Source organism: Rutidosis leptorrhynchoides, chromosome 7 (assembly GCF_046630445.1).
Source record: "Rutidosis leptorrhynchoides isolate AG116_Rl617_1_P2 chromosome 7, CSIRO_AGI_Rlap_v1, whole genome shotgun sequence".
Taxonomy (NCBI): domain Eukaryota; kingdom Viridiplantae; phylum Streptophyta; class Magnoliopsida; order Asterales; family Asteraceae; genus Rutidosis; species Rutidosis leptorrhynchoides.
Genome location: NC_092339.1, coordinates 57796100 through 57868188, shown reverse-complemented (window position 1 = coordinate 57868188; position 72089 = coordinate 57796100). Strand labels below are relative to the sequence as shown.

Below are 72089 nucleotides of genomic sequence, written 5' to 3'. Positions count from 1 at the left end.
GCTAGCCCATTATGGTCTTAATACACTTTATAATCACAAGTTTAGTGTGTTTTCATACTCATTTAACAACCTAGGTTGCCCAAGACCCATTCGACCCATTTCAAGGTCAACACACCTATTTGGGTCACCCATAACCCAAATGACACCCGCTAATATTAACTACAAGTGTGCTGTGATTTACTAAGCCTTTAAGACCCATTTACGCACTTTGACTTTTCCAAAACCCTAGGTTAGTCATCTTTGAGTCTTCATGACCCAAATTTACCCAAAAACCCCCAAATCACTAACAAATAAGTTTTATACACATCACTAACCCAAACCCTAACCCTTAAACAATTAATAGTAAGAAAATCAAGGTTAAGACTTACCAACACAATCACCACGTAGCTAGAGACTAGATGAACAACTTTAAAGCTTGCACTAAAACCCGATTCAACCTTCTTCTTCCTTTATCGGAGCTCTCTCACTCTAGAACTTCCTCTCTCTCTCTCTAGAATTTAAGTAGAAATGGATAATGGTGGATGGAATGGAGTAAATGAGGCCCCACAACCTGATCTAGGGCCTTAAAGTCGTTCCCCAAGTGCAGTTACCAAAATACCCCTTCAAAATATCTAAAAATAGAACAGCTGGCCCGCCAGAACATTTGGACGGCGTCCAAACTCTCTGGACGGTGTCCAGTCCTTCACACTGGGACGGCGTCCAACCCATCTGGACGGCGTCCCAACCACCTAGGAAGCAGGATCTTACAACTCTCCCCCACTTGAACAGGATTGCGACCTCGCAATCCAAGCCGCATGACAAGCAGGAAGATACACTAGGACAAACTCTTCGGGTTCCCACGTAAACTCGGAACCTATTCGGCGACGCCATTGAACCTTGAAAGTTCTCACCTATTTATTCCTCAACCTTTTCATCTAGTATAGCAATCGGCTCCTCAACATACTCTAGCTTGTTGTTTAGCTCAATCTCATCTAAAGGCACCCATGATGAATAATCCGCAAGACACTTACAGAGATGGGAAACATGAAATGTATTATGGATCCCCGCAAGTTCTTCTGGTAACTCAAGTCTATACGCGACCTCACCCACACGATCCAAGATCTTAAAAGGGCCAATAAATCGAGGGGCTAACTTTCCCCGTTTTCGAAACCGAATAAGACCCTTCCATGGTGAAACCTTAAGCATTACCATATCCCCTTCTTGGAACTCAATCGTTCGCCTACGTTTGTCGGCATATGACTTTTGTCTATCTTGAACCTTTTTCAAGTGAGCTCGAATCATATCAATCTTGCTATTCGTCTCTAAAACCAAATTGGTACTCCCGATTTCCTTTTGTCCCACTTCACCCCAACAAATTGGAGTTCGACACCTCCGCCCATAAAGCATCTCATACGGTGGCATCCCGATACTAGTATGATAACTATTATTGTACGAGAATTCCACCAAAGGTAAGTGCTCATCCCAACTACCACCGAAATCAATAATACACGCCCGTAACATATCCTCCAATGTTTGATTCGTACGTTTGGTTTGACCGTCCGTTTGAGGATGATACGCAGTGCTCAATTTTAATTGTGTACCCATATCTTCATGAAACTTTTCCCAAAACCGAGAGGTAAAACGGGTATCTCGATCCGAAATAATAGATATAGGAACCCCATGTCTCGATATTACTTCCTTGATAAACAACTTGGACAAGGCCTCCGACGATATCGCTTCCCGAATGGGAAGAAACAAAGCACTTTTCGTCAATCGATCAACTATTACCCAAATCGAGTCAAATTGGGTTCTCACCGTCTTTGGTAACTTTGTGATGAAATCCATGGTAATGTGCTCCCATTTCCATTTCGGGATTTCTAAAGGTTGTAATGTACCATACGGCTTTTGGTGTTCTGCTTTATCTTGCAAACACGTGACGCATTATTCAACATATTTAACAACATCACGTTTCATGCCGGACCACCAATACTCTTTCCTCAAATCAAGATACATTTTCGTCGCGCCCGGGTGAATGGAATACTTTGACTTATGGGCTTCATCAAGTAGCACTCGTCGATAATCCCCCATCTTAGGCACCCACACTCGTCCTTGAAAGGATAACTAACCATGCGGACCTAAGGTAATAGACTCCGTTTGTCCCACGATTCGTTCCTCATGCTTATTGTTAACAAAAGCTTCGATTTGAGTCTCGCCAAGCTTTACAAGAAAATCGTTAGTAATAACCATGCGTAACGATCCTACTCGTATCGCCGGATGTTGACTCTTTCGACTTAACGCATCCGCGACCACATTCGCCTTACCCGGATGATAAAGTATTTCACAATCATAGTCTTTCACCACATCCATCCATCTACGTTGGCGATAGTTCAAATCTCTTTGATCAAAAAGGTGTTTTAAGCTCTTGTGATCCGAATAAATCGTACACTTGACACCATACAAGTAATGGCGCCAAATTTTCAATGCATGAACAACCGCCGCTAACTCTAGATCATGAGTCGGATATCTCGTTTAGTGTTCCTTTAATTGTCAAGAGGCATAAGCAATGACTTTACCCCTTTGCATTAGAACACACCCGAGCCCATTTAAAGAAGCATCACAATAAACCGTCATGTCTTCTACCCCTTCCGGCAACACTAACACCGGAGCTTGACACAACTTCTCTTTTAACAATTGAAAAGCAATTTCTTGCTCGTTCTCCCAATTAAATCTCGCGTTCTTTCTTGTTAACTTCGTCAATGAAGAAGCAATCTTGGAAAAGTCTTGGATAAACCGACGATAATAACCGGCCAATCCGAGAAAACTTCGGATTTCCGTAGGCGTAGTCGGTCGCCCCCAACTCTTCACCGTCTCTAACTTCCCCGGATCTACTTGAATACCATCCTTGTTCACAATGTGGCCAAGGAATTGAACTTCCCTTAGCCAAAATTCACATTTGGAGAATTTAGCATACAACTTCTCCTTTCGTAACGTCTTCAACACACCCCGCAAATGATGTTCATGTTCCTTCATATTCTTCGAATAGACAAGTATGTCGTCAATGAACACAATTACCGACTTGCCCAACATAGGTTGGCACACTCAGTTCATAAGATCCATGAATGCCGCCGGTGCATTCGTAAGACCAAAAGGCATTACCACAAACTCAAAATGCCCATAACGCGTTCGAAAAGCCGTTTTCTCAATATCTTCCTCACGGACCCGCATTTGGTGATAGCCGGACCGTAGGTCGATTTTAGAGAAATACGTTGCACCTTGGAGTTGGTCGAACAAATCGTCAATCCGAGGCAATGGATAACGATTCTTGATCGTCACTTTATTCAACTCCCGATAATCGATGCACATCCGCATACTACCATCCTTCTTATTCACAAATAAAACCGGAGCGCCCCATGGCGAAGCACTCGGTCGAATGAAACCCTTCTCAAGAAACTCTTGGGTTTGATTTAACAACTCTTGCATTTCCGTTGGCGCTAAACGATAAGGAGTTTTAGCAATGGGTGTAGCCCCCGGAACCAACTCAATGCGAAATTCTACTTGTCTTTCCGCCGGAACACCCGGTAACTCATCCAAAAAAACATCTTCAAATTCATTCACCACCGAAATTTCACGAATGGCTGGTGGCTCATCACGAGTATCAACAATATGGGCAAGAAAAGTCATGCCACCACTAACAAGAAAACGACGTGCCCGTGCAAAAGTGCATATCGGCACAAGTCTTCTCCGCTTATCGCCATGAATAATTAACACTCCCCCACTAGGGGTCTTAACTCGAATAGATTTTTCATGGCATGCAATATCGGCTCTATTATGATCGAGCCAATCCATACCAACAACGATACCAAAATCACCCAAAGTCATCGTGATGAGGTCGATTTTAAAGTTTTCGGCACCAAACACAACATTACAATTTTTACACACATCAACCACTAGCACCGTCTTTCCATCTGCTATTTCGACTTCTACCGGACGACTTAACTTACCTAACGGTTTATTAAGTTTCGGCACAAATTTTGGTGACACAAACGACAAGTCAGCACCACTATCAAAAAGTATCCTTGCCGGATTAGATTAACCATGAAAGTACCTGAGACAACTTCGTTAGATTGCTTGGCTTCCTCATTGGTCATCAAATAGTTTCGCCCCCTAGCCGTACCCGCCGTCTTCTCTAACCGCTAAACATGATCATTATTCAAATCGGGACATTCTGGCCTCTTGTGCCCTTCTTTACCACAATAATAGCAAGTAAATTTGTTCGGGGCATTGGTACAATCACGAGCCATGTGTCCTTTTTGTTTACAATTGAAACACGTGGGTCTGAAACCCCCGGAAGCACCCTTCTTCACACTATTAACACTTTCAGAGCCTTTCTTATTTTTCTTGTTGGAAAAGTTCGAATGACTTGACCCCTCAAACTTCCTCTTAGAAAAAGTGAAATCACTTTTCCTTGAAACTTCCGGCTCGAAACCCCGAGCCAATTCAATTAACTCTTCAAAAGACTTAGCCATTCCCCGACTAATCTTACCCTTCAATTCATCATTCAAGGTATGGTAGAAATCTTTCATCAACTTGTGATCGTCACCAACATATTCTGGACAAAAACGAGTCTTTGCCAAGAAGGTAGACTTGAGAGTAACCAAGTCCATTGAACCTTGTTGCAAATTGTGCAACTCATCCCGGATTCTATCGAGGTCGGAAGAAGTTCGGTATTCTTTGAAAAATTCCTTCTTAAACTCCTCCCACGTCAAGCTCGTGCATTGCTCTTCACCATATAATTGGATTTTATCATCCTACCACAACTTCGCCTCTTCTCGTAACATGCTCGAACCATACCTCGCCTTCTTCTCGGGAGGACATTCCATGGTACAAAAAGCTCCCTCGATATCGGAAATTCAACATGTGCTTTTTAACGGATCTCGTACCCCATTAAACATCGGGGGTTGAGCATCCTTGAAATTTTTGTAATGGAAGTCTCGCCTTCCATAACTACCATTACCATCACCCCCTTCACCACGAGGATGAATGTTTCTAGCTTCTAATGCCTCCTCGATCGTGGCATTCATTCGCTCATTGATCATTTCGGTTACTTGCCCATCAACCGATTCTTGAAAAACCTTTCGGACATCGTCAAGAAATTCCATTTTTAGCCTTTTAAAGATGGCCTCAACCTTGGCCGTGAGTTCAACGTCCTCGCTCGTGCCTCCTTCATTGGTATCATGTCCATTTCCCATCTTCATTCTATAAAACGAAGTAAATTAAATAACGAACGAAAAGACATGACACAATATACGTGAACACCTCACCGCCCCATCTTGCTCAACAATCGTCGTACATCGCTTGTTCGACACGATTTGAACCCGTAACAATGGTAGCTAATCATTGTTACGTGATCACGTCGCATTAACTTGCCATTATAACGTCTATCTCGCTTGATGATTGCAAAACACAACACAAAACAATTATTGCATAGTTAGTTCACCTAAAACTAGGCACTAACCAATCCCCGGTTCGACCCGTCTCCTACAAGTCCCGCATAACGCGCATACACAATAAAGTCTAATTCTAGGCACCTATCTCAAGTCGCCTAAATCCCTTAGACCATGCTCTGATACCACTTGTAACGACCCGACCTCATTATACCAAAAACACACCTAAAAAACAAATATTCTGGGTCAGTACATCTGGACGACGTCCAGATTCCTGGACGGCGTCCAGTACTGAAGACTTGGACGGCGTCCAAATAATTGGGACGGCGTCCAAATAATTGGGATGGCGTCCCAATGAACTATCAGGTTCTGATCTCGGGTTCCAAATTACACGAGCGGAAATCCCGCTTCCTGATACTTTCAAACGAAAACCTTTACACAACATGCTATAATAAGTAAAACTAAGAGATTTTCATCATCAAAACAAGTTTTACAACACCGGGCCCACAATGTCTCGTTTTACGAATTTCGTTCAAAATACAAGTTTCGACCACAAGAGTTTTGATAATGCTAAAAACGAACATATATTTCATAGCATTATCCTTCAAGAAAGACAAGCTTTTAGTTGCAATTATTCTAATTTCAAGTAATTATCGTTTAAATAATAAAAGGTGAAGACAAAAGACAGATTCGACGATTTGAAAACGCAAATGATCAAAAAGCTAAAAAGTACAAAGTACAATTCAAGTGGTTCAATTTATTGATGAGAAACGTCTCAAAATTACAAAAGTACAAGCCGCAAAACGCAAAGTATAAGATATTAAATTATACGAAAAGGCGTTCGAAAATCCGGAACCAAGACATGAACCAACTTTCAACGCTCGATGCAACGGAGCTGAAAGTACAAGTCAACTATGCACAAGAATATAATATAATATTTAAATAATTCATAATAAGAATAATAATAAATAATAAAAAGTTGTTAATTGAGCATAGTTAAAGGGTCATAAGTGAAAATTTCAAATCAATAATTCGCAACGAGATATTATTGATTCAACTTTGAATGGTAGCCAGCTAACATTTCACCTACAACAGTATCAATCATTTGCCTATAAAAGCAAGGCACGGAGTAATGAAGAAACTACACCTTTTTCTTTTCCTTTCTCATATCATATACGATATATATATATATATATATATATATATATATATATATATATATATATATATATATATATATATATATATATATATATATTTTATAATTATAATTTTAATTTAAGTTTAATAATAATTGGGTTATTGTAAGAATGTTTTAAAGGTTTTAAATTGAAACTGTGTCCGTGTAACGCTACAAATAATCATTGTAAGTTATGTTCTTCCTTTTTAAATTAATGTCTCGTAACTAAGTTATTATTATGCTTATTTAAGCCGAAGTAATTGTGATGTTGGGCTAAATATTAAGATTGGGTAATTGGGCTTTGGACCATAATTGGGGTTTGAACAAAAGACCGACACTTGTGGAAATTAGACTATGGGCTATTAATGGGCTTTATATTTGTTTAACTGAATGATAGTTCATTAATTTAATATAAAGATTTACAATTTGACGTATCTATAAATAACCACATACACTCGATCGGATACGATGGGCGGGATATTTATAAGTATTAATAATTGTTCATTTGAACGGACACGGGGATGGATTAATAGTCAATGGACTCATTAAAACAGGGGTGGATTACATACAAGGAAAATTGGTGTAATTGTTAACAAAGTATTAAAATCTTGTTACAGTTTAAGTCCTCAATTAGTTGGAATATTTGACTTCGGGTATAAGGGTAATTTGACGAGGATACTCGCACTTTATAATTATGGCCGATGGACTGTTATGGACAAAAACCAGATAGACGTATCGAATAATCCAGGACAAAGGACAATTAACCCATGGTAATAAATTAAAATCAAAACGTCAAACATCATGATTACGGAAGTTTAAATAAGCATAATTCCTCTATTTTATATCTCATCGTACTTTCATTTATCGTCATTTTATTTATCGTACTTTAAATTAGCGCACTTTTATTTTTACACTTTATTTATATTTTTATTTATTGCACTTTTATTTGTTGTCATTTACTTTACTCTTTAAAATAAGTTATATTTATATTTAATATTTTGCATTAGGTTTTAAATGTGATATAAGTCTCAAAATCGACAAACTGGTCATTAAACGGTAAATCCCCCCAAAGTTACCTATAATTACTATATATTACTAAATCTAGTTTAACTACTTAATTAACTAATTTGACCTAGTAAGACACCCAATAATAGTGTCCACGGATCGACCTCCCGGACTTTACCTTAGCTATATTATTACACGATAGGTATACTTGCCTTTTGTATTTTAGTTTAATTTAGGTGATTTCCTGTAGTAAATAAATATAAAACTGATAGCCGTTTCATACACACCCTCTAGAACACATCAAGTTTAATTTCCAAACGACACCTAGAGCATGGTGTTTGGGGTTAAACTACCCACATCTTGGCCGAACTTCCAAAAGCTAACCCAAAAGCATCCCCTATCAAAATAAGCGGGAGACCACTAATCCAACTGAATACCTTTGCCTTTGTCCACGCCGAAGCCTAAAAAGGTAAACAACGAGAGGGTAAGCTAAAGCTTAGTGAGTGCAACAATTATACATACATATATATAACCCATCTACTTGCAATCGCACCCACCAAATACCTCTTACGAAAATATAACTCAATAGCATGCCATCATACTCATAATGCTAACAACTTGTACACTAACACAACACCACATTAGCATATACTCAATACAATATATATATATATATATATATATATATATATATATATATATATATATATATATATATATATATATATATATATATATATATATATATATATATATATATATATATATATATATATCATGCTTATCCAACGTTCAACAACAAAATATGGTTAACCATAACGCTATGGTGCTACCGGCACGTGGTTCACACTATACGCATTTGAGTCTCACTCTTTTATAGTGCTACCGGTACGTGGTTCACACTTTGGCGCTACCGGCACGTGGTTCACGCCTCATTTTATAGTGCTAATGGCACGTGGTTCACACTTGATGCTACCGGCACGTGGTTCACATCATAATACCCGTCACACACATGTTATGGTACTACCGACACGTGGTTCATACCATAACATTCATAAATAAATACGCCATATACATGTACGCATAATTATTCCACTCACCTTAAAGTCTTTGTGAGAGTTAACCGAGCTTGCAACCTTCAATGTAACATACCTATTACATTAGGCACATAATCAATCACACAATCGAATTGGTCAACCTACTCACTCACCCAACTAGCGTCATTTTGACCCTTGGTGCAATTTCGACCCATTTGCACATTTAACCCTAAGATTAGGTCAACTTCGCCAAAACCCTAACGCTAGCCCATTATGGTCTTAATACACTTTATAATCACAAGTTTAGTGTGTTTTCATACTCATTTAACAACCTAGGTCGCCCAAGACCCATTCGACCCATTTCAAGGTCAACACACCCATTTGGGTCACCCATAACCCAAATGACACCCGCTAATATTAACTACAAGTGTGCTAGTGATTTACTAAGCCTTTAAGACCCATTTACACACTTTGAATTTTCAAAAACCCTAGGTTAGTCATCTTTGAGTCTTCATGATCCAAACTTACCCAAAAACCCCCAAATCACTAACAAATGGGTTTTATACACATCACTAACCCAAACCCTAACCCTTAAACAACTAATAGTAAGGAAATCAAGGTTAAGACTTACCAACACAATCACCACGTAGCTAGAGACTAGATGAACAACTTTAAAGCTTGCACTAAAACCCGATTCAACCTTCTTCTTCCTTTATCGGAGCTCTCTCACTCTAGAACTTCCTCTCTCTCTCTCTATAGAATTTAAGTAGAAATGGATAAGGGTGGATGGAATGGAGTAAATGAGGCCCCACAACCTGATCTAGGGCCTTAAAGTCGTTCCCCTAGTGCAATTACCAAAATACCCCTTCAAAATATCTAAAAATAGAATAGCTGGCCCGCCAGAACATTTGGACGGCGTCCAAACTCTCTGGACGGCGTCCAGTACTTCACACTGGGATGGCGTCCAACCCATCTGGACGGCATCCCAACCACCTGGGAAGCAGGATCTTACACTAAAGTACCAACTTTAACTAGCATGTTCTCCATTATCCCTCTAGGATATTTTACTGATCGATCGGCTAGTTGTATACTTATTCGTGTTGGTTTCAATTCTCCAAGGTCTAGTTTAGCGTATAGTGAATACGACATTAAATTTATACTAGCACCTAAGTCTGCCAGTGCTTCTATTGAACTAAGACTACCCAGAAAACCTGAAATTTTGAAACTTCCTGGATCTGAGAGTTTTTCTGGTAGTTTATTCAAAAGCACTGCAGAACAATTAGCATTCATTGTAACAGCCGAGAGTTCTTCCATTTTCTTTCTATTTGTGATTAGATCTTTCAGGAATTTAGCATATCTTGGCATTCCTAAAATCACATCAATGAAAGGAAGATTGACATTTATTTGTTTAAACATATCCAAGAATTTGGATTGCTTGGCTTCAAGTCTTTCATTTCTCATTTTACTCGGGTAAGGAAGTGGTGGTTGGTATGGTTTAACATAAGGTTTCACCTTAACTGTGTTATCTTCATTAACCTTTTCAACTACCGGTTCTGTTTCCTTCTCTTGCTCAGGCTGTGGTGCCTGTGTAGTAGGAATAGAGTCATCAGAAATTACAGGTATTTCAGGTGGTTTAAGTGTAATACCACTTCTTGTGGTAATGGCTTTAGCTGTTTCATTTCAGGGGTTAGCATTTGTATCGCTAGGTAGACTCCCCGGTTTTCTTTCACCTATCAACCTTGCTAGGTTACTTACTTCTTGTTCCAGATTTTAAATAGAAGCTTGTTGATTTCTAAATGCTTGAGCATTTTGTTCATTAGTTTGTTTCCGAGATGTGAAAAACTGCGTTTGAGATTCAACTAGCTTTGACATCAAATCTTCTAAATTTGGCTTTTTATCATCGGTTTGTGGTGGTTTATTTGGAAAAATAGGTCTTTGTTGGTTGTAAGTATTATTGGATACTTGTTGATTGTTAGGACCTTGTTGGTTATTGTATGGAACATTTCGGTTATAATTCTGATTTTGATTGTAGTTCGGTCTTGGCGGTTGATAATTATTTTGATAATTATTTCCAGGCCTTTGGTTCATGTATGAAGCATTCTCTCTTTGTTCCATTGTTTGTTCAATAATGAGACAATCTTTTGTCAAATGTGGTCCTCCACACTGCTCACAACTAATTCGTATTGCGTGAATATCTTTAGTCATCTTTTCCATTTGTCTTTCGAAAGCATCTAACTTTGCGGAAATGGAATCAAAGTCATGACTAGAATCGGCTCTAGCCGCTTTAGATGATCTAACGATGTCTTTTTCTTGATGCCACTCATGTGAGTGGGAGGCTGTGTTATCAATAATTTTGTAAGCTTCAGTTTCGGTTTTCTTCATAATGGAACCACCAGCTGCTATGTCGATGTCTTTTCGTGTAGTAATGTCGCATCCTTGGTAGAATATTTGTACTATTTGATAAGTGTCTAAACCATGTTGAGGACATCCTCTCAACAACTTTCCGAATCTTGTCCATGCCTCATATAGAGTTTCATTTGGCTTTTGTGTGAATGTAACAATTTCTCCTTGAAGTCTCACGGCTTTAGATGGCGGAAAGAATCTTTTAAGAAATTTCTCAACTAAAACATCCCATGTGTCAATCGCCCCTTCAGGTAACGATTCTAACCAATCTTTGGCTTCTCCCTTTAAAGTCCAGGGAAATAAAATGAGATAGATCTCTTCATCCTTAACTTCTCTGATTTAAAATAGAGTACAGATCCTATTAAAGGTTCGAAGATGTTCGTTTGGATCTTCTTTTGGTGTACCACTAAATTGGCATTGATTAGTTACCATGTGTAGGATTTGTCCCTTGATTTCATAATCTGGTGCATTAATGTCTGGTTGAGTAATTGCATGACCTTGGCCAGTGCGTGTAGCCCTCATTCGGTCTTCCATACTTAGAGGTTCTTGATTTTCCATAATTGAATTTGTTGAATCTGAATCACTAGAGGATTCTGATTTAATGGTTTCTTCCTCGACAATCTCTGGTTGAATGATTTGTGGTTCAGGAGGAATGATTAGTGGTTCAGGATCTCTGAATTGTCCTTGAATATCCTCCGGGTTCTCAATTATGAGGTCGGGTTCAAAAAATGGATTATTGAAAATTTGAATTGGAGTACTTAGTCGACTAGATGACGATTCTAAAGAAAAATCAACGGCGACAATGTTGGCTAGATGTCTTGATCGAGTTACAGGTGGTGAACGTATGAAATGTGGTGAACGTTTTGCTCGGTGCATTCACTGAATATCCTATTAGTTATAAAAATAAAAATAAAAATTATATAAGTTATCAAATTAATAGACTTTTCTGATTGTGCCCACGTTTCGAATAGCCAATAGATGCAGCAGGTAGCCAGGACCCTTTAAATCGGAAGCCCACAACTCGCCACTAACAAATCCAACTATTACTACGAACCAGAAAATTTTGGATGTCTATCAATTTAACCGCTTAAAATAATTTTTCTTCGAAATTTTGAAGATAAAATCTATGTCCTAGAAACTAGAGCGTCGAGAAATAAGAGGAAGAAAAAGAGTGCGTCGGAAAACGTCGAAAAATAAAAGGTCAAAAAATTATAATAAGAAAGTAAAGCGTCGAAACTTAAAAGTCTAAAAACTAAATATTAAATATTACTTCTAAAGGAATTAAAGCTTAAAAGGAATTCTATAACCAAAACGGCAATAACTTAATTAGGCACTAAAATCTATTTAAAACTAGAGCGATAAGCGACGTCGTAAATTTCTAAAGCGCCTAAGTCTTAATCTAAAGAAAAAGCACTTAAGGGATTTTACGGTAAAGCCTAAAAATTTAGAAATATAAAGTACTACGGCAAAAACTATAACCTAAAACTAGCTACGAACGATAAAAATACAAATTACGAATTATATGTTTAAAATATACAATAATGATAAAATTACTTATTGTTATAAAAATATAATTTTTATATTATTATTTTATAAAAGTATTAATTTATATATTAATAAAACTAATTAAAACTTAAAAATACAAAATTAATTAAAACTAAAACTAATTATTATTAAAATTAAAACCCTAACTATATTTAATTATAATTAATTATAAACCCTAAAGTCTGTAATTATGGCGTACAAGGTTGTCAGTCACAGCAGATCATGTGACCGCATGAGATTATGCCTTCGGGCTCATGCGGTCGCATGGATCAGTAATCCAGACCTGGTGTTGGGCTTCGACAGGCTTCGGCCCAATTTCAATTATTATTATTATTTTATTATTTTTTTCTGATTTTTAATTTATAAAAATAAAATAATTTAAATAAAACTTATAAATTAAAAAAATAATTTACTTATTAGTTTTTATAACTTTTAACAATAAAAAATATAAACTTTTTTAATTTAAACACTTAAAAATATAGAAATATATTTTTTTATATATTTTTAAAACTTATGTAAATATATTTTTACAAAAATAGCTTAAAAACTAATTTTTTTTTTATTATAGCGTTCTATGGCGTCTCCGGCAGCGGCACCAAAAATACTTGATGTGTGCGAGGTGTAGTACGAAATAGATTATATTTTACTACTAAATACTATTAAATACGATACAATTTTACACAAGTTATTTATTTATTTATTGAATGGGGTATACCTAAACCTTGCTACAACACTTATAGGCAGTGTACCTAATCGTAGAGTAGTGTAGTTTTTAGTAAGTCCGGTTCGTTCCACAGGGAGCTAGCTGAGTTTAACGCTATATATATTTTAAACTATATTTGTATATATATATATATAAGTAGTATTAATATTATTATAAAGGGGGGGTTTTTACCGTTTAGTGACCGGTTTGTCGATTTTATGTCTTAAGTAACAATTAAAACCTAATGTAAAATATTAAATATAAATATAACTTAATTTAAAGCGTAAAGTAAATGACGATAAATAAAAGTGCAATAATTTAAAGTACGATAAATAAAATGACGATAAATAAAAGTACGATGAGATATAAATTAAAGGAATTATGCTTATTTAAACTTCCGTAATCATGATGTTTGACGTGTTGATTTTAATTTATTACCATGGGTTGATTGTCCTTTGTCCTGGATTATTCGATATGTCCATCTGGTTTTGTCCATAATAGTCCATCGGTCATAATTATAAAGTGTGAGAGTCTTCGTCAAATTACCCTTATACCCGAAGTCAAATATTCCAACTAATTGGGGACTTAAACTGTAACAAGGTCTTAATACTTTGTTTAATGAATACACCAAGTTATCGACTGCGTGTAATCTAAGGTTTTAATACTTTGTTAACAATTACACCAATTACCCTTGAATGTAAACCACCCCTGTTTTAATGAGTCCGTTGACTATTAATCCATCACCGTGTCCGGTCAAATGAACAATTATTAGTATTTATAAATATCCCGCCCACCGTACCCAGTCAAGCGTATGTGATTAAATATAAATACGACAAATTATAAATCTCTATATTAAATCAACGAGATATCATTTAATTAATATAAAGCCCATTAATAGCCCATAATCCAATTTTCACAAGTGTCGGTCTTTTGTCCAAACCCCAATTATGGTCCAAAACCCAATAACCCCGTCTTAATATTTAGTCCAACATCACGATTACTTCGGCTTAAATAAACATAATAATAACTTAGCTACGAGACATTAATTTAAAAAGGTTGAACATAACTTACAATGAGTATTTATCGCGTAGTGTTACAATGACAGAATTTCGACTTACAAACTTAAAACATTCGCCACTATAACCTTATTATTATTAACTTAATATTAAAGTTATAATTATAAAATATAAATATATATATTTGAGAGAGAGTGAGATGTATGATATCTGTGTACATAAAACGTCCGAAATATGCTGCTATTTATAGATGTGGCCAGGTTTTGGAAGCCATGCGATCGCATGGTTTTAAAGCTTCCAGGCCATGCGATCGCATGGACAGGCTGTACTCAGATATTTTGCAATCGAAACGTGGGCTGCTGAGTTTATTTAATATATAATATAATATATATAATTTTATATAATTATATATATTATATTATATTCTTGTGTATAGTAGACTTGTAATTTTAGCTCCGTTGAGTCGTACGTTGATAGTTGGTTCAGGTCTCAGTTCCGGATTTTCGAACGTCCTTTCGTACAATTTAATATCTTGTACTTTGCGTTTTGCGGCTTGTACTCTTGTAATTTTTAGACGTTTCTCAGAAATAATTTGAACCACTTGGATTGTACTTTGTACTTTTTAGCTTTTTGGTCGTTTGCGTCTTCAAATCGTCGAATCTGTCTTTTGTCTTCACCTTTTATTATTTAAACGAATATCACTTGAAAATAGAACAATTGCAACTAAAAGCTTGTCTTTCTTGAAGGATAATGCTATGAAATATGTGTTCGTTTTTAGCATTATCAGTGGGTTTGGATGACATTACTCCGTGTTTGATGCTCTTTGGAAGACCATCCATGTAAAGTTCAACCCTTAAAGACTCGGGGTTCACAAGGTTTGGGCACATCAAGGCTAGTTCGGAAAATCGTTGATAATAAGCCTTGAGATCGTTTCCGACCGCTTTTAAAGTTCTTAGCTCTTGTTCGAGCCTTCGGGTTTCTTCACGAGGGAAATATTCGATGATCATCTTTTCCCTTAAATCGGCTCAAGAGAGGGCGTGGGCTTCATCGGTACCCACCGATTGTACATAGGTGTTTCACCAAGTGAGCGCGACGCCGGCGAAAGTGTGAGTGGAGTATTTGACCTTGTCTTGGTCCCGACAACCGCTTATGCTAAAGACGGCTTCCGTTTTCTCAAACCATCGGGTGAGCACAACCGGTCCCCCGGTTCCATCGAAAGTGTGAGGTTTGCACCCCATGAAAGCTTTATAGGAGCATCCCTCGTTTGAATTACCGGCTCCATTGTTGTTGTTGTTGTTGTTGTGGTTGTTGTTATTGTTGTTGTTGTTGGATGAGTGTCCGGCCATGGCCGCATCTACGGCGGTGGCTATCATGCGTTGGAGAGCTTGTTCGGGAGTTTCGTTGCGTGGTACACGGCGAGGAGGCATTGTTCCTTCAAAACACAAGAATATCGTTGATTAGTATTCTCAATAATACTAACCGTGATATGGAAATGAGGATAAAGAGAAAATTTTCCTTGACTCGCCTTAAATTCTTTATGTCATAATATCGGAACGTTTATATGAGTCACCGTAATATAATCCCGGAAATTATATTACCCTAATTCATATGTGCATTCGACATTATTTCACTAAGTCAAGGTGGAATGTCAATCAAATTAAACAACGTGAGATTAAGATGAAATAAGAGTTAGATATGAATAGAAGAGTTCGAGTATAAATGGGCAAGTAGTAATTAATTCCTACTTCAAGTCTATATGCCGGTTGTAGTCTAGACTCACTAATGTACCCTATGACTCGGGGTTGACACCAATGAACTCTAAATCCCTATATAGATAGCTTGAAAACCGTTATTTCACACATGTAAATACACACCTTCTTCTGGAGTATATCAGTATATACAAAATATTGTTTTCTACAATATCAAACATACATGGTTACAAATCACGCAAACCATTATTTGTATTAGACTACTGGTTTACAAGGACCCAACTTCACACTTCAAACTACCACTAGTAGTTGATATATGAAACTTCCTACCTTAATCTAGGCATTTACAAGTTATACATAGTTGTCTGAAACATAATTGCCTTATTATAAATCAAACACCTTTTTATCATTCCATGCTAGTAACTGGATTAAAAAGCTCTTCATACTCCAGCTGCAAATCAAACAAAAAAAACATCAATAATAACCACTGATTTCAGATTACTGCAAAAACTTCCGATATCAGTTTAGTTGACGCGCCAACCCTTTGTAAAGGATTTTAATTTTTGGATAACATGTGTTTCAAGTCCACCTAACTGACCCGGTTCGACCCATTCCTAAAGTTACGTTTTATTTTTATTTTTGACCTTTAGCCAACCTATCCGACCCATACCATTTTACCAAGATTCAAAAAGTCAATCAATCATACAAAACTACCAAATATGATGTAATATTTGCATTTTCAAAAACTTAATTAGGTATTACGATGTTTTTATGGGATACGAAAGCATACGATTTACACATTTAACTGTAACAAAAGGGCTTCATGAGATGTTTCGAACTTTCTGATTATTCAAATTACTAAAAGTGAAGTGAGAGTCATGATACGTACAGATGATTCGTTAAGTGCGATCTTCATCTTTCTATACTCTTCTTGAGCTTTTTTCGATCTAAACATTGCTTGGACCCGAATAACGGATCTCTCAACCCGTTCTTCAGCTTGTTTCCTACTCGCATGGAAAAAGTTCTCTTCACCAACTTTTTCTTCCTTCTCGTTTTCCTCATTATCGTCATTATTAGGAGCAACTTGAAGACCTCGTAAGCCTTTTCGTCTAAGACGCCAACGAATAATTGCCTTCTCTAACACTCCTACTGACCATATTATCTTCTTATACTGCCTTCGTACTTGGAAACCGCGAAAATATGCCTGTATCCAGAAAATGAGACTTTTTTTACCCAACAAGGGAAATTGATGGAATCAAACAAATTAGGCTAAATAGAGGTGGAAAATTAAATGGGTCAAGTGGGGTGGTCAACCAAGCATGGTTGCATACGACAGTTGTGGTGGCCGTTGTGACGGTTTGGTGACTAGCGCGTCCCATTTCGCCAAAAACCGTCTTATTAGTATGTCAATGCTAAAAGTCAGGTCAAAGTCGGGAAAAGTTGGTCAACGTCGGTACAAAATTGACTTTGGTCGGGCCTTGTTCTAGTGTAAATGTAAATCTCAAACGCTTTTAAACATTAGTCGGGAAAAACACCGACTTACATAGTATCCTTAAGATGAACTAATAAATACACTATAATTACACAAAACATGATAAAAAAGCCTATATATTATCTAAAAGTTAACATTAGTCAACGCCCGTCTCGACATATTCGAGCTTTCAAGTTCCTGAGTGACTCGTCTCTGTCTCGCGTCTTTTTCAACCTTTTTAACTGGTCAAAACGGGTGCTTATTGATGCATATTGACCCAAAACACTTTTTGTCTATTTTTTTCTCTTAACAACAATTAACAGATCAAATATAATGACAATAACCATAACTATTAGTTTGATAATACTCTAATTTTCCGAATAGAACGAGGTTTTACGAATTACAAATACACTTGGGCAACTTTCAACCCGTTTAAGCCATTTGGATCCCTTTTAACCAACTTTGTCATTTTTACTGATCCAACTGTCATGTAGTTAAAACCGGAAAGTAAAATGGTTAAGAACAAATCTTACTTGAATTTTGATCACTTGACGTCGTTTAGTTAGAAAATCTTTTCGTATTTTCCATGTACGAAACCTATGTTGTATATGTACAGCAGCTTTCATTTGCTTCTTAGTTTCATGTTTGCGATAAGCATGCTGAATCTTCATAGCCGCTATTAAACATCGTGCTTCATCTTCTGCATTCGCAAATTCAACAGCCTTTGCTTTCATTTTGAATGATTGTTCCCTGAATGCCGCCTGTATACGGGCGGCAGCATCAGCGGCCCGCCTATACGCCGCCAGTGTATCCTTCAAATATTGCTCCTCTTCAGTGACGTTAGTACCCGGGCCATTTGCGGCCGAATGATCATCAGTCGGAATCGTACACTGCAACGAGCTACTCACATTTCCCGCTAATGTCATGGCTTCAAAATGAGCTAATAATGCCTTTTCCGCCAGAAAAGCGGCTAACCCCTCATACCCACTCTTGGATGCCAGGTCAGCAGGAGTGCATCCAGCAGGGTTTTCTGAAGTAGGATCCGTCACCAAATTCGGATTCGCCCCTGCAGATAGAAGAGATGCAACGCATCTTTGCCTGAAAACAGTTTTAACACAATCGAATCATACAAATCAAGAGCATTATCTAAAGGATGGTAATATTTCCACCATCAAAATTGATAAATCCACCACTTGCGCATTATTTATTTGTACGGTACAAGTATCTAATGCACAGTTGTGGTGGATTTATCAATTTTGATAGTGAAAATATCAATTCCACTATTTAAATCCAAAACCAAACTATGTTTTATCTTGAAGATGGTTGTTATAGAATCTTACTTTCCATTGTGAGCAGCCCAATGAAGAGCCGTCCATCCAAATTTGTCACGAAAATCAATCGATAAACCAGACCACGAATACGGAAATATCGCCCAGGTGTAATCTAAGATAGCACACAAATGAATTACGCCTTGACCTTCATCATCACGATCAGGGATCTTATTTCCCTCTAATATTCTTTCCAACAGCCATTCAAGTAGCCTGTTCTGTATAGTGAGCTCCAGTAAGCTCGTTTTGGCTCGTGAGAAAGATATCTTTTTTTCGGTAACAGAATTTATCAAAAATCCCCAACTATCAACAATTGATCGAGTTTTGTGAGCAAATATTTTGGCTTCTTTCAAGGTTTTTGGTGGTACTTTGCTAGATAAGATATTGAGGCTTCTAGATGTCGAAAAAAGCAAATGCACCAATCTCATCTTAATGTGGAAATCTTCCCATTCGGACTTTTCTTCTGAGGAAATTGTTAAACTTTGTACGGGAGGAGCACGGTATTCAAATGAAATAAGTTGACTTATAGGTTTCAGACCATCATCACTGATGAAAAGGTCGACTATTCCTGGGGTCCGAGGAGAAACGTAACACCGAAATACACCAGATTGGACGACTTCAACAGGAACAGAAATTTCTCCACACACACAATATAATTTGGAGTTTGCTAAGTGTAGATGGTCTTCATGAAAAAGTCCAACAATTAATATCTGCAACAATGATATTAATGGTCAAAATGTCATAATGTACAACAAAGTATATGACTGTTAAGCTGTAATCTTAACATGAAATTATACAATCTTAACATGGAAGTCTCTTGATGTATATGTAACGAAGTTTGATGCAACAAACAAGTTAACGATTCCTGTCAGATTTAAAATTCGAAAAAAGTCCCTTTATACAGAAAAGCCATATGTTGATTCTTCAATTAGGACGCCATGTGAAGGTAAGTACCGTTATGAGTAAAAAACTTAAGGTGATACCAGATACTACAAGTGACAAAATGGGTGGTCCATAACTGGTTGGGTCAATATATATTCGGGTCAATACGGGTTTTGTTGTCCTGAAACTCCTTTTACCTATTTATAGAAGTATAAAAAACTATATTAATACAATAAGATTATCTATTTTTTAATTGAAGCAATTTAGAAGGTGGTATGAATTATATGTACACTTCTGACAAATTTCAACCCATATGATCCATCACCTTCATAACCTTTTTTAGTTTTCCCACTTGACTCTCTTAAAAACAAACCATAGCCCAATCAGCCCATTAACACATAAATGGGTTGAAACTGCCACCTCCACACTAGACACGTTATTCGAAGAAGCAGCACAAATCAGACACATACAAACATCATAACAAAAGATCAAAACTGAATAACACATTTTTATACAGTTGTTAAATGAACAGAACCTTTGTATCTTCACTTGTAGAAGCCCATGAAGGTGATACTTCTGTTATAGTGAACATTTTCTGCAACTGATTATTATAACCACTTGTAGCTGAAACCAAGGGTTCTGGTGTCGAAACTGGATCCACTATTACAGGATATTCAGTCATGGTGTAGTTCATCCATCTTCCGAAACTATCTTGACTTTTCAATCCATCATCTAAAATACCATTGCTTGTATTTACAAGTTTCGGGTCCAACTGAAAATTTGCAGATTGACCATCTGCTGATAATATGTGCTCAAAGGTGGAGATATTCTGTAAATTTGAACCATTCATCGGTAATAAAAGTATGGAGGGTCATAGCGTATTAACAGATACCAGAAAAGCTACATAGATTATATTTATTGATTTTAAAAATATTTAAAAACAAATTGATACGCTACTTACATTGTCTACAAATCCATTTAGTCCATATTGGTCATCTTGATCAACGTTTGACATGTTTCCTGCAATTTATAAGTTGTCACTTAATGATTCATACCTTTTAATCAAATTTAAAATGTTTAATAGACTATTATTTTACCACCTCCTTCGGTAATGATTAACTTATTAGAATCAGCTGGGACCACAAGCTCATCCCATTCAAGCGTGTTGATTTCACGAAGTCTCATTTCATGATTTATTATCGTCTCATTAGGCTCTGCATAATCACAAGCAGCAGAAAAATTTTCAAAAAATAATTCCTTTACATAAATTTCCATTTTGACCCATTAACTTATAGATGGACCATTTCGGGTCACAATGGGTAGCATAATGAAAATTGAGGAATTAGCTTAACTGAAACAACTAGGATATTTTGGGATGATTAATGCATAAAACCCCCTAGATAATTTTAGGCAAGAAAATAGATTAACATTAACAAAAAAACAATTTAATTCTCATATTGACATACAGATTAATTTTTAATATATGTTATTCAGTCAATAAACTTACGCACCAGCATAATAAATCTGATCAACCACGTCATTATCTTCCGACAGATTCCATGAAGTGGGTGGGTCGGAGCTAGAATTCGATTCAATAGTTGGGGAACCTTGCAACTGCATAATGGGTTCAAAATAACTATAAGTAGCAGTGACGTGTATTTAATAAGAAAAGCCAAATATATGCACAATTAATTTACTAATATTGAAGGTTCTTATAATGGACCAACCTCCTGAGTATCGCGATAATGAACAAGAACAATGTGTTCCAGTTTCCTGTAACAGAAACAACAAAAATGATATTTAAAGTAATAAGAAATAAATAATCATAAGCGGGTACTGTATCTAATAAATATAATGGATAAACAAATGAAGTTTTTTGTATCTTTATAGTAGTAGAAATTTTCAGAGGCTGCATACTTATCAAGAAGCCAGTAACATCTGCGAACAAAGGTTGACTGATCATAACCATGTGCGTAATATACATGAATCCTTTCGTCATTACCAACCTATGTAAATTAGCAGACATATTATCTCATAACAGAAGTAATGAATAGTTGTACATAAAATTTGTATAAACAAATAAACATAACTGGGTCTCCAAATTTGGAAAATGATTTGGTAGTTGATTTTTCATTCACAATTTAAAACGAAGTAAACTAAATAAACAACCAGTGTTCATCCATTTTTAACATTTATAAATAAAAATAATAATAATAATAAAAAAAAAAAATATTAAAAACTATGTTAGGACTAGTTATTAAATTGCAGACTCGATCTTAAATTTCATTTGGTTTAAATAATCGAAGTTACAAAGATATTGATATACTATCAGAAATTTCATTTCTTTCATCAACGGAATCCCAATAACAGTTTAGTGGAGTGGGCCTCATAATGATCTTATCATTAATCTAACTCAAGCACTTAAGCTTCAAAATAAAACACCACCATGTCCCTAAGTAATCACCAAAATCGCATATTTCATTAAAAAAAAAAAACTCACTTTCAAGTGTTCATGAGCTTCTTTGACAGTTTTCCCATCTTTTTTCTTTTTCCAGTTATGGCCATCTCTCCGGAAATTTCTAAGCATCTTCCTATCAAATAGGACGATGGTGCCACCTATTTAATTACACAGAGAGTATCAGATATTAAATTTTGAGTCCATGTAAGCCGAGAAACATAAACTCGAAAATCCAAAACAGAGGATGACATCAGATGTACTTTTTGGTAGATTCAATGGTTTCACGAGAATGTTGAAATACTTGTGGTTACAAAGTATTGCATGGATTTCATTGGGCCGGAGCCATCTTGTCTTGGCTTCCTCAAACATGGTGGGCACATCCAAATCTGTTCATGGAAGTAAAAAAAAATAAAAATTTTAGACAGAACGGATTTGAATTATTAAAACGGTATAGCAACTACTACACATTGAAAACAGTAGTATCAACTATCAAATTCTAAACAAACAAAAATATTAAAGAAAGAAATATATATTTTATTATCAACTTTTAGATTCTAAAAGTAGATCACCATATATAAACAATTAAGAATGCCATCACATGTAATCCCCAAGGACCCCAATGAATTGAAACCACAACTATAACCAACAAAGTAGACTCAATTATTAGCCAAACCAGGGCATATTGGATTAAATAATGTATATCTATCTGTTTCTACTTTTAGTAATTAACATTTAGCACCATCAAAGTTTCGTAAACCATTATATTAGCAAACAAACTTTTGAAAACAGATCGTTGAAAATATTTGCCCGGGACATTTGGAGGGCGGGTTATGAAACTGCAAGAGATAACGCGCCGGTGGTTCAATCCCCACTGGTTGATCAGAATTGCTGTTAAAAAAAATAAAAATAAACCCTAACTTAGCACTTTCCACTTATTTTCTATGTTCCTGTTCTGCAGCCATCATTTTTTCCTCCACCATAATAAAAAAATTTTGTTTTTTTTTTTTTTTTTGTAAGCGAGGAAACCCCACTATCCCATAGAATGTAAAACCTCTATTAATCAAGGCCCAAACATGCTACTTACAGTTTTTGGCAAATCACAAAATAAAGTTAACTTTTTAACACATACAAAACCACACAAATACGTTACATACAGTTTTTGGTAAATTACAAAATAAAGTTAATTTTTAGCTGAAAAAAAAAAAAAAAAAGTAAAATCAATTACAGTAGTGTTTACTCTATCTCTATACATTCCTAAACAGAATGAGCATCCACAAAAACTTAACTAACAATTATTATAACATAATATACATATACATACAACTCGCAGTTCAATAAAAAAACAAAAAAAAAAATATGCAGGATGATTATTATGCAAATATTTACATAATAGTAAATATTAGATATAGATAATTAAAAATCACCTTGCATAGTTTTAAAACCGTGAATCTCGGAACCAACAAGTTGTGACTGTACGGTAGCTTCCATCTTCAAAAATCAGAACTAGAAAGATGATTCGATGTTTGATTTGGTGAACTGTAACTGAAACTGGAACTGCAAGTTGATCGGTAGTGATAATAATCAAAGGTTAACTACCATTAATTTGTACGGAATTGAATGAATTGAAGTAGTGGTAATAAGGTTGCGACAAGAAGAAGTGACGAGAGAGAATAATTAAATATTAAATTAAATATGAAATGTGAAATAAAACCAATAATAGAATAGAAGATGTTGTTAAAGAAGAAGATAAATAAAAGTGTGGGGTCAGGTGAATTGTCTCTGTTTTATTTTCTTCGTACGAATTTGGTGTGAAATTAAAATTAAAATTCAATCCAATTATTATGTTAAAAAAGTTAGGTTCGTGTGAAAAGGTTATACGCGAGGTAAATTTTTTTTTTTTTTTTTTTTTTTGAAAAGCAAGAAATATTTCATCGATAGCTAAACCGTTACACGAGGGGCTTAGCCCTACAATCACGAACAACTACAACAACTACACAAATGACATGGAACGAGGATGCAAAGATTGCACCTCAATCAACTTTACAATAATTACAAATAAGTATCCGGTTTGGATAACCACAAATTCCAATGTAACTTTATGCCTTTGAACTTGCATGAGAACCAATCGAACGATACCGCTTGAATTTCGCAAAGAGCCAAGGGAGCGTTTTAACACTTATTATGAAAAACCATATTATTGTGGTTCTTCCAAATAAGGTAAGAGGCAACCCAAATGACCCCTTGCCAAATCAAGCTTGAGGAGGCACTATCACGGAGAAGTTCGTTTAGGGAGAAGCATGAAAAAAGACCATGATTCCACCATTTAAACACACGAGACCATATTTCTTGAACACACGAACAGAATATGAGTGTATGATCAACCGACTCGAGACCATCATCGCAAAGAGGACATCGAACGTTATGCAAATCAATACCTCTTTTATCGAGTTCGAGCCTAACCGGTAGACGTTTTTTTGAAGCACGCCATACGAAGAGTTCAAATTTTTTGGAACCAAATAATTCCGACATGTTTCTTCACCAAGTTGAGGGATGTAACCAAGTATACGCTCATCGATAATTGATGAAAAATGCCTTCACAGTAAACATACCATTAGAAGCGAGAGCCCATTTCCAACTATCCTTTTTACCACGAACCAAAGAGACATCACGAATTAAATCATTTAGCGAGTTTAGCTCACTGAGAGTGCGGCCAGCAGGAGGTCTGACCCATTCCCAATTTGTAGCAGCAACAGCTGGGTACGGTATAGCAACAGCAGCAGACGCCTCTCGGGCAGTAGCACCTACATCAACCGAATTGACCTGCTGAGTAGAGACAGTAGCAGCTAGGTGATCTTTAACAGAGGCATTTTGGTGAGCCTCCAGCCTGAACAACCTTGGAAAAACCTCACGAAAATAGCTGGGACCAAGCCATCAGTCATTCCAAAAGGATACCGAGTCGCCATCACCAATAACCTTCACAAAAGAGTCATTGAAGCTAACTTGCAGATCTTTTATAATTTTACCTGCACTCACAATATTTGCCCAAACACCTAGCTTCGGGGAATGAGAAATCTCACCCCCGACACTAGATTACCATGAGAACCATAGATACTACGAATGACAATGGCCCACAAAGAATTGGTTTCGGTTTTAAACCTCCACCACCATTTACCCAATAAAGCCAAGTTTTTACTTTTAAGACTTCCAATATTAAGGCCCCCCGCCCCATAAGGAGAGGTAACTTTGTCCCATTTTACCCACGACAGTTTATTTCCCGAAAGATCCCCGCCCCAAAAAAATGTACGTCTCACACTCTCAAGTAATATGATGACACTCGGTGGGGCACGAAAGAGCGAGAAGAAGTACAATGGAAGACTACTTAAAATCGATTTGATGAGAACTAATCGACCACCAAAAGACGTCGTACGCATTTTCCAATCTGAAAGTCGGCTTTTGAATTTATCAATCACCGGTTGCCAAGCCGCAATATTATTCATTTTCGTGCCGATTGGAAGGCCCAGGTAAATAAATGGGAGTTTCCCGCCTTACATCTCATTATACTAGCAATAAGATCAACTTCCGAAGATGGAACCCCAACCCCAAAGCATTTTAGTAAGTTTATAAGATTGTAAGCATTAGATCTATGCCATTTCCCAAAAAATGGTATCATCAGTGTACTGCAGATGCGAGATGAGAACTTTATTCATACCTACTTCCACACCTTCGAAGAGGCTTTTATCAACTGTCGCTTTAGCAAGTATATTAAGTCCCTCTGTCGCGAGAATGAAAAGGAAGGGTGACAAAGGGTCACCCTGACGGACACCCCTGCCCAAATGGAATTCACGTGTTGTTGAACCATTTACTAACAACGAAACCGAGGCTGACTTAAGACGAGAAGAAATCTAACTTCCCCACTTATCCCCCAAACCGAGGTAAACATTTATTTAGAGATTTTTTATCGAGGAGGCAGAAGCTAATATCGAAAATAGACGTACGAATCGTCGGGATGCGAGATTCATTCAACGGTATCGGCTGTAACCACTCACCAATTGACACGTGTATTTCTCTACTGCTGAAATGCTAAGCGGTACCGCTGGATACATTCATCCAATGGTAGGACAAGAGGTAGAGAAATACACGTGTCGATCAGTGAGTGGTTACCGTCGTATGAATTACACATTTTGGCAGTCTGTACGTCTATTTTTGATATTAGCTTATGACATTGTCTTCTGCAGTTATTTTTATAATATACATAATATGCAAGTTCTTTTCAACTATTATCATTATTATTATTATTATTATTATTATTATTATTATTATTATTATTATTATTATTATTATTATTATTATTTATTTATTTATTTATTTATTTTTTTTGAAAGGCAAGGTAATTTTATTGATAGAAACAAAGAGTACATCGCGAGATGAGGCGTGAACGCCCTAATACAACACGAAACACGAGTAAAAACGACTTAACTAATGGGAGAGAGCAGAGATTGCAACCCAACCCATACAATTATTACAAATAAGTGTTTGGCTTCGTTAGCCAAATGTTCCAATCTATCTTGACGTCTCTATATTTGCACGAGATTCAATCGAAGAAAATGGCTTGTATTTCACAAAGGGCCGCTGAAATGTCCCGTTCTTATTGATTAAAAACGTTTCATATTAATTGATTTCGTTGCGAGGTTTTGACCTCTATATGAGACGTTTTTCAAAGACTGCATTCATTTTAAAATAAACCATAACCTTTATTTCATCAATAAAGGTTTAAAAAGCTTTACGTAGATTATCAAATAATGATAATCTAAAATATCCTGTTTACACACGACCATTACATAATAGTTTACAATACAAATATGTTACAACAAAATAAGTTTCTTGAATGCAGTTTTTACACAATATCATACAAGCATGGACTCCAAATCTCGTCCTTATTTAAGTATGCGACAGCGGAAGCTCTTAATAATCACCTGAGAATAAACATGCTTAAAACGTCAACAAAAATGTTGGTGAGTTATAGGTTTAACCTATATATATCAAATCATAATAATAGACCACAAGATTTCATATTTCAATACACATCCCATACATAGAGATAAAAATCATTCATATGGTGAACACCTGGTAACCGACATTAACAAGATGCATATATAAGAATATCCCCATCATTCCGGGACACCCTTCGGATATGATATAAATTTCGAAGTACTAAAGCATCCGGTACTTTGGATGGGGTTTGTTAGGCCCAATAGATCTATCTTTAGGATTCGCGTCAATTAGGGTGTCTGTTCCCTAATTCTTAGATTACCAGATTAATAAAAAGGGGCGTATTCGATTTCGATAATTCAACCATAGAATGTAGTTTCACGTACTTGTGTCTATTTTGTAAATCATTTATAAAACCTGCATGTATTCTCATCCCAAAAATATTAGATTTTAAAAGTGGGACTATAACTCACTTTCACAGATTTTTACTTCGTCGGGAAGTAAGACTTGGCCACTGGTTGATTCACGAACCTATAACAATATATACATATATATCAAAGTATGTTCAAAATATATTTACAACACTTTTAATATATTTTGATGTTTTAAGTTTATTAAGTCAGCTATCCTCGTTAGTAACCTACAACTAGTTGTCCACAGTTAGATGTACAGAAATAAATCGATAAATATTATCTTGAATCAATCCACGACCCTGTGTATACGTATCTCAGTATTGATCACAACTCAAACTATATATATTTTGGAATCAACCTCAACCCTGTATAGCTAACTCAAACATTCACATATAGAGTGTCTATGGTTGTTCCGAAATATATATAGATGTGTCGACATGATAGGTCGAAACATTGTATACGTGTCTATGGTATCTCAAGATTACATAATATACAATACAAGTTGATTAAGTTATGGTTGGAATAGATTTGTTACCAATTTTCACGTAGCTAAAATGAGAAAAATTATCCAATCTTGTTTTACCCATAACTTCTTCATTTTAAATCCGTTTTGAGTGAATCAAATTGCTATGGTTTCATATTGAACTCTATTTTATGAATCTAAACAGAAAAAGTATAGGTTTATAGTCGGAAAAATAAGTTACAAGTCGTTTTTGTAAAGGTAGTCATTTCAGTCGAAAGAACGACGTCTAGATGACCATTTTAGAAAACATACTTCCACTTTGAGTTTAACCATAATTTTTAGATATAGTTTCATGTTCATAATAAAAATCATTTTCTCAGAATAACAACTTTTAAATCAAAGTTTATCATAGTTTTTAATTAACTAACCCAAAACAGCCCGCGGTATTACTACGACGGCGTAAATCCGATTTTACGGTGTTTTTCGTGTTTCCTGGTTTTAAATCATTAAGTTAGCATATCATATAGATATAGAACATGTGTTTAGTTGATTTTAAAAGTCAAGTTAGAAGGATTAACTTTTATTTGCGAACAAGTTTAGAATTAACTAAACTATGTTCTAGTGATTACAAGTTTAAACCTTCGAATAAGATAGCTTTATATGTATGAATCGAATGATGTTATGAACATCATTACTACCTCAAGTTCCTTGGATAAACCTACTGGAAATGATAAAAATAGATCTAGCTTCAAAGGATCTTTGGATGGCTTGAAAGTTCTTGAAGCAGAATCATGACACGAAAACAATTTCAAGTAAGATTTCCACTCGAAATAAGATTGTTATAGTTATAGAAATTGAATTAAAGTTTGAATATGATTATTACCTTGTATTAGAAAGATAACCTACTGTAAGTAACAAAGGTTTCTTGATCTTGGATGATTACTTGGAATGGATTTAGAAAACTTGGAAGTAAACTTGCAATCTTGGAAGTATTCTTGATTTTATGAAACTAGAACTTTTGGAATTTATGAAGAACACTTAGAACTTGAAGATAGAACTTGAGAGAGATCAATTAGATGAAGAAAATTGAAGAATGAAAGTGTTTGTAGGTGTTTTTGGTCGTTGGTGTATGGATTAGATATAAAGGATATGTAATTTTGTTTTCATGTAAATAAGTCATGAATGATTACTCACATTTTTGTAATTTTATGAGATATTTCATGCTAGTTGCCAAATGATGGTTCCCTCATGTGTTAGGTGACTCACATGAGCTGCTAAGAGCTGATCATTGGAGTGTATATACCAATAGTACATACATCTAAAAGCTGTGTATTGTACGAGTACGAATACGGGTGCATACGAGTAGAATTGTTGATGAAACTGAACGAGGATGTAATTGTAAGCATTTTTGTTAAGTAGAAGTATTTTGATAAGTGTATTGAAGTCTTTCAAAAGTGTATAAATACATATTAAAACACTACATGTATATACATTTTAACTGAGTCGTTAAGTCATCGTTAGTCGTTACATGTAAATGTTGTTTTGAAACCTTTAGGTTAACGATCTTGTTAAATGTTGTTAACCCAATGTTTATAATATCAAATGAGATTTTAAATTATTATATTATCATGATATTATCATGTATGAATATCTCTTAATATGATATATATACATTAAATGTCTTTACAACGATAATCGTTACATATATGTCTCGTTTAAAAATCATTATGTTAGTAGTCTTGTTTTTACATATGTAGTTCATTGTTAATATACTTAATGATATGTTTACTTATCATAGTATCATGTTAACTATATATATATCCATATATATGTCATCATATAGTTTTTACAAGTTTTAACGTTCGTGAATCACCGGTCAACTTGGGTGGTCAATTGTCTATATGAAACATATTTCAATTAATCAAGTCTTAACAAGTTTGATTGCTTAACATGTTGGAAACATTTAATCATGTAAATATCAATCTCAATTAATATATATAAACATGAAAAAGTTCGGGTCACTACAGCCGCCGGGGCGTTCCAACTTTTATTTTGGAAGACCATATTGTTGCGGTTCTTCCAAATAAGATATGAAGTAACCCCAAGTGACCCCTTGCCAAATTAAACCTACGTTTGCACTATCGCGAAGGAGCTCCGCTAGAGATAACCCTGTGAATACTCCACGATCCCACCATTTGAAAACACGGCACCAAATATCTTGAGCAAGTCGACAAGAGATTATCGAGTGGTCGTCCGATTCAAGGCCATCATCGCATATGGGGCATCGAACACTATGGAGATCAATTCCCCTATTGTCTAGCTCAAGCCTAACCGGGAGACGATTCAATAACGAGTGCCACACGAAGAGTTCAACCTTTTTTGGTACTAAACCGTTACGACAAGTTGCTTCACCATTGTTGTTGCTAATCCCAAGTATGCGAGCGTCTATAATTGAGGATAATTTCTTTACTGTAATTAATCCATTCGATGCAAGTGACCACTTCCAACTATCTTTTTTATCACGAACCAAATTTACATCACGAAGGAGTTGTTTGAGATCATTAAACTCGTTGAGTGTAAGCCAGTGGGTTTCCTTGTAGTGACCCGAACTTTTCCATGTTTACATATATTAAATGAAAACTATATTTACATGATTAAATGTTTCCAACATGTTAAGCAATCAAATTTGTTAAGACTTGATTATTTGAAATGAGTTTCATGTAGACAATTGACCACCCGAGTTGACCGGCGATTCACGAACGTTAAAACTTGTAAAAACTATATGATGACATATATATATGGATATATATTGTTAACATGATATTATGATAAGTAAGTATCTCACTAGGTATATTAACAATGAGTTATATACATAAAAAATGAGATTACTAAGTTAAGAAACTCAAAACGATATATATAACGATTATCATTATAACAACGCCTTACTAAATACATATGTATCATATTAAGGTATTGTTAAACTATATTTAACATGATAAAATGATAATTATATATATCATTATGTATGTTAACAATGAACTACATATGTAAAACAAGACTACTAACTTAAGAATTTCGAAACGAGGCATATATCTAACGATTATCGTTGTAACGACATTTTAATGTATATATATCATATTAAAATATATTCATACATCATAATATCATGATAATGTAATAAATTAACATCTCATTAGATATAATAAACAATGGGTTAACTACATTAAATGAGATCGTTAACTTAAAGGTTTCAAAACAACACTTACATGTAATGACTAACGATGACTTAACGACTCAGTTAAAATGTATATACATGTAGTATTTTAAGATGTATTCATACACTTTTGAAAGACTTCAAGACACATATCAAAGTACTTCTACTTATCAAAAATGCTTACAGTTGCATTCTCATTCATTTTCATCAAAAATTCTACTCGTATACACCCGTATTCGTACTTGTACAATACACAGCTTCTAGATGTATTTACTATTGGTATATACACTCCAATGATCAGCTCTTAGCAGCCCTTGTGAGTCACCATGACATGTGGGAACCATCATTTGACAACTAGCATGACTTATGAGCATGAAAACAAAAACTAGTAACCTTATATTGACAAAGCATTAGGCATTTTTTTTCCAAACAACACACACATCACATTTCTTTGATTTTCTAATCCAAATTCTCTCCATCTTAACTCTCTCTAAGCTTAAGAACATCTATAATTAAGTAATGTTGATCATCTAGGTCAATCTAGCTTCAATTACAATCAAGAAACATCATCATTCAAGAACACATCAAGAACACTTCACAAATACTTTCAAGCTTACTAGCTTACTTCCAATCTTGCAAATCCAGTTCAAGTGATCATCCAATCTCAAGAAATCTTTGTTATTTACAGTAGGTTATCTTTCTAAATCAAGGTAATACTCATATTCAAAATTTGATTCAATTTCTATAACTATAACAATCTTAATTCAAGTGATAATCTTACTTGAACTTGTTTTCATGTCATGATTCTACTTCAAGAACTTTCAAGCCATCCAAGATCCGATCAATTTTTGTCACTTCCAGTAGGTTTACCTACTAAACTTAAGGTAGTAATGATGTTCATAACATCATTCGATTCATATATATAAAACTATCTTATTCGAAGATTTGAACATGTAATCACTAGAATATAGTTTAGTTAATTCTAAACTTGTTCGCAAACAAAGTTAATCCTTCTAACTTAACTTTTAAAATCAACTAAACACATGTTTTATATCTATATGATATGCTAACTTAATGATTTAAAACATGGAAACACGAAAAACACCGTAAAACCGGACATACGCCGTCGTAGTAAAACCGGGGGCTGTTTTGGGTTAGAAAAATAAAAACTATCTTAATCTTTGAATTGGAAGTTTGTTTTCTGAAAAAATAATATTTTATATGAACATGATACTATATCCAAAAATCATGGTTAAACACAAAGTTGAAGTATGTTTTTCAAAATGGTCATCAAGATGTCGTTCTTTCGACGGAAATGACTACCTCTTTAAAAAATGACTTGTAACCTGTATTTCCGACTATAAACTTATATTTTTTTCTGTTTAGTTTCATAAATTTCAGTTCATTATGAAACCATAGCAACTTGATTCACTCAAAATGGATTTGTAACGAAGAAATGACGGGTAAAACAAAATCGAATAATTTTGCTTGTTGTAGCTACGTGAAATTTGTAACAAATCTATACAAATCATAACTTAACTAATTTATATTGTATTATACATGTATTCTAACATATATTATGTAATCTTGGGATACCATAGACATGTATACAATGTTTTACCATATCATATTGACCCATATATATATATATATATTATTTTGGAACAACCATAGACACTCTATATGCAGTAATGCTCGAGTTAGCTATACAGGGTTGAGGTTGATTCCAAAATAATATATATACTTTGAGTTGTGATCTAGCCTGAGACTTGTGTACACTGGGTCGTGGGTTGATTCGAGATAATATATATTAATTTATTTCTGTACATCTAACTGTGGACAACTAGTTGTAGATTACTAACGTTGAACTGCTAACTTAACAAACTTAAATCGTTAAAACGTAATAAAAAAATGTTGTGAATATATTTCGATCATACTTTGATATATATGTATACATTTGTTATAGGTTCGTGAATCAACCCGTGGCCAAGTCTTACTTCCTGACGAAGTAAAAATCTGTGAAAGTGACTTATAGTCCCACTTTTAAAATCTAATATTTTTGGGATGAGAATACATGCAGCTTTATAAATGTTTTACAAAATAGACACAAGTACGTGAAACTACTTTCTATGGTTAAATGATCGAAGCCGAATATGCCCCTTTTTGCTTGGTAGCCTAAGAATTAGTAAACCAGTCTACTAATTGACGTGAATCCTAAAGATAGATCTATTGGGCCCAACAAACCCCATCCGTTGTAGCGGATGCTTTAGTACTTTGAATTTATCATGTCCGAAGGATGTCCCTGAATGATGGGGATATTCTATATGCATCTTGTTAATGTCGGTTACCAGGTGTTCACCATATGAATGCTTTTTATGCAGACTGCATGATTGAAAAATGGAAATGAAAATCTTGTGGTCTATTATTATTATTTGATAATTATATAGGTTAAACCTATAACTCACCAACATTTTTGTTGACGTTTTAAGCATGTTTATTCTCAGGTGATTGTTAAGAGCTTCCGTTGTTGCATAGTAAATTAAGGACAAGATTTGGAGTCCATGCTTGTATAATATTGTTTAAAAACTGCATTCGAGAACATACTTTGTTGTAACATATTAATATTGTAAACCATTATGTAATGGTAGTGTGTAAATGTGATATTTTCAGATTATCATATCTTGGTAATCTAGGTTGTGTCCTTTAAACCTTGTCGATAAAATAAAGGCTTTGGTTTGTTTTAAAAAACGAATGCAGTCATTGAAAAACGTCTCATATAGAGGTCAAAACCTCACAAAGAAATCAATTAATATGGAACGTTTATAATCATTATGAATGGGACATTTCAGTTGGTATCCGAGCGTTGGTCTTAGAGAACCAGAAATTTGCATTAGTGTGTCTTATCGAGTTTGTTAGGATGCATTAGTGAGTCTAGACTTCGACCGTGTTTTCTTTAAAAACGATTGCTTAACACTTTTTGTTGGAAACTACAAATTGTTAACATGTAAATATTATGTGATGATATATTAATCTCTTAACGTGTTTGATATTGTGTGATAGATGTCTACCTATAGTACGAATCCCATCGACTCAACTAATAATAATGAAGAGTCGAATATATATTGGGAAGATTCACAAATTCCCGAAGAGGAACCGGAAGAGCAGGAACCGGAAGAAGAGGAACCGGAAGAAGAGGAACCAGAAGAAGAGGAACTGGAAGAAGAGGTTCCGGAGGAGGAAATATTAGGAACCACAGAAAAATAGTTAAATAAAAGAACATCCTCAACCAACGGACCAAAGTTAATAATGGTCAATGGTGTTTCCGCCGAGGAAACAAAATATTGGGAAAATTACCAATTCTCTGATGAATCGGATCCCGATGAGGATTCCGATGATGTTATAGAAATTATCTCGACCCAATTTGAAAAAGGAAAAGAATATAATAAGGAAAAAGGCATCAAAATAGAGAAACCTAATTCCAACCCCGATGAACTCTACGTTAACATGAAATACCCTGATGGGGTGTACCGTAAACACCCGTATTTCTTAAACTTTCACTATAACCCGGAAACATCTAAGCCACCAGGTTTTTCTAAACCATTTGTGAAAACGACGACTCGCATTAGAGGAGCACCATATATCCCTAGGAAGTTAGCAAAATGAACCAAGTCCGAAGAAGAAGAAACCAGTGGTTCAGATTAGAGGGTTGTAATCATGTTGTGTAATATATGTATTGTAGTATGCTTGTACTTTTATGTTCTATGTATAAATTGCTTGTATTGTCTGTTAATTATCTTTTACGAATCTAATCCTTGTCTATTTTACAGTATAAAAACACAAAATGGACGTTAAGGATAGATGACCGAAGATTTTAGAAGACCTACCAGGGGATATGATTGATGAAATCTTGTCTAGAGTCGGTCAGAATTCATCGGCACAACTATTTATGGCGAAATTAGTTTGTCAAACATTTGAAAGATGTTCCAAGAATGCTTTAGTTAATAAAAGGTTTTCCTTTGATAGATGGGGTATATCACATTGGGGAGACCATAAGTTACGCCGTGTTTTCTTTAATGCATTGAATGCGGGGAACCCAGATGTAATTTTACGCTACGGGTTGAGAGCCTATTTTGACTCTACCTATCCCAACTTAGGACTTCGTTCTTTAGAAAGAGCTTCAAACATGCAACATAAAGAAGCATGTTATGTCTACGGGTTAGTAATGTTCGCTTCTCACCAAATTGAGAAAAAGAACATAGGATTGTAACTACTAAATAAAACATTCCCACAAGTGACGGATTCAGTAGTTGGGGTGAGAAATAAGGTTTTTAGATTATTACTGGGCTGTTGGGCATTATGTAACCCCCGTCCTTTTGAAAACATTACTACATGCTGTCATGTCAATGGCCACAACGATTATGTTCCACAAGACCAAGGATGGGAGATAGTATTAATAAAACCAGAATGCATGAATTGTTTCTGGACCTATGAATTACGTGTTTTTATTGCCCTTGCTGAACGACTTGCGTATTAACTAGAACTGTCTTCTACCTTGTATCAAAGTTATTGTGTGCTATATTTCATGCTATATGTATAATAGCGGTATTGTAAGTTTGTAATATTGTATAAAAGTTTGAACGTGAAATATTATTATCAGTTTTTCATATAGAATTGTAGTAGTTGAAATTGTATATTAGCTACTAAGTATGAACTTAACGGGTAGGTACTACCCGTATTAAAACTTATAAAACGCTAATATGAAGAAAAAGATTTTATAAATGAGTTCATATTATGCTACGAAATACTATTGACTACTCTTAATATTCTATATGATTAACTTAATTCTTTTGGCTATTTTTGAAGGAAATGGCACCGACTACTCGTCAGAACTTGAACATGAACGAGGAAGACTTCTATGTTTTTCTTGCTGCCAACATAGCCACAGTACAGGCTGCAATGCAAAATAACAATAATAACTCTGAATCTAGCAATACAACTAACGCCACTAGAAATCGTGTAGGATGCTCCTTCAAAAAATTTACTGCCTGCAAACCTTCGGAATTTGATGAAACCGAAGGACCAATCGGATTGAAACGGTGGACCGAGAAGGTCGAATCGATGTTTGCCATAAGTAAATGTACTGAAGAAGATAGGGTGAAGTACGCCACGCATACCTTCACAGGTACTGCATTAACATGGTGGAATACCTATCTAGAACAAGTGGGACAAGATGCTGCTTACACACTACCGTGGTCAGCATTCAAGCACTTGATGAACGAGCAGTATCGTCCCAGAAATGAGGTCAATAAGCTTAAGGTAGAGCTTAGAGGATTACGAACGCAAGGTTTCGACATTACCACATATGAACGACGATTCACAGAGTTGTGCCTATTGTGTCCAAGAGCGTTCGAAGATGAAGAAGAGAAAATCGATGCATTTGTAAAAGGGTTACCAGAAAGGATTTAAGAAGATATAAGTTCACACGAGCCCGCCTCCATACAAAAATCAAGTCGAATGGCTCATAAACTCATAAATCAAATTGAGGAAAGAATTAAAGAGCAGGCGGCCGAAGAAGCCAACACAAAACAAGTCAAGAGAAAGTGGGAAGAAAACAGTGACAAGAGTCACCAACACAACAGTAACAATCACCTCAACAATCATCACAACAATAATCACAATTTCAATCGCACCATTTATCGCAACAACAAACGCCCCAACAACAACAATAACCAATACAACAATCGTCCCAACAACAATAACAACCGCAACAACAACAATTCCTATAACAACAAGAATCAGAATCAGCCATGCCAAAGGTGTGAGGAGTCCCACCAGAATGGGTTCTGCACAACATTTTGCACCAAGTGTAAAATAAATGGCCATAGTGCGGCGAAATGTGAGGTCTACGGTCCAGTGAATAACAGAATTAAAAAAACAAATAATGTCGGAACAAATAACGCCGCCATAGTTTGTTTTGGATGTGGAAAACCGGGCCACTTTAGTAGAAATTGCCCGAATCAGGGGAATACTAATGGACAGTGCCGCGGAAGAGTTATCAAAATTAATACAGCAGAAGCGCAGGAAGACCCGGAGCTTGTTATGGGAACGTTTCTTATTGACAATAAATCTGCTTATGTTTTATTTGATTCGGGTGCGGATAGAAGCTATATGAGTAGAGATTTTTGTGCTAAACTAAGTTGTCCACTGACGCCTTTGGATAATAAATTTTTACTCGAATTAGCAAACGGTAAATTAATTACATCAGATAATATATGTCGAAATTGAGAAATTAAACTGGTTAGCAAAACGTTTAAGATTGATTTGATACCAGTAGAGTTAGGGAGTTTTGATGTGATAATCGGCATGGACTGGTTGAAAAGAGAGAGAGAGCATAAATCATATGTTACAAAAATGCAATTCGCATTGTATGAGAAAAAGGAAAACCCTTAATGGTGTACGGAGAAAAGAGCAACGCGAAGCTAAATCTTATTAGTAATTTGAAGGCGCAAAAACTAATAAGAAAAGGTTGCTATGCCGTTCTAGCACACATCGAAGAAGTCAAACCCGAAGAAAAGAACACCAATGATGTTCCCGTCGCAAAAGAATTTCCCGATGTATTTTCGAAAGAATTACCGGGACTACCTCCTCACCGATCTGTTGAATTTTAAATAGATCTCGTATCAGAAGCTGCACCAATAGCTCGTGCTCCATACAGACTCGCACCCAGCGAAATGAAAGAACTCCAAATCCAATTACAAGAACTTTTAGAGCGTGGTTTCGTACGACCAAGTACATCACCATGGGGAGCTCCTGTTTTGTTTGTCAAAAAGAAGGATGGTACATTCAGGTTGTGTATCGACTACCGAGAGTTGAACAAACTTACCATCAAGAATAGTTACTCACTACCGAGAATCGACGACTTATTTAATCAACTACAAGGATCGTCAGTTTATTCGAAGATTGAATTACGTTCTGGGTATCGTCAAATGCGGGTGAAGGAGGATGATATTCCGAAGACTGCTTTCAGAACGCGTTACGGTCATTACGAGTTTATGGTTATGCCGTTTGGGTTGACTAACGCACCAACTGTGTTCATGGACCTCATGAACCGAGTGTGTGGACCATACATTGACAAGTTTGTCATTTTTTTCATGGATGACATACTTATTTACTCAAAGAATGATCAAGAGCATGAAGAACATTTGAGAAAAGTGCTAGAGTTGTTGAGGAAAGAAAAACTGTACGCTAAGTTTTCAAAGTGTGCATTTTGGTTGGAGGAAGGTCAATTCTTCGGTCCATAGTGAACAAAGAAGGTATTCAAGTGGATCCGGCAAAGATTGAAACCGCTGAAAAGTGGAAAACCCCAAAAACTCCGAAACATATATGCTAATTTTAGGACTGGCTGGTTACTACAGAAGGTTCATCCAAGATTTTTCAAAAATAGCAAAACCCTTGACTGCATTAACGCATAAAGGGAAGAAATTTGAATGGAAGGATGAGCAGGAGAAAGCGTTTCAATTGTTGAAGAAAAAGTTAACTACGACACCTATATTGTCATTGCCCGAAGGGAATGATGATTTTGTGATATATTGTGACGCCTCAAACCAAGGCCTCAGTTGTGTATTAATGCAACGAACGAAGGTAATTGCTTATGCGTCTAGACAATTGATGATTCATGAGCAGAATTATACGACACATGATTTAGAATTAGGAGCGGTTGTTTTTGCATTAAAGACTTGGAGGCACTACTTATATGGGGTCAAAAGTATTATATATACCGACCACAAAAGTCTCCAACATATATTTAATCAGAAGCAACTGAATATGAGACAGCGCAGGTGGATTGAGTTGTTGAATTATTACGATTTTGAGATTCGTTACCACCCGGGGAAGGCGAATGTGATAGCCGATGCTTTGAGTAGAAAGGACAGAGAACCTATGCGGGTAAAAGCTATGAATATAATTATTCGTATTAACCTTACTTCTCAAATAAAGGAGGCGCAACAAGGAGTTTTAAAAGAGGGAAATTTGAAGAGTGAAATACCCAAAGGTTCGGAGAAACATCTTAATATTAGGGAAGATCGAACCCGGTATAGGGATGAAAGAATTTGGGTACCAAAGTTTGGAGATGTGAGAGAAATGGTACTTAAGGAAGCATATAAGACCAGATATTCAATACATCCTAGAGTGGGAAAGATGTACAAAGATCTCAAGAAACACTTTTGGTGGCCGGGTATGAAAGCCGATATTGCTAAATACGTAGGAGAATGTTTGACGTGTTCTAAAGTCTAAGCTGAACATCAGAAACCATCGAGTCTACTTCAACAACCTGAAATCCCAGAATGGAAATGGGAAAACATTACCATGGATTTCATTACTAAATTGCCAAGGACTGCAAGTGGTTATGATACTATTTGGGTAATAGTCGATCGTCTTACCAAATCAGCACACTTTTTGCCAATGAGAGAAGATGATAAAATGGAGAAGTTGGCTCGATTATATTTAAAGGAAGTTGTCTCCAGACATGGAATGCCAATCTCTATTATCTCTGATAGGGATGGCAGATTTGTTTCAAGGTTTTGGCAGACACTGCAATAAGCATTGGGGACTTGTCTAGACATGAGTACTGCTTATCATCCACAAACTGATGGGCAAAGTGAAAGGACGATACAGACCCTTGAAGACATGCTACGAGCATGTGTTATTGATTTCGGAAACAGTTGGGATCGACACCTACCATTAGCAGAATTTTCCTACAACAACAGTTATCATTCGAGTATTGAGATGGTGCCATTTGAAGCACTTTATGGTAGAAAGTGTAGGTCTACGATTTGTTAGAGTGAAGTGAGGGATAGACTGATTATGGGTCCAGAAATCATTCAAGAAACCACAAAGAAAATCATCCAAATTCAACAACGGTTGAAAACCGCCCAAAGTCGACAAAAGAGCTACGCGGACATTAGAAGAAAAGATATAGAATTTGAAATTAGAGAAATGGTCATGCTTAAGGTTTCACCTTGGAAAGGTGTTGTTCAAATTGGTAAACGGGGGAAACTAAATCCAAGGTACATTAGACCATTCAAGATAATAGATCGTGTCGGACCAGTAGCTTACCGACTTGACTTACCTCAACAACTCGCTGGGGTACATAACACTTTTCATGTATCGAATCTGAAGAAATGTTTTGCTAAAGAAGATCTCACCATTCCATTAGACGAAATCCAAATCAATGAAAAACTTCAATTCATTGAAGAACCCGTCGAAATAATGGATCGTGAGGTTAAAAGACTTAAGCAAAATAAAATACCAATTGTTAAGGTTCGATGGAATGCTCGTAGAGGACCCGAGTTCACCTGGGAGCGTAAAGATCAAATGAAGCTGAAATACCCGCACCTATTTCCAGAAGATGCGTCAACACCTCCAACTGCTTAAACATTTCGGGACGAAATTTATTTAACGGGTAGGTACTGTAGTGACCCGAACTTTTCCATGTTTACATATATTAAATGAAATCTATATTTACATGATTAAATATTTCCAACATGTTAAGCAATCAAATTTGTTAAGACTTGATTATTTGAAATGAGTTTCATGTAGACAATTGACCACCCGAGTTGACCGACGATTCACGAACGTTAAAACTTGTAAAAACTGTATGATGATATATATATGGATATATATATATAGTTAACATGATATTATGATAAGTAAGTATCTCACTAGGTATATTAACAATGAGTTATATACATAAAAAATGAGATTACTAAGTTAAGAAACTCGAAACGATATATATAACGATTATCGTTATAACAACGCCTTACTAAATACATATGTATCATATTAAGGTATTGTTACACTATATTTAACATGATAAAATGATAATTATATATATCATTATGTATGTTAACAATGAACTACATATGTAAAACAAGACTACTAACTTAAGAATTTCGAAACGAGGCATATATCTAACGATTATCGTTGTAACGACATTTTAATGTATATATATCATATTAAGATATATTCATACATCATAATATCATGATAATGTAATAATTTAACATCTCATTAGATATAATAAACAATGGGTTAACTACATTAAATGAGATCGTTAACTTAAAGGTTTCAAAACAACACTTACATGTAACGACTAACGATGACTTAACGACTCAGTTAAAATTTATATACATGTAGTATTTTAAGATGTATTCATACACTTTTGAAAGACTTCAAGACACATATCAAAGTACTTCTACTTATCAAAAATGCTTACAGTTGCATTCTCATTCATTTTCATTAAAAATTCTAGTCGTATACACCCGTATTCTTACTCGTACAATACACAGCTTCTAGATGTATTTACTATTGGTATATACAATCCAATGATCAGCTCTTAGCAGCCCTTGTGAATCACCAAGATATGTGGGAACCATCATTTGACAACTAGCATGACTTATGAGCATGAAAACAAAAACTAGTAACCTTATATTGACAAAGCATTAGGCATTTTTTTCCAAACAACACACACATCACATTTCTTTGATTTTCTAATCCAAATTCTCTCCATATTAACTCTCTCTAAGCTTAAGAACGTCTATACTTCAGTAATATTGATCATCTAGGTCATTCTAGCTTCAATTACAATCAAGAAACATCATCATTCAAGAACACATCAAGAACACTTCACAAATACTTTCAAGCTTACTAGCTTACTTCCAATCTTGCAAATCCATTTCAAGTGATCATCCAATCTCAAGAAATCTTTGTTATTTATAGTAGGTTATCTTTATAAATCAAGGTAATACTCATATTCAAACTTTGATTCCATTTCTATAACTATAACAATCTTAATTCAAGTGATAATCTTACTTGAACTTATTTTCATGTCATGATTCTACTTCAAGAACTTTCAAGCCATCCAAGATCCTTTGAAGCTAGATTAATTTTTGTCACTTCCAGTAGGTTTACCTACTAAACTTGAGGTAGTAATAATGTTCATAACATCATTCTATTCATATATATAAACTATCTTATTCGAAGATTTGAACATGTAATCTCTAGAATATAGTTTAGTTAATTCTAAACTTGTTCGCAAATAAAGTTAATCCTTCTAACTTAACTTTTAAAATCAACTAAACACATGTTCTATATCTATATGATATGCTAACTTAATGATTTAAAATCTGAAAACACAAAAAACACCGTAAAACCGGACATACGCCGTCGTAGTGAAACCGGGGGCTGTTTTGGGTTAGAAAAAATAAAAACTATCTTAATCTTTGAATTGGAAGTTTGTTTTCTGGAAAAATAATATTTCATATGAACATGATACTATATCCAAAAATCATGGTTCAACACAAAGTTGAAGTATGTTTTTCAAAATGGTCATCAAGATGTCGTTCTTTCGACGGAAATGACTACCTCTTTAAAAATGACTTGTAACCTGTATTTCCGACTATAAACTTATACTTTTTCCGTTTAGTTTCATAAATTTTAGTTCATTATGAAACCATAGCAACTTGATTCACTCAAAACAGATTTGTAACGAAGAAATGACAGGTAAAACAAAATCGAATAATTTTGCTTGTTGTAGCTACGTGAAATTTGTAACAAATCTATACAAATCATAACTTAACTAACTTATATTGTATTATACATGTATTCTAACATATATTATGTAATCTTGGGATACCATAGACACGTATACAATGTTTTGACATATCATATCGACCCATCTATATATATTATTTAGGAACAACCATAGACACTCTATATGCAGTAATGCTCGAGTTAGCTATATAGGGGTTGATGTTGATTCCAAAATAATATATATACTTTGAGTTGTGATCTAGCCTGAGACTTGTATACACTGGGTCGTGAATTGATTCGAGATAATATATATTGATTTATTTCTGTACATCTAACTCTGGACAACTAGTTGTAGATTACTAACGTTGAACTGCTAACTTAACAAACTCAAATCGTTAAAACGTAATAACAAAATGTTGTGAATATATATCGATCATACTTTGATATATATGTATACATTTGTTATAGGTTCGTGAATCAACCCGTGGCCATGTCTTACTTCCCGACGAAGTAAAAATCTGTGAAAGTGAGTTATAGTCTCACTTTTAAAATCTAATATTTTTGGGATGAGAATACATGCAGCTTCATAAATGTTTTACAAAATAGACACAAGTACGTGAAACTACTTTCTATGGTTGAATGATCGAAGCCGAATATGCCCCTTTTTGCTTGGTAGCCTAAGAATTAGTAAACCAGTCTACTAATTGACGCGAATCATAAAGATAGATCTATTAGGCCCAACAAACCCCATCCGTTGTAGCGGATGCTTTAGTACTTCGAATTTATCATGTTTGAAGGATGTCCCAAAATGATGGGGATATTATATATGCATCTTGTTAATGTCGGTTACCAGGTGTTCACCATATGAATGATTTTTATGCAGATTGCATGTTATTGAAAAATGGAAATGAAAATCTTGTGGTCTATTATTATGATTTGATAATTATATAGGTTAAACCTATAACTCACCAACATTTTTGTTGACGTTTTAAGCATGTTTATTCTCAGGTGATTGTTAAGAGCTTCCGCTGTTGCATACTAAATTAAGGACAAGATTTGGAGTCCATGCTTGTATAATATTGTTTAAAAACTGCATTCGAGAACATACTTTGTTGTAATATATTAATATTGTAAACCATTATGTAATGGTAGTCTGTAAGTGTGATATTTTCAGATTATCATATCTTGGTAATCTAGGTTGTGTCCTTTAAACCTTGTCGATAAAATAAAGGCTATGGTTTGTTTTAAAAAACGAATGCAGTCATTGAAAAACGTCTCATATAGAGGTCAAAACCTCGCAAAGAAATCAATTAATATGGAATGTTTATAATCATTATGAACGGGACATTTCATTCCTGAACCATTCCCAGGTAATATGATCAGCAACCCCCAGACTGACCAAAGCATTTACAGCAGTTTGACGATGATCCAAGCTAGAAATTGAAGAAAGAGATCGAGCAGTAGCATTCATGTGAACCAAATCAGTATGCGATTGAAAAACAACAACATTAGAATAGACCTGATGAGCAGACGGAGCCTGATGAGCATTCGAAGAGGGGACCTGGGGAGCAGAAACATTGATCGAGGAAGAAGGGTCTAACCGAGCTTTGACTGACACGCTTTTGTTGCTCTCCAACCTATATAATCTTGGAAAAATTTCGCGAAATTTATTGGAGCCGCACCAACAATCATCCCAAAAGGAAACGGATCCTCCATCACCAATGACCTTCACGAATGAGTCGTTGAATTGAACCTCCAAATCTTCTATATGTTTTCCTACACGTACAATATTATCCCAAACACCTAGCGAGGTATGTTGAGGATTCTCAACATTCACCACTAGGCTACCATTAGTACCATACAAGCTATGAATGACTTTAACCCATAGGGAATCAGTTTCGGTTTTAAACCTCCACCACCATTTCCTTAACAAGGCTAAATTTTTGCTTTTAAGACTCCCAATGTTAAGGCCCCCCGCCCCGTAAGGAGAAATGACTTTTTCCCATTTAACCCAAGACATTTTGTTTCCCGAAAAATCCCCACCCCAAAAGAAAACACGTCTCATACTCTCAAGTAATTTGGTGACACTCGATGGGGCACGAAAGAGCGAAAAGTAATACAATGGTAGAATACTTAGAACCGATTTAACGAGAACTAATCGACCACCAAAAAACATCAAACGCATTTTCCAATCCGAAAGTCGGATTTTGAATTTATCTATCACCGGTTGCCAAGCCGTAACATTACTCATTTTAGTGCCTATAGGAAGACCAAGATACATGAAAGGAAGTTTCCCGGCTTTACAACCCATTCTGAATGCCATATTCTCCACATCTTCAAATGGAACCCCAACACCATAGATGAAACTCTTGTGGAAGTTCGCTTTGAGACCTGAAGAAAGTTCAAAGCATTTGAGAATGTTAATGAGATTTAGTGCATTGTTTCTATTCCAATTCCCGAAAAAGATAGTGTCATCGGCATACTGAAGATGTGATATGAGTACTTTATCCCGACCTACCTCGATACCATTAAAAAGATTTTTATCCACTGCTGATTTAGCAAGAATGTTCAAACCTTCCGCATCTATGATAAAGAGAAAGGGAGATAGGGGGTCTCCTTGACGAACACCCTTACCCAATGAAAATTCACGAGTTAGAGAACCATTAACTAGCACCGAGACCATGACGGATTTTAGACATGACATAATCCACCCCCTCCATATTTCACCAAAACCCATGCAACGCATCACCTCCATCAAGTAATCCCAATTAAGGCAGTCGAAGGCCTTCTCGAAGTCAACCTTAAAAATAAATCCTTTTTTGCTTGCTTGACTTGATAAACCCTAGTGTTTCATTTGCAATGAGAGCTCCGTCTAAAATGAATCTTCATTTCAAGAAATCAGACTGTTTAGAATCGATAAGATCAGGCACTGCCCTTTGAATCCTATTTGACAGGATTTTTGCGAAAATTTTGTAGTAACTACTGATTAAACTTATAGGACGATAATCACCAAGACTCATCGGATACGCCTTTTTTGGAACAAGGGTTATGAAAGAGGCATTGCAACCTCGTGAAAATTCCCCCTTATCCCCAAACCATTGGATTGCCGCCATTAAATCTAATTTGACAATATCTCAAAATTTTTTGAAGAACAACATATTGTAACCATCCGGGCCTGGCGCTTTTGAACTACCACAATCATGTATAGCTTCAAAAATTTTGTTCTCAACAAAAGGAGCTTCTAGAGCTGTGGATGTCTCGTGATTTAAAGTTGGATAACGAAGACCTTCCATGCTAGGTCTCTCAACAGTGGTATTTTCAAAGATATTCGAAAAATGCTTAAACACTGCTTCTTTTATCACGTGTGGTTCCTCCACCCAAATCTCATTAACCGAGATCCCCCTTATGTTATTCTTCGCATACCTTCGCCGAAGTAACGCGTGGAAGTACCTAATATTGTCATCGCTTTCCAAGATCCAACGTACACGGGCTTTCTGTTTTAACATATTCGTCTTCATTCTTTCTTTCTCTAACCACTTTTTCCTTGCATCTTCCCAATTTTTTCTCTCATCATCCGAAAGTGGAGCAATCTCAGCCTTGTGCTCGAGATTGGTAGCAATCGACTTGAAGGTTTCAATGTCACCATCAATTTGACCGAAAGACATACTACACTTATCTTTTAGCCGGGATTTCAATTTTTTCAATTTATTTCTAAAAACACAATCACGTCTCGAACCCATTGTTACCTCTTCATCCCGTGAATCTTTAACAAGAGAGTCTATCCCATCCATCTTTAACCACTCATCGGATATTTTTGTAGGTTTAGGACCTTAGTTTTTTTCTAAGTCTTTCAATACAATAGGACAATGGTCGAATAAGCTTCGATCTAAAGCAATGACCTAAAGGTTGTTCCACATAAGATTAAAGTGATCATTTATGAGAAACCTGTCGAGTTTGTTAAATTTCAACCCATCTTCACTAACCCAAGTAAATTTTCTACCGCCCATTGGAAGGTCAATCAAATTATTTGCCGAGATGAATTCATTAAAATTTCGAGCCTTACTTGCATTGAAATCACAGTTTAGCCTTTCGTCTTAGTTACGCACCTCATTAAAATCACCACATACAACACACGCTTCATCTTCATATTTTTTAAGAATCGATGAAAGAGAGTCCCACATTCAAATCTTATCAGGATCATTATGGTGTCCATATACATTGATGAGTATACATGGAGCATCATTGCAGGCCCAATTACCTTGCACACCAATGAAGTGGTCACAAATAAAGGAGTCACTAACTTTAAAGAGTGTAGAGTCCCAAATAATAAGCTGACCCCCCGATTTACCGACCATTTCTTTTTGTATAAAATCGCAGTAGTTTGAACCCCATACCCCACGAACCCAAAACTCATTGACCCAGTGCAACTTTGTTTCTTGTAACGCAATGAAAGTCGGTTTAATCTTACGAATTAACCTCTTAAATTCCCCGATTTACTGTCTTTTGAAGACCCGAAAGTTCTAATTTTTAGAGAAAATAGTAACATTTATGATCTGAGACAAACGATGGTTATAAAATAGGGTTAATGGGAAGGTTTAATCTTCCACATTAGCCCTAATTTATTATCAAACTCGTGAATATTAACACCACTGTCTGAAACAGTACCTGAATTCGATTCCTTTGTCAATGATTTATCTACAGCAGCAGTGGCCTTTCCTCGATGATTTGTGTTAGATAAGGGCTTGACGTGTTGACTTGAATCGTTATAGGAGGTGCATTTGGATCTGATGCTGGATCTATCTGGTGCCCTAGCAACGTTTTTTACGTTTAGAATTCTTGAAGATGTCTTCCACTTGCGAATTTTAGTCCAACAACCATCGTTTTTCACTTTCTTTTTAGTCTGTTCCCGATCACTTTGAAGCTCACGAGCCCCTTTATTATACCCCTTCGACCTGATTACATTCTTTCTTTTTGAGTTACGATTAATAGCACTCGACCCAACATGATTGGATTTGGCATGATCCGGAGCTTGGGTATAAGGCCCAGCAGACCCAAAATTTTTTAATAAATCAATAGGAGTAGTTGGGCCTACTGGACAGGTTTTGTTGGGCTCAGGAGTACAAGAGATATTATCATTATCCTAATCACTTGAAGGGCTTCTGAAAAATCTTCTATTTTTGTTGGACCCCAGACCACCAGCGGAATTGGGCCCGTTGATATTCACATTCGGCCCACTTAATTGATTTTGTGATCCACTAACCGATCTGTTAATAGAGGGAGTTGAGTTACCATGAGCTGTATTTTTTGGAATTGGACTAGCCATATTTGAGTCACAGCATTTACTAGGGTTTTCGGAATTACCACCTTTCACATTCTTCAAAGACGGCTCATTATTACTATGTGTCACATTCTTATCTTTCCCCAAAAAGCTAGACTCTTCATCTTCTAGTCCCTTTTGAACGTTGCCACCACCGTCGCCGGAGTTACTGTCGGGAACACATGTCTCTCCGATAACACTATCGTTTTAAAGGACATTAAAGGAATTCTCATCAAATTTGAATTGAATTTCAGGTTCATCATCATCGAATACAAGGACTATTTCATCAAAAATTGATCATCTTTGATAATGCTAAAAACGAACATATATTTCATAGCATTATCCCTCAAGAAAGACAAGCTTTTAGTTGCAATTGTTCTATTTACAAGTGATATCCGTTTAAATAATAAAAGGTGAAGACAAAAGACATATTCGACGATTTGAAGACGCAAACGACCAAAAAGCTAAAAAGTACAAAGTACAATCAAAGTGATTCAAATTATTGATGAGAAACATCTTAAAATTACAAGAGTACAAGACGCAAAACGCAAAGTACAAGATATTAAATTATACGCAAGGACGTTCGAAAATCCGGAACCGGGACCAGAGTCAACTCTCAACGCTCGACGCAACGGACTAAAAATTACAAGTCAACTATGCACATAAATATAATATAATATATAAATAATTCATAAAAATTATATATATATATATATATATGTATATATATATATATATATATATATATATATATATATATATATATATATATATATATATATATATATATATATATATATATATATATATATATATAAAACCGTCGGCAAGAAGCAAACAACAAATGTGAGCTATCCCAGCTGGCCATACGATCGCATGGCCAGGAAGAAGGAATTCAATGCGGTCGCATGACCCAAAAAGTGAGGCCACATTGCTATAAATTTCGCAGTTTCAGTCGAATGTAAACACATCTTTATCTATCTCTCTCTCAAACGTGTATATATATATATATATATATATATATATATATATATATATATATATATATTATAATTATAATTTTAATATTAATTTTAATTTTAATAATAAGGGTATGTTAGCGAATGTTGTAAGGGTGTAAGTCGAAATTCTGTCCGTGTAACGCTACGCTATTTTTAATTATTGTAAGTTATGTTCAACCTTTTTGAATTAATGTCTCGTAGCTAAGTTATTATTATGCTTATTTAAGCAGAAGTAATCGTGATGTTGGGCTAAAATATTAAAGATTGGGTAATTGGGCTTTGTACCATAATTAGAGTTTGGACAAAAGAACGACACTTGTGAAAATTAGACTATGGGCTATTAATGGGCTTTATATTTGTTTAATTAAATGATAGTTTGTTAATTTAATATAAAGATTTACAATTGGATGTACCTATAAATAACCACACGCACTCGATCGGACACAATGGGCGGGATATTTATAAGTACTAATAATCGTTCATTTAACCGGACACGGGAATGGATTAATAGTTATTGGACTTATTAAAATAGGGGTGAATTATATATAAGGACACTTAGTGTAATTATAGTTTAAGTCCCCAATTAGTTGGAATATTTGACTTCGGATATAAGGATAATTTGACGAGGACACTCGCACTTTATATTTATGACTGATGGACTGTTATGGACAAAAACCAGACGGACATACTGAATAATCCAGGACAAAGGACAAATAACCCATAGTAATAAACTAAAATCAACACGTCAAACATCATGATTACGGAAGTTTAAATAAGCATAATTCCTTTATTTCATATTTAATTGCACTTTTAATTATCGTACTTTTTAATTATCGCAACTTTATTTATTGTCATTTACTTTACGCACTTTTATTTATCGCAATTTCATTATTGTCTTTTACTTTACGCTTTAAATTAAGTTGTATTTATTTTTAATATTTTACATTAGGTTTTAACTGCGACTAAAGTTTTAAAATCGACAAACCGGTTATTAAACGGTAAAAACTCCCTTTTATAATAATAATACTACTTATATATATTTTTGTATTTTTACAATTATAAGTTAAAAATATAGCGTTAAACTTGGTAAGATCGCTGTGGAACGAACCGGACTTACTAAAAACTACACTACTGTACGATTAGGTACACTGCCTATAAGTGTTGTAGCAAGGTTTAGGTATATCCACTCTATAAATAAATAAATAACTTGTGTAAAATTGTATCGTATTTAATAGTATTTTGTAGTAAAAATATAACTATTTTGTACCCCTTCGCTTTAACATCAAGTATTTTTGGTGCCGCTGCCGGGGACCCTAAAACGCCGAAAGCGCAACGCTATAAAAAAAAGATTTTTATTAAGTCTTAGTTAATTTTTTTATAAAAATATACGTTTTAAAAATTAAAAATACAAACATAAAAATATATATATATATATATATATATATATATATATATATATATATATATATATATATATATATATATATATATATATAAGAGTTTGTTAAAATATATAAAATTATAAAGTTTTTATTTTTTATTTAAAAAATTAAGTTTTTATTTAATTTATATATATATTTTGTATAAATATAAAACAGAAAAAAATAAAAAAATAAAATAAAAGTATTCGGGCCAAAGTACTATAGCAGCCCAACTTCTGGCCTGAAACCCTAGCCCATGCGATCGCTTGAACCTGAAGGCAAAAATACATGCGGCCGAATGAACCTTTCTGACACGCCAGGTTTGACTTCCATCAGCATTAATTACGGAGTATTAATTATTATTATTATTATAAACCCTAATTAGGGTTAATTAATTAATTAATTAATTTAGTTTTTAGATTTAATTTGTATTTCTAGTTTTAATAAATTATAAAATTAATACTTTTATAAATAAATATTATAAAAATAATATTTTTATAAAAATTGTACTTTTTACAACTTTAAGTTTATTTTTATATTTTGTATCTTTTTATTTGTTTTAGCATAATATTTGTATTTTTCGTTCATATTTAGTTTTAAGTCATAGTTTTTGCCATAGTTATTTTTACTTCTAGATTTTTAGGCTTTGCCATAAAATCTCTTAAGTGCTTTTTCTTTAGACTAAGATTTAGATGCTTTAGAATTTTGTGACGCCGTTTTATAAATTTTAGTACTTTTTAAGTTATTGCCGTTTTGGATATAGAATTCTTTTTAAGCTTTAATACCTTTAGACGCAAGTTTTTATATTTAGTTTTTAGACTTTTAAGTTTCGACGCTTATTTTCTTATTTTTATTTTTCGACGTTTTTCGACGCACTTTTTTTCTTTCTTATTTTTCGCCGCTCTAGATTTTTAGGACATAGAATTTTCTATTTCTTCTCTAAAATTTCTTTAAACTTCAACGAAAAATTATTTTAAGCAGTTAAATTGATAGACATCCAAAATTTTCTGGTTCGTAGTAATAGTTGGATTTGTTAGTGGCGAGTTGTAGGCTTCCGATTTAAAGGGTTCTGGCTACCTGCTGCATCTATTGGCTATTCGAAACGTGAGCAAAATCAGAAAAGTCTATTAATTTGATAACTTATATAATTTTTATTTTTATAATTAATAGGATATTCAGTGAATGCACCGAGCAAAACGTTCACCACCTTTCATACGTTCACCACCTGTAACTCGATCATGACATCTAGCCAATATTGTCGCCGTTGATTTTTCTTTAGAATCGTCATCAAGTCGACCAAGTACTCCAATTCAAATTTCCGATAATCCATTTTTTGAACCCGACCTCACAATTGAGAATCCGGAGGACATTCAGGGACAATTCAGAGATCCTGAACCATTAATCTTTCCTCCGGAACCACCAATCATTCAAACAGAGATTGTAGAAGAACAACCCATTAAATCAGAATCCTCTAGTAATTTAGATTCAACAAATTCAATCATGGAGAATCTGAAACCTCTAAGTATGAAAGACCGAATGAGAGCTAAACGCACTGGCCAAGGTCACACAATTACTCAACCAGACATTAATGCGCCAGATTATGAAATCAAAGGACAAATCCTACACATGGTAACTAATCAATGCCAATTTAGTGGTGCACCGAAGGAAGATCCAAATGAACATCTTTGTACCTTTAATAGGATCTGTACTCTATTTAAAATAAGAGAAGTGGAGGATGAACAGATATATCTCATGTTATTTCCCTGGACTTTAAAGGGAGAAGCCAAAGATTGGTTAGAATCGTTACCTGAAGGGGCGATTGATACATGGGACGTTTTAGTTGAAAAATTTCTTAAACAATTCTTTCCGGTATCTAAAGCCGTGAGACTTCAAGGAGAAATTGTTACGTTCACACAAAAGCCAAATGAAACTCTATATGAGGCGTGGACAAGATTTGGAAAGTTATTGAGAGGATGTCCGCAACATGGTTTAGACACTTGTTAAATAGTACAAATATTCTACCAAGGATGCGACATCACTACAAGAAAATATATAGATATAGCAGCTGGTGGTTCCATTATGAAGAAAACCGCAACTGACGCTTACAAAATTATTGATAACACTGCTTCCCACTCACATGAGTGGCATCAAGAAAAAGATATCGTTAGATCATCTAAAGCAGCTAGAGCCGATTCTAGCCATGACTTTGATTCCATTTCTGTAAAGATAGATGCTGTCAAGAGATGAATGGAAAAGATGACTAAAGATATTCACTCAATACGAATTAGTTGTGAGCAGTGTGGAGGACCACATTTAATAAAAGATTGTCTCAGTATTGAACAAACAATGGAATAAAGAGAGAATGTTTCATACATGAACTAAATGCCTGGAAATAATTATCAGAATAATTATCAACCGCCAAGACCAATCGACAATCAAAATCAGAATTATAACCGAAATGTTCCATACAACAATCAACAAGGTCCTAGCAACCAACAAGTATCCAACAATACTTACAATCAGCAAAGACCTATTTTTCAAAACAAACCACCACAAACCGATGCTAAAAAGCCAAAATTTGAAGATATGATGTCGAAGCTAGTTGAATCTCAAACGCAATTTTTCACATCTCAGAAATAAACTAATGAACAAAATGCTCAAGCATTTAGAAATCAACAAGCTTCTATTCAAAATTTGGAACAAGAAGTAAGCAACCTAGCAAGGTTAATAGGTGAAAGAAAACCGGGAAGTTTACCTAGTGATACAAATGCTAACCCCCGGAATGAAACAGCTAAAGCCATTACCACAAGAAGTGGTATTACACTTAAACCACCTGAAATTCCTGTAATTTCTGATGACGCTATTCCTACTCCACAAGAACCACAATCTGAGCAAGATAAGGAAACAGAACCGGTAGTTGAAAAGGTTAATAAAGATAACACAGTTAAGGCTAAACCTTATGTTAAACCATACCAACCACCACTTCTTTACCCGAGTAAAATGAGAAAAGAAAGACTTGAAGCCGAGCAATCCAAATTCTTGGATATGTTTAAACAAATAAATGTTAATCTTCCATTCATTGATGTGATTTCAGGAATGCCTAGATATGCTAAATTTCTGAAAGATCTAATCACAAATAGAAAGAAAATGGAAGAACTCTCGGCTGTTACTATGAATGCTAATTGTTCTGTAGTACTGTTGAATAAGATACCAGAAAAATTATCAGATCCAGGAAGTTTCACAATTCCATGTTTTCTGGGTAGTCTTAGTTCAATAGAAGCATTGGCAGACTTAGGTGCTAGTATAAATCTAATGCCGTATTCACTATACGCTAAACTAGACCTTGGAGAATTGAAACCAACACGAATAAGTATACAACTAGCCGATCGATCAGTAAAATATCTTAGAGGGATAATGGAGAACATGCTAGTTAAAGTTGGTACTTTAGTATTTCCAGTAGATTTTGTTATTCTGGACATGGAATGAAATGTCCCGTTCTTATTGATTAAAAACGTTCCATATTAATTGATTTCGTTGCGAGGTTTTGACCTCTATATGAGACGTTTTTCAAAGACTGCATTCATTTTTAAAACAAACCATAACCTTTATTTCATAGATAAAGGTTTTAAAAAGCTTTACGTAGATTATCAAATAATGATAATCTAAAATATCATGTTTACACACGACCATTACATAATGGTTTACAATACAAATATGTTACAACAAAATAAGTTTCTTGAATGCAGTTTTTACACAATATCATACAAGCATGGACTCCAAATCTCGTCCTTATTTAAGTATGCGACAGCGGAAGCTCTTAATAATCACCTGGGAATAAACATGCTTAAAACGTCAACAAAAATGTTGGTGAGTTATAGGTTTAACCTATATATATCAAATCATAATAATAGACTACAAGATTTCATATTTCAATACACATCCCATACATAGAGATAAAAATAATTCATATGGTGAACACCTGGTAACCGACATTAACAAGATGCATATATAAGAATATCCCCATCATTCCGGGACACCCTGCGGATATGATATAAATTTCGAAGTACTAAAGCATCCGGTACTTTGGATGGGGTTTGTTAGGCCCAATAGATCTATCTTTAGGATTCGCGTCAATTAGGGTGTCTGTTCCCTAATTCTTAGATTACCAGACTTAATAAAAAGGGGCATATTCGATTTCGATAATTCAACCATAGAATGTAGTTTCACGTACTTGTGTCTATTTTGTAAATCATTTATAAAACTTGCATGTATTCTCATCCCAAAAATATTAGATTTTAAAAGTGGGACTATAACTCACTTTCACAGATTTTTACTTCGTCGGGAAGTAAGACTTGGCCACTGGTTGATTCACGAACCTATAACAATATATACATATATATCAAAGTATGTTCAAAATATATTTACAACACTTTTAATATATTTTGATGTTTTAAGTTTATTAAGTCAGCTGTCCTCGTTAGTAACCTACAACTAGTTGTCCACAGTTAGATGTATAGAAATAAATCGATAAATATTATCTTGAATCAATCCATGACCCAGTGTATACGTATCTCAGTATTGATCACAACCCAAACTATATATATTTTAGAATCAACCTCAACCCTGTATAGCTAACTCCAACATTCACATATAGAGTGTCTATGGTTGTTCCGAAATATATATAGATGTGTCGACATGATAGGTCGAAACATTGTATACGTGTCTATGGTATCTCAAGATTACATAATATACAATACAAGTTGATTAAGTTATGGTTGGAATAGATTTGTTACTAATTTTCACGTAGCTAAAATGAGAAAAATTATCCAATCTTGTTTTACCCATAACTTCTTCATTTTAAATCCGTTTTGAGTGAATCAAATTGCTATGGTTTCATATTGAACTCTATTTTATGAATCTAAACAGAAAAAGTATAGGTTTATAGTCGAAAAAATAAGTTACAAGTCATTTTTGTAAAGGTAGTCATCTCAGTCGAAAGAACGACGTCTAGATGACCATTTTAGAAAACATACTTCCACTTTGAGTTTAACCATAATTTTTGGATATAGTTTCATGTTCATAATAAAAATCATTTTCTCAGAATAACAACTTTTAAATCAAAGTTTATCATAGTTTTTAATTAACTAACCCAAAACAGCCCGCGGTGTTACTACGACGGCGTAAATCCGGTTTTACGGTGTTTTTCGTGTTTCCAGGTTTTAAATCATTAAGTTAGCATATCATATAGATATAGAACATGTGTTTAATTGATTTTAAAAGTCAAGTTAGAAGGATTAACTTTTTTTTGCGAACAAGTTTAGAATTAACTAAACTATGTTCTAGTGATTACAAGTTTAAACCTTCGAATAAGATAGCTTTATATGTATGAATCGAATGATGTTATGAACATCATTACTACCTTAAGTTCCTTGGATAAACCTACTGGAAAAGAGAAAAATGGATCTAGCTTCAACGGATCCTTGGATGGCTCGAAGTTCTTGAAGCAGAATCATGACACGAAAACAAGTTCAAGTAAGATCATCACTTGAAATAAGATTGTTATAGTTATAGAAATTGAACCAAAGTTTGAATATGATTATTACCTTGTATTAGAATGATAACCTACTGTAAGAAACAAAGATTTCTTGAGGTTGGATGATCACCTTACAAGATTGGAAGTGAGCTAGCAAACTTGAAAGTATTCTTGATTTTATGTAACTAGAACTTGTAGAATATATGAAGAACACTTAGAACTTGAAGATAGAACTTGAGAGAGATCAATTAGATGAAGAAAATTGAAGAATGAAAGTGTTTGTAGGTGTTTTTGGTCGTTGGTGTATGGATTAGATATAAAGGATATGTATTTTGTTTTCATGTAAATAAGTCATGAATGATTACTCATATTTTTGTAATTTTATGAGATATTTCATGCTAGTTTCCAAATGATGGTTCCCACATGTGTTAGGTGACTCACATGGGCTGCTAAGAGCTGATCATTGGAGTGTATATACCAATAGTACATACATCTAAAAGCTGTGTATTGTACGAGTACGAATACGGGTGCATACGAGTAGAATTGTTGATGAAACTGAACGAGGACGTAATTGTAAGCATTTTTGTTAAGTAGAAGTATTTTGATAAGTGTATTGAAGTCTTTCAAAAGTGTATAAATACATATTAAAACACTACATGTATATACATTTTAACTGAGTCGTTAAGTCATCGTTAGTCGTTACATGTAAGTGTTGTTTTGAAACCTTTAGGTTAACGATCTTGTTAAATGTTATTAACCCAATGTTTATAATATCAAATGAGATTTTAAATTATTATATTATCATGATATTATCATGTATGAATATCTCTTAATATGATATATATACATTAAATGTCTTTACAACGATAATCATTACATATATGTCTCATTTAAAAATCATTAAGTTAGTAGTCTTGTTTTTACATATGTAGTTCATTGTTAATATACTTAATGATATGTTTAATTATCATAGTATCATGTTAACTATATATATATATCCATATATATGTCATCATATAGTTTTTACAAGTTTTAACGTTCGTGAATCACCGGTCAACTTGGGTGGTCAATTGTCTATATGAAATATATTTCAATTAATCAAGTCTTAACAAGTTTGATTGCTTAACATGTTGGAAACATTTAATCATGTAAATATCAATCTCAATTAATATATATATAAACATGGAAAAGTTCGGGTCACTACAGTACCTACCCGTTAAATAAATTTCGTCCCGAAATTTTAAGCTGTTGAAGGTGTTGACGAATCTTCTGGAAATAGATGCGAGTATTTCTTCTTCATCTGATCTTCACGCTCCCAGGTGAACTCAGGTCCTCTATGAGCATTCCATCGAACCTTAACAATTGGTATATTGTTTTGCTTAAGTCTTTTAACCTCACGATCCATTATTTCGACGGGTTCTTCGATGAATTGAAGTTTTTCGTTGATTTGGATTTCATCTAACGGAATAGTGAGATCTTCTTTAGCAAAACATTTCTTCAAATTCGAGACGTGGAAAGTGTTATGTACAGCCGCGAGTTGTTGAGGTAACTCAAGTCGGTAAGCTACTGGTCCGACACGATCAATAATCTTGAATGGTCCAATATACCTTGGATTTAATTTCCCTCGTTTACCAAATCGAACAACGCCTCAAGGTGCAACTTTAAGCATGACCATCTCTCCAATTTCAAATTCTATATCTTTTCTTTTAATGTCAGCGTAGCTCTTTTGTCGACTTTGGGCGGTTTTCAACCGTTGTTGAATTTGGATGATCTTCTCGGTAGTTTCTTGTATAATCTCCGGACCCGTAATCTATCTATCCCCCACTTCACTCCAACAAATCGGAGACCTGCACTTTCTACCATAAAGTGCTTCAAACGGCGCCATCTCAATGCTTGAATGGTAGCTGTTGTTGTAGGAAAATTCTGCTAACGGTAGATGTCGATCCCAACTGTTTCCGAAATCAATAACACATGCTCGTAGCATGTCTTCAAGCGTTTGTATCATCCTTTCGCTCTGCCCATCAGTTTGTGGATGATAGGCAGTACTCATGTCTAGACGAGTTCCTAATGCTTGCTGTAATGTCTGCCAGAATCTTGAAATAAATCTGCCATCCCTATCAGAGATAATAGAGATTGGTATTCCATGTTTGGAGACGACTTCCTTCAAATACAGTCGTGCTAACTTCTCCATCTTGTCATCTTCTCTTATTGGCAGGAAGTGTGCTGATTTGGTGAGACGATCAACTATTACCCAAATAGTATCAAAACCACTTGCAGTCCTTGGCAATTTAGTGATGAAATCCATGGTAATGTTTTCCCATTTCCATTCCGGGATTTCGGGTTGTTGAAGTAGACCTGATGGTTTCTGATGCTCAGCTTTGACCTTAGAACACGTCAAACATTCTCCTACGTATTTAGCAACATCGACTTTCATACCCGGCCACCAAAAATGTTTCTTGAGATCCTTGTACATCTTCCCCGTTCCAGGATGTATTGAGTATCTGGTTTTATGAGCTTCTCTAAGTACCATTTCTCTCATATCTCCAAATTTTGGTACCCAAATCCTTTCAGTCCTATACCGGGTTCCGTCTTCCCGAATATTAAGATGCTTCTCCGATCCTTTGGGTATTTCATCCTTTAAATTTCCCTTTTTTAAAACTCCTTGTTGCACCTCCTTTATTTGAGTAGTAAGGTTATTATGAATCATTATATTCATAGATTTTACTCGAATGGGTTCTCTGTCCTTCCTGCTCAAGGCATCGGCTACCACATTTGCCTTCCCCGGGTGGTAACGAATCTCAAAGTCGTAATCATTCAATAATTCAATCCATCTACGCTGCCTCATATTCAGTTGTTTCTGATTAAATATGTGTTGAAGACTTTTGTGGTCGGTATATATAATACTTTTGACCCCATATAAGTAGTGCCTCCAAGTCTTTAATGCAAAAACAACCGCGCCTAATTCCAAATCATGCGTCGTATAATTTTGTTCGTGAATCTTCAATTGTCCTGACGCATAAGCAATAACCTTCGTTCGTTGCATTAATACACAACCGAGACCTTGCTTTGATGCGTCACAATAAATCACAAAATCATCATTCCCTTCAGGCAATGACAATATAGGTGCCGTAGTTAGCTTTTTCTTCAATAACTGAAACGCTTTCTCTTGTTCATCCTTCCATTCAAATTTCTTCCCTTTATGCGTTAATGCAGTCAAGGGTTTTGCTATTCTGGAAAAGTCTTGGATGAACCTTCTGTAGTAACCAGCTAGTCCTAAAAATTGGCGTATATGCTTCAGAGTTTTTGGGGTTTCCCACTTTTTAACGGTTTCGATCTTTGCCGGGTCCACCTGGATACCTTCTTTGTTCACTATGTGACCGAGGAATTAAACTTCTTCCAACTAAAATGCACACTTTTGAAAACTTAGCGTACAGTTTTTCTTTCCTCAATACTTCTAGCACTTTTCTCAAATGTTCTTCGTGCTCTTGATCATTCTTTGAGTAAATAAGTATGTCATCGATGAAAACAATGACAAACTTGTCAAGATATGGCCCACACACTAGGTTCATAAGGTCCATGAACACAGCTGGTGCGTTAATCAATCCAAACGGCATAAACATAAACTCGTAATGACCATAACGCGTCCTAAAAGCAGTTTTTGGAATATCATCCTCCTTTACTCGCATTTGATGATATCCAGAACGTAAATCGATCTTCGAATAAACTGACGAGCCTTGTAGTTGATCAAATAAGTCGTCAATTCTCGGCAGTGGATAACGGTTTTTGATGGTAAGTTTGTTCAACTCTCTGTAGTCAATACACAACCTAAATGTACCATCCTTCTTCTTGACAAACAAAACAGGAGCTCCCCATGGTGATGGGCTTGGTCGAATGAAACCACGTTCTAATAGTTCTTGCAGTTGGCTTTGCAGTTCTTTCATCTCGCTGGGTGCGAGTCTGTAAGGAGCACGAGCTATTGGTGCAGCTTCTGGTACAAGATCTATTTGAAATTCAACGGATCGATGTGGGGGTAATCCCGGTAATTCTTTCAGAAATACATCGGGAAATTCTTTTGCAATGGGAACATCATTGATGCTCTTTTCTTCAGTTTGTACTTTCTCGACGTGTGCTAGAACAGCATAGCAACCTTTTCTTATTAGTTTTTGTGCCTTCAAATTACTAATAAGATGTAGCTTCGTGTTGCCCTTTTCTTCGTACACCATTAAGGGTTTTCCTTTTTCTCGTATAATGCAAATTGCATTTTTGTAACAAACGATCTCTGCTTTCACTTCTTTCAACCAGTCCATACCGATTATCACATCAAAACTCCCTAACTCTACTGGTATCAAATCAATCTTAAATTTTTCGCTAACCAGTTTAATTTCTCGATTCCGACATATATTATCTGCTGAAATTAATTTACCATTTGCTAATTCGAGTAAAAATTTACTATCCAAAGGCGTCAATGGACAACTTAATTTAGCACAAAAATCTCTACTCATATAGCTTCTATCCGCACCCGAATCAAATAAAACGTAACCAGATTTATTGTCAATAAGAAACGTACCCGTAACAAGCTCCAGGTCTTCCTGTGCCTCTGCCGCATTAATATTGAAAACTCTTCCGCGGCCTTGTCCATTCGTGTTCTCCTGGTTCGGGCAATTTCTAATAATGTGGCCCGGTTTTCCACATTTATAACAAACTACATTGGCATAACTTGCTCCGACACTACTTGCTCCTCCATTACTCGTTCCGACACCATTTGTTCCTTTCGTTCTATTAACCCCTGGTCCGTAGACCTCACACTTCGCCGCGCTATGACCATTTCTTTTACACTTGTTGCAAAATTTGGTGCAGAACCCCGAGTGATACTTTTCACACCTTTGGCATAGCTGCTTCTGATTGTTGTTGTTGTTGCGGTTATTATTGTTGTCGGGATGATTGTTGTAGTTGCTATTGTTGTTGTTGTTGTTGTTGTTGTTGTTGGGCCGTTTGTTGTAGTTGCGATTGATGTTGCGATTGTTGGGATAATTGTTGCGATTATTGTTGTAATTGCTGTTGTTGTTGTATTGGTGATTCTTATCACCGTTTTCCTCCCACTTTCTTTTGACTCGCTTCACATTGGCCTCTTCAGCAGTCTGTTCTTTAATTCTTTCTTCAATCTGGTTCACTAGTTTGTGAGCCATTCTACATGCCTGTTGTATGGAGGCGGGCTCGTGTGAACTTATATCTTCTTGGATTCTTTCCGGTAATCCTTTCACAAACGCGTCGATCTTCTCTTCCTCATCTTCGAATGCTCCCAGACACAATAGGCACAATTCTGTGAATCGTCTTTCGTACGTGGTAATATCAAATCCTTGGGTTCGTAACCCTCTAAGTTCTGTCTTGAGCTTATTGACCTCGATTCTGGGACGGTACTTCTCGTTCATCAAGTGCTTGAATGCTGACCATGGTAATGCGTACGCATCGTCTTGTCCCACTTGCTCTAGATAGGTATTCCACCATGTTAACGCAGAACCTGTGAAGGTATGCGTAGCGTACTTCACTTTGTCCTCTTCAGTACACTTACTTATGGCAAACACCGATTCGACCTTCTCGGTCCACCGTTTCAATCCGATCGGTCCTTCGGTTCCATCAAATTCCAAAGGTTTGCAGGCAGTGAATTCTTTGTAGGTGCATCCTACACGATTTCCTGTAATGCTAGATCCAAGGTTATTGTTGGTATGTAGCGCAGCCTGTACTGCGGCTATGTTTGAAGCTAGAAAAGTACGGAATTCCTCTTCATTCATATTCACGGTGTGTCGAGTAGTCGGTGCCATTTCCTTCAAAATAGTCAAATAGAACAAGTTAATCATACAGAATATTAAGAGTAGTTAATAGTATTTCGTAGCATAATATGAACTCATTTATAAAAGCTTTTTCTTCATATTAGCGTTTTATAAGTTTAAATTCGGGTAGTACCTACCCGTTAAGTTCATACTTAGTAGCTAAAATACAATTCAACTACTACAATTCTATATGAAAAACTGATTATAATAATATTTCGCGTTCAAACTTTTACACAATATTTTACAAACTTACAATACCGCTTATTTTACATATAGCATGAAATATAGCACACAATAAATTTGATACAAGATGGTTGTGAAGATAATTCTAGCTAGTACACAAGTCGTTCAGCAAAGGCAATAAAGACACGTAATTCATACGTCCAGAAACAAGTCATGCATTCTGGTTTTACTAGGATTACTTCCCATCCTTGGTCTTGTGGAACATAATCGTTATGGCCGTTGATAAGACAGCGTGTTGTAACGTCGTCTAAGGGACGAGGGTTATGAAATGTCCAACAGTCCCGTAACAATCTAAAAACCTCATTTCTTACCCCAATTACCGACTCCGTCACTTGTGGAAACGTTTTGTTTAATAGTTGTAGCCCGATGTTCTTGTTCTCACTTTGGTGAGAAGCGAACATTACTAATCCGTAAGCATAACATGCTTCTTTATGTTGCATGTTAGCCGCTTTTTCTAAATCACGAAGTCCAATATTCGGATATATTGAGTCAAAATAATTTCTTAACCCATTGCGTAAAATAGCATTTGGGTTCCCCGCAATATATGCGTCAAAGTAAACACATCGTAACTTATATATTTCCCAATGTGATATCCCCCATCTTTCGAACGAAAGCCTTTTATAAACCAAGGCATTCTTGGAACGTTCTTCAAATGTCTTACAAACTGATCTCGCCTTAAATAGTTGTGCCGAAGAATTCTGACCGACTCTAGACAAGATTTCATCAATCATGTCTCCGGGTAGGTCTCTTAAAATATTGGGTTGTCTATCCATTTTGTGTTTTTATACTGTAAAATAGACAAGAGTTAGATTCATAAAGAAATACTTATTAATACAAGCAATTTTTACATATATCATAAAGCATAAGCACACTATATTACATATATTACACCACACGAATACAACTATCTTATTCCGACTCGCTTGTTTCTTCTTCTTCGGTTTTGGTTCGTTTTACCAAGTTTCTAGGGATATATGATGTTCCCCTAATACGAGCTGTCGTTTTCCACATTGGTTTAGAAAAACCTGGTGGTTTAGAGGTTCCCGGGTTATTGTCACAACTTAAGAAATACGGGTGTTGACGATACATATAAAGTTCATCGGGGTTGGAATCAGATTTCTCTATTTTTATGCCCTTTCCCTTATTGTTCTCTTTTGCCATTTTAAATTCAGTTGGGGTAATTTCTATAACATCATCAGAATCCTCGTCGGGATTCGATTCATCAGAGAATTGGTAATCCTCCCAATATTTTGCTTCCTTGGCGGAAACACCGTTGACCATAATTAACCTTGGTCGGTTGGTTGAGGATTTTCTTCTACTTAACCGTTTTATTATTTCCCCCACTGGTTCTATTTCTTCTTCCGGTTCCGATTCTTCTTCCGGTTCCGATTCTTCTTCCGGTTCCGACTCTTCTTCCGGTTCCTCTTAGGGAACTTGTGAATCAGTCCACGAATTATTCCAATTTACATTTGACTCTTCATTATTATTAGGTGAGTCAATGGGACTTGTTCTAGAGGTAGACATCTATCACATAATATCAAACACGTTAAGAGATTAATATATCACATAATATTTACATGTTAATAATATATAGTTTCCAACAAAAATGTTAAGCAATTATTTTTAAAGAAAACACGGTCGAAGTCCAGACTCACTAATGCATCCTAGCAAACTCGATAAGACACACTAATGCAAATTTTTCTGGTTCTCTAAGACCAACGCTCGGATACCAACTGAAATGTCCCGTTCTTATTGATTAAAAACGTTCCATATTAATTGATTTCGTTGCGAGGTTTTGACCTCTATATGAGACGTTTTTCAAAGACTGCATTCATTTTTAAAACAAACCATAACCTTTATTTCATAGATAAAGGTTTTAAAAAGCTTTACTTAGATTATCAAATAATGATAATCTAAAATATCCTGTTTACACACGACCATTACATAATGGTTTACAATACAAATATGTTACAACAAAATAAGTTTCTTGAATGCAGTTTTTACACAATATCATACAAGCATGGACTCCAAATCTCGTCCTTATTTAAGTATGCGACAGCGGAAGCTCTTAATAATCACCTGGGAATAAACATGCTTAAAACATCAACAAAAATGTTGGTGAGTTATAGGTTTAACCTATATATATCAAATCATAATAATAGACTACAAGATTTCATATTTCAATATACATCCCATACATAGAGATAAAAATCATTCATATGGTGAACACCTGGTAACCGACATTAACAAGATGCATATATAAGAATATCCCCATCATTCCGGGACACCCTTCGGATATGATATAAATTTCGAAGTACTAAAGCATCTGGTACTTTGGATGGGGTTTGTTAGGCCCAATAGATCTATCTTTAGGATTCACGTCAATTAGGGTGTCCGTTCCCTAATTCTTAGATTACCAGACTTAATAAAAAGGGGCATATTCGATTTTGATAATTCAACCATAGAATGTAGTTTCACGTACTTGTGTCTATTTTGTAAATCATTTATAAAACTTGCATGTATTCTCATCCCAAAAATATTAGATTTTAAAAGTGGGACTATAACTCACTTTCACAGATTTTTACTTCGTCGGGAAGTAAGACTTGGCCACTGGTTGATTCACGAACCTATAACAATATATACATATATATCAAAGTATGTTCAAAATATATTTACAACACTTTTAATATATTTTGATGTTTTAAGTTTATTAAGTCAGCTGTCCTCGTTAGTAACCTACAACTAGTTGTCCACAGTTAGATGTACAGAAATAAATCGATAAATATTATCTTGAATCAATCCACGACCCAGTGTATACGTATCTCAGTATTGATCACAACTCAAACTATATATATTTTGGAATCAACCTCAACCCTGTATAGCTAACTCCAACATTCACATATAGAGTGTCTATGGTTGTTCCGAAATATATATAGATGTGTCGACATGATAGGTCGAAACATTGTATACGTGTCTATGGTATTTCAAGATTACATAATATACAATACAAGTTGATTAAGTTATGGTTGGAATAGATTTGTTACCAATTTTCACGTAGCTAAAATGAGAAAAATTATCCAATCTTGTTTTACCCATAACTTCTTCATTTTAAATCCGTTTTGAGTGAATCAAATTGCTATGGTTTCATATTGAACTCTATTTTATGAATCTAAACAGAAAAAGTATAGGTTTATAGTCAGAAAAATAAGTTACAATTCGTTTTTGTAAAGGTAGTCATTTCAGTCGAAAGAACGACGTCTAGATGACCATTTTAGAAAACATACTTCCACTTTGAGTTTAACCATAATTTTTGGATATAGTTTCATGTTCATAATAAAAATCATTTTCTCAGAATAACAACTTTTAAATCAATGTTTATCATAGTTTTTAATTAACTAACCCAAAACAGCCCGCGGTGTTACTACGACGGCGTAAATCCGGTTTTACGGTGTTTTTCGTGTTTCCAGGTTTTAAATCATTAAGTTAGCATATCATATAGATATAGAACATGTGTTTAGTTGATTTTAAAAGTCAAGTTAGAAGGATTAACTTTTGTTTGCGAACAAGTTTAGAATTAACTAAACTATGTTCTAGTGATTACAAGTTTAAACCTTCGAATAAGATAGCTTTATATGTATGAATCGAATGATGTTATTAACATCATTACTATCTTAAGTTCCTTGGATAAACCTACTGGAAAAGAGAAAAATGGATCTAGCTTCAACGGATCCTTGGATGGCTCGAAGTTCTTGAAGCAGAATCATGACACGAAAACAAGTTCAAGTAAGATCATCACTTGAAATAAGATTGTTATAGTTATAGAAATTGAACTAAAGTTTGGATATGATTATTACCTTTTATTAGAATGATAACCTACTATAAGAAACAAAGATTTCTTGAGGTTGGATGATCACCTTACAAGATTGGAAGTGAGCTAGCAAACTTGAAAGTATTCTTGATTTTATGTAACTAGAACTTGTAGAATATATGAAGAACACTTAGAACTTGAAGATAGAACTTGAGAGAGATCAATTAGATGAAGAAAATTGAAGAATGAAAGTGTTTGTAGGTATTTTTGGTCATTGGTGTATGGATTAGATATAAAGGATATGTAATTTTGTTTTCATGTAAATAAGTCATGAATGATTACTCATATTTTTGTAATTTTATGAGATATTTCATGCTAGTTGCCAAATGATGGTTCCCACATGTGTTAGGTGACTCACATGGGCTGCTAAGAGCTGATCATTGGAGTGTATATACCAATAGTACATACATCTAAAAGCTGTGTATTGTACGAGTACGAATACGGGTGCATACGAGTAGAATTGTTGATGAAACTGAACGAGGATGTAATTGTAAGCATTTTTGTTAAGTAGAAGTATTTTGATAAGTGTATTGAAGTCTTTCAAAAGTGTATAAATACATATTAAAACACTACATGTATATACATTTTAACTGAGTCGTTAAGTCATCGTTAGTCGTTACATGTAAGTGTTGTTTTGAAACCTTTAGGTTAACGATCTTGTTAAATGTTGTTAACCCAATGTTTATAATATCAAATGAGATTTTAAATTATTATATTATCATGATATTATCATGTATTAATATCTCTTAATATGATATATATACATTAAATGTCTTTACAACGATAATCGTTACATATATGTCTCGTTTAAAAATCATTAAGTTAGTAGTCTTGTTTTTACATATGTAGTTCATTGTTAATATACTTAATGATATGTTTACTTATCATAGTATCATGTTAACTATATATATATCCATATATATGTCATCATATAGTTTTTACAAGTTTTAACGTTCGTGAATCACCGGTCAACTTAGGTGGTCAATTGTCTATATGAAACATATTCCAATTAATCAAGTCTTAACAAGTTTGATTGCTTAACATGTTGGAAATATTTAATCATGTAAATATCAATCTCAATTAATATATATAAACATGGAAAAGTTCGGGTCACTACATGGAAGAAGATTCTCGAGTTCCTCTCATATTAGGAAGACCATTCTTAAACACGACTAAAGCAATAATAGACGTGTTTGGTAAGAAACTGACCCTAAGTATAGAGGACGAGAGTGTTACCTTTTCAGTTGATAGAGCAATGCAACAACCGCAATCTGCAGATGATACATGTTACTATATTCAAACTATGGATTCACATGCAGAATTGTTAGAAGAATTTTCAGAATTACAAGGAACAGGAGAATGTTCTTTTGGAGAAGAAACTGAACCAATTGATGAAGCTGAAATGTTAGCTACACTTATGGCTAATGGATATGAACCAACAATAGAAGAAATTCAAATGCTAAAAGAAGAAGACAGATATCGATACAAATCATCGATAGAAGAACCACCGATATTAGAGTTAAAGCCACTTCCAAACCATTTGGAATATGCTTATTTACATGGTGAATCTGAATTACCTGTAATAATATCGTTTTCTCTTACTAAAAATGAAAAATCTCAACTCATTTCTGTGCTAAAAGCTCATAAACCAGCTATTGCATGGAAGATTCATGATATTAAAGGAATAAGTCCTTCATATTGCACACATAAAATCCTTATGGAAGAAGGTCATAAAACGTATGTGCAACGCCAACGAAGACTAAATCCTAATATGCAAGATGTTGTTAAGAAATAAATTATTAAACTGCTAGATGCAGGTTTAATTTATCCAATCTCTGATAGTCCATGGGTAAGCCCAGTTTAATGCGTACCTAAGAAGGGTGGCATGACTGTCATCACAAATGAGAAAAATGAGCTTATTCCTACTAGGACTATAACAGGATGGCGTGTTTGTATTGATTATAGAAAATTAAATGACGCCACCAGAAAAGATCACTTTCCCTTACCTTTCATTGATAAAATGTTGGAAAGATTAGTCGGAAATAGTTACTATTGTTTTCTTGATGGTTTTTTCGGATATTTTCAAATTCTAATTGCACCCGAAGACCAAGAGAAAACCACATTCACGTGCCCTTATGGTACTTTTGCTTATAAACGCATGCCATTTGGACTTTGCAACGCCCCTACAACCTTTCGAAGGTGCATGATGGAGATTTTTCACGACATGATAGAAGAATGCATGGAAGTTTTCATGGATGACTTTTCAGTCTTCGGTGATACATTTGAATCATGTCTAGTTAATCTTGAAAAAATGCTTATTAGATGCGAACAATCAAATCTAGTACTTAATTGGGAGAAATGCCATTTCATGGTTAAAGAAAGCATCGTTCTTGGTCATAAAATTTTAAAGGAAGGAATTGAAGTGGATAGAGCTAAAGTAGATGTAATTGCTAAACTTCCACATCCCACCAATGTTAGAGGAGTTAGGAGTCTCCTAGGGCATGCCGGTTTTTACCGACGTTTCATAAAAGATTTTTCTAAAATTGCCACTCCTATGAATAAACTCCTAGAAAAGGATGCTCCATTCATCTTTTCGGATGAATGCATCAAATCTTTTAATATTCTTAAAGAAAAACTCACTAATGCACCGATCATGATAACTCCAAATTGGAATCTACCGTTTGAACTAATGTGCGATGCAAGTAATTTTGCAATGGGAGCCGTTTTAGGACAAAGGATTGAAAAACGATTTCAACCTATTTATTATGATAGTAAGACGTTACAAGGAGCACAAACGAATTATACAACTACTAAAAAAGAACTCTTTGCTATTGTCTTTGCTTTTGACAAATTTCGTTCATATCTCGTTCTAGCTAAAACGGTAGTCTATACCGACCATTCTGCTCTTAGATACCTATTTTCAAAACAAGATGCTAAACCACGATTAATCCGTTGGATCTTACTCTTACAAGAGTTCGATATTGAAATCCGAGATAAAAAGGGAGCAGAAAATCTCGCCGCTGATCATCTTTCTCGTCTTGGAAATCCTTAATTAGAAGTTCTAAATGAATCGGCCATACAAGACAATTTTCCTGATGAATATCTATTGAAGATAGATTATAGTGAAATTCTATGGTTTGCAGACTATGCAAACTACTTAGTATGTGGATTCCTTGAAAAAGGATTATCGTACCAAAAACGAAAGAAGTTCTTCAGTGATATAAAACACTATTTCTGGGAAGATCCACATTTGTTTAAAAGTTGTCCCGATAGAATAATACACCGATGTGTATTCGGGGATGAAGCTAGTCAAATCTTAAACCATTGTCACACATGACCAACAGGAGGGCATTATGGGCCTCAACTAACAGCAAGAAAAGTTTACGATGCTGGATTCTATTGGCCTACAATTTTCAAAGACGCACACCTTCTTTGCAAATCCTGTGATGCATGTCAAAGGGCTGGAAAAATAAGTCAACGTGATGAAATGCCACAAAATGTCATTCAAGTATGTGAAGTATTTGACATTTGAGGTATTGACTTTATGGGTCCATTTCCAAAATCTCATAATAATCTCTACATTCTCGTTGCCATTGATTATGTATCTAAATGGGCGGAAGCACAAGCTCTCCCAACTAACGATGCATGAGTTGTAGTCAACTTTTTAAAACGTCTTTTTGCAAGGTTTGGAACACCGAAAGCTTTAATAAGTGATCGGGGTACTCATTTTTGTAATAATCAACTTGAGAAAGTTCTCAAAAGATATGGAGTAACTCATAAAATCTCAACCGCTTATCATCCACAAACAAGTGGACAAGTTGAAAATACCAACCGAGTATTAAAACGTATTCTAGATAAAACCGTAGGATCAAATCCGAAGGAATGGTCCATGAAATTGGAGGATGCACTCTGGGCTTTTAGAACAGCCTACAAAACTCCAATTGGAACCACACCTTTTAGACTCGTTTACGGAAAAGCATGTCATCTTCCAGTAGAAATTGAACACAAAGCATTTTGGGCTTTGAAGACATGTAATCTTGATTTACATAAAGCTGGACGTCTACGGTTAAGTCAATTAAACGAATTAGAAGAATTAAGACATGAAGCATACGAAAATTCGTTAATCTATAAAGAAAGAACGAAGAAATGGCATGATAAAAGAATCAGAAGTTCAAAAGAATTTAAAGAAGGAGACAGAGTCCTTCTTTTCAATTCACGATTCAAGCTATTTTCTGGAAAATTGAAATCAAGATGGTCTGGACCATTCATAGTCAAAAGTGTTTTCTCGTACGGAACAGTAGAGTTAATAAATTCAAATGGGATTGAATTTAAAGTTAATAGTCACAGAGTTAAACATTACATAGATAATCTAATGGAAGTTGAAGATGAAGTTAATCACAATTTCGACACTACAGCTAACTAAGTGTGGGAAGGTTCGAATCTTTTTAGGGTAATATGTATTTCTGTTAGAGTTAGATATTCTGTTTTCGTGTAGTTCTCGAGAATGGAATCCGAATGGTCTTTCCCTAGCAGACCCTAAAGAACTAGTCTTCTCCCCCCATTTTGAATTTTTATTTTTTTTAGGTTTTACGAGATGAAGAATTCCTTTGATCTGAACCATGGTCTAATGCTACACGCTCTGATTACTAAACGTAATAATGACACACTCCCGAGTGAACTGGTATCATTCATAAGAGCCAAAATGGACGGAGTAAGAAAAGAACTCAGAAAAGATCATCATAAGATACATTTTGGTAAAGGAAAATCAAAATCCGCAACAAAAAGAAGAGCACGACACCTTGAAAGATGTTATAAATGCAGAAAATGGTCACACGAAGGTAAATGTTCAAATAATCAAACATATTCAAATACCGAATTTGTTACTCTATGCAGAGAAGGACCGTTTATATGTTTAGAAGAAAAGATATTGAAGATTCGAGGTTATGCTTACGTAGCTATGGAAAACCAAATCACACGACTCTCCTATGAGTCAGCTAAAGCAGGTCTCTGAGAATTCTATCTCACAGGTAAGTATGTACAGTTTTTATTTTTATTTTTATTGCTTTTAACCTTTTGATAATAAACGCTAAATCATTCACTATAAAGTATTAAATTGGTATTCAATAAAATTAGGTATGCGTAACCGAAATTATTGATATCATACAAAAATTTATTACATCACTGCAAAATTTACCATTTATTCTTAAGGTATAAATATCTTTAATCAATCAACCCAAAATATTTCAGAAATTCGTCAGGAGTAAAACTAGGTTATGGAACCGAAATTACTTTACCGAAAAGAGGGGCGTATATTTTTGATAATATTTGATTGATTAAAGTGGGATAAAAGACCAAAAAGATTTTAAATTTTATTTTTACTTTGTTTTTAAAATTAATATTAAATTAATATTGTAAACTTTTTAAAATAAATATATTTAAGTTTGTAAATATTTGAAAAATTAATAATTTTAATATAAGTTTGTATGTATAAAAACAAAAATATAATATAAATTTGGTATGAATTTTTAATTTTATGCAATTTAAATTTAAGTTTGGTGTGAATTTAAAAACAAAAATTTACTTTATTTCACTAAGTTAAAAATATGATTTTTAAAATTCGTCGTGAGTTGAAAACTAGGTCGTTGAACCGAAATTGCTCTATCCAAGGGAGGGACGAGAACTTTTATTATCATTATTTTTAATCTTATTGAATTAAAGTATTCCAAAAACATTAAAAAAACCTAAAAATCTTTACTTTTAAAACAACGCTTTGAAATAATAAAATTTTAAAACTTTGTTGAGAGACGGACTAGGACAACGATCCGAAACGTCCTCACTCCTAAAAAGAAACAAATTTTTAAAATTTATTAATTATTTGTTTTAATTAGTACAAGGTTTTTATATATAAAAAAAAATGCAAGACCCCATGCGATCGCATGGGGTTTCTTTGAAAAACTCATGCGGTCGCATGAGGACCGAAAACTGGTCAGATTGAAAAGAGCAGCTCACTGTTCTGCTGCTTCACAAACACACATACATACACGAACCAT

At 34.9% G+C, this 72089-nt stretch overlaps 2 protein-coding genes and 1 non-coding gene across 4 annotated transcripts; 1 reads left to right on the top strand and 2 right to left on the bottom strand.

Moving 5' to 3' along the window:
• The first annotated feature begins 11115 nt into the window (after nt 1-11115).
• Nucleotides 11116-11222, top strand: LOC139860959 (small nucleolar RNA R71). The gene has a single exon (XR_011763583.1). It is a non-coding gene; the product is annotated as a small nucleolar RNA R71 (small nucleolar RNA).
• Nucleotides 11223-16173: 4951 nt separating this feature from the next.
• Nucleotides 16174-23846, bottom strand: LOC139858865 (calmodulin-binding transcription activator 6-like). 2 transcript variants are annotated; one of them, XM_071847699.1, is made up of 13 exons: nt 23585-23846; nt 22421-22546; nt 22203-22318; nt 21620-21708; nt 21430-21475; nt 21214-21316; nt 20800-20916; nt 20664-20722; nt 20238-20531; nt 18833-19530; nt 18026-18590; nt 16911-17225; nt 16174-16472 (listed from the first exon to the last, which is right to left on the bottom strand). In XM_071847699.1, exons 1-13 carry the CDS (start codon nt 23646-23648, stop codon nt 16428-16430), a joined length of 2637 nt encoding a protein of 878 aa, XP_071703800.1. In that variant the 5' UTR covers nt 23649-23846; the 3' UTR covers nt 16174-16427. The 2 variants fall into 2 exon arrangements, with proteins under 2 accessions (XP_071703800.1, XP_071703802.1); XM_071847701.1 differs by having other exon boundaries at nt 20803-20916.
• A 6226-nt stretch (nt 23847-30072) lies between these two features.
• On the bottom strand, nt 30073-45583 carry LOC139859268 (uncharacterized). Its single transcript, XM_071848064.1, has 2 exons — nt 44190-45583; nt 30073-30634 (listed from the first exon to the last, which is right to left on the bottom strand). Exons 1-2 carry the CDS (start codon nt 45581-45583, stop codon nt 30073-30075), a joined length of 1956 nt encoding a protein of 651 aa, XP_071704165.1.
• Nucleotides 45584-72089: the final 26506 nt, after the last annotated feature.

What these genes read in the sequence shown, in the direction of transcription:
- LOC139858865 (XM_071847699.1), bottom strand. Translation starts at nt 23,648, where the DNA reads ATGGAAGCTACCGTACAGTCACAACTTGTTGGTTCCGAGATTCACGGT. An exon ending in TGTTACTGGCTTCTTGATAA is followed by an intron (nt 21,476 to 21,619) that starts GTATGCAGCCTC and finishes TTTCTGTTACAG; the next exon opens with GAAACTGGAACACATTGTTC. An exon ending in CTACAAGTGAAGATACAAAG is followed by an intron (nt 19,531 to 20,237) that starts GTTCTGTTCATT and finishes TCATTGTTGCAG; the next exon opens with ATATTAATTGTTGGACTTTT.
- LOC139859268 (XM_071848064.1), bottom strand. Translation starts at nt 45,583, where the DNA reads ATGGAGGTGATGCGTTGCATGGGTTTTGGTGAAATATGGAGGGGGTGG. An exon ending in GATCATATTACCTGGGAATG is followed by an intron (nt 30,635 to 44,189) that starts GTTCAGGAATGA and finishes AACATGGAAAAG; the next exon opens with TTCGGGTCACTACAAGGAAA.